Raw genomic sequence first — 70,805 nt, 5'->3', positions numbered from 1 at the left:
GTAAGTACCAAAAGGCCTTTGGAACTCATTCATATGGATCTCTGTGGTCCAATGAGAATCCAAAGCATAAGTGGTAAGAAATATGTAATAGTTATTGTTGATGATTTTTCAAGGTTCACTTGGGTTTTCTTTCTTGTAAGCAAGGATGAAACGTTTGATGAGTTTGTTGCTTTTGTAAAGAAAGAACAAAGAAGAACAAGAAATAACTTGATACATCTAAGATCAGACCATGGAACGGAATTTGAAAACTTCAAATTTGATGAATTCTGTAATGAGTATGGTATGGACCACAACTTCTCTGCCCCAAGAACTCCACAACAAAATGGAGTGGTGGAACGCAAGAATAGGAGTCTTAAAGACATGGCAAGAACAATGCTGATATCAAGCAGACTGCCTAGGAACTTTTGGGCTGAAGCAGTAAACACAGCATGTTATATACTCAATAGAGTATCTGTTAGAGCCATCACTAACAAAACTCCTTATGAACTTATGAAAGGGAGAAAACCTAATATTTCTTATTTTAGGTCTTTTGGTTGTAAATGTTTTGTCCATAATAATGGCAAGAGGAACTTGGGAAAGTTTGATGAACGAAGTGATGAGGCTGTATTCCTAGGATATGCTTCAAATAGTAAAGCCTACAGAGTCTATAATAAAAGGACTATGTGTGTTGAGGAGTCTGTACATATTATATTTGATGAAACTGAACAATTGATTGATGTACAGGATTGTGATGATGATTTTGAAATTGGACTTGTGCGCAAGCAAAATCCAGATGAGGAACCAGCATCACTGCAGAAGCAGCAAGTGGAAACTGCTGAAGTAACGAACCCTGAAGCAAATGCTGAACCAGAATTGGAGAATGCACCAGGAACTCCACATCAAGAACCAAACGAAAATCATAATGAAGAACATCAATTGGAAACTCCTGAGGAAGTTCAACCTGAGATCCAGAATGAAATTCCTACAGAAGAACCAGTGAACAATAATGAAGAAAGATTGTATCCAATCAAAGATTTCACTCCAAGGCCCTGGAAACATCAGAAATCTCATCCAGTAGATGCAATCATGAGTGATATAACCAAAGGAACTCAAACCAGATCTCAGCTTAGAAACTTCTGTGCATTCAATGCATTCCTCTCTTCTATGGAACCTAAAAATTATGTTGAGGCTTTAACTGACGCTGACTGGATTAATGTTATGCAGGCTGAACTAAATGAATTTGAAAGAAATAAAGTTTGGCATCTGAAACCAAGACCAAAAGACAAGAAGTCAATTGGACTAAAATGGGTGTTCAGAAACAAACTAGATGAACATGGTATTATTGTCAGGAACAAAGCAAGACTAGTTGTACAGGGTTTCAATCAGCAAGAAGGAATAGACTATGAAGAAACATTTGCTCCAGTAGCCAGGTTAGAAGCTATTCGTTTACTTATTGCTTTTGCTGCTTACATGGGATTTAGACTGTACCAGATGGATGTAAAATGTGTATTCTTAAATGGATATCTAAATGAAGAAGTCTATGTGGAACAGCCTCCTGGATTTGAAAATCCAGAGTTCCCAAACCATGTCTATAAGCTTGACAAGGCTCTATATGGGCTTAAGCAAGCTCCTAGAGCATGGTATGAAAGGTTATCAAAGTTCCTTTTGGCTAATGAATTTAAACGTGGTAAAATTGATAAAACTTTGTTTTTAAAGTCAAATGGAACTGATATCCTAGTTGTACAAATCTATGTTGATGATATATTATTTGGTGCAACTAATGAGTCTTTATGCAAGTACTTTGCTGACCTTATGAGTGGAGAATTTGAAATGAACATGACTGGAGAATTAAATTTCTTTCTTGGTTTGCAAATTAAGCAAACTGAAGAGGGAATTATGATTCATCAGCAAAAATATATTAAGGAACTGATCAGGAAATACAAGTTGGAAAATGCCAAAACCAACAATACTCCAATGGGAATTGCTACTAGATTGGATGAAGATCCATCTGGAACTTGTATAGATCAATCTATGTATCGAGGTATGATAGGCTCACTACTTTACTTAACTGCAAGTAGACCTGACATATTTTTTAGTGTAGGTTTGTGTGCCAGGTTCCAAGCAAATCCAAAGGAGTCTCACCTTACAGCAGTAAAAAGAATCCTTAGATACTTGAAAGGAACTGATGATTTGAGTCTCTTCTATCCTAGAAGTGATTCTTTTGATTTAAATAGTTTTACTGACGCTGACTATGCAGGTGATTTGGTGAATAGGAAAAGCACTTCAGGTATGGTACAATTTTTAGGACCCTGTTTAGTTTCTTGGGGTTCCAAGAAGCAAAACACAGTTGCTTTATCAACAGCTGAAGCTGAGTATGTGGCAGCAGCTGCTTGCTGTTCACAAGTTCTATGGATAAAACAACAGGTTAGAGATTTTGGTATTACTTTTAAATGTGTACCTATTTACTGTGATAACACAAGTGCTATATGTATTTCTAAAGATCCAGTTCAACACTCTAAGGTAAAACATATCCACATTAGGCATCACTTTCTAAAAAATAATGTGGAGCAAGGGAATATCAAGTTAGAATTTTGCCAAACTGAATATCAAATTGCAGATATTCTAACCAAGCCCTTGAACAGAGAAAGATTTGAGAAATTGAGACTGGAACTTGGGATGATCAAGCTGAAGTACTAGCCTCTGAAGTTCCAAGATATGGCAGAGTCAAAAATAATGTAAATAAAGGAAAAAGAGCATTTATCACAACTTTGGTGTGATAAACATAGCTGAAGTGTCACCGTTGTTAATTACTGAAGGTAAGTTCATTAAAACACTCAATTAATTTTGCTAGTAGTAATGTACAGTGTATATGTGTAGAAAGCGTGTTCCAATTGCGTATTTGTGAACAGTGGCAGTGCTTTGAAAGTTAAATGAATTTGGAAACAAAATTATTTTTGGTAAATACATCTTGCGTGTTTTGATTTTGGAAAATTAATTGAATTTGTTCAATTAATGACTGCTCAGTAAACCCATTAACTTCCTTACACCGCTTCATTAATTATAAAAGCCACCCACAACCACTTTCCATCACTTCGCTGTCAAAAAACATTTACTCCACTGTAAAAAAATTCTTCTACACTATTCTACATCACTGAAGAAGAAAACCATGGCCATAATCACCTCACTAAGCTCATCTGAAAATTCCCAAAACAACCAAACCTCTGAACAAGAGGAAGTTTCATCACTTCCGATTGCCTCAAACTCCGAAACTCAAATCATAAACCCACCTTCTTCAACCATGCAAAACCTTAACCCCGAACAAATGGAAAACATCACCAAGTCAGTTCTTGAAAAATTGAGAGAATGGAAGGCAAAGAAGGGTCAAGAAAAGTCTTTGGAGGATCACATTGAGGAAGTTGAGGAGTTCGCTCGTAATTTGGAAGAGGAAGACTCGGAAAAAGAAAAATCAGAGGAGGAGGAAGAAATCGATCAAGCTGAGCTTGAAGTGCAATCTGATAGGTATGTTGTTGGTCATCGTATTGATTTAGACTGGTGTAGGAGTGCTAGGTTTCTTGAATTTATAGATTTAATTAAGTTCCAAGGCTGGGAGTATCTGTTGGTAAAAGTTTCTAATAATGTGATGTATCCAAGTGCCATGACTGAATTCTGTGAGAATTTTGATGCAAAATTGGGAATTATAACAAGCAAAATAGGAAAAATTAATATCGAGCTAAATGTGGAAACCCTAAGCAAAATTCTGAGAACACCTATGGAAGGGTATGAGACTTACATTAAGGGTAAGTCTAGTGTCAAAGTCGGAAATTACTTAAGTGGTGACATAGTTGAAGCCCTAGGAGGAAAAAGGGGGAAGAATGTTATGAGTCATAATGATCTTAGTCCTTTGAACAAACTACTATTCAATCTTGTTAAGAAAACCATCTTGCCAAGAGTTGCAAAGAAGGGTGAGGCCTGTTTGATGGACATGGCAGTTATTTTCTGTCTGTCAAAGAGAATTAAAATTAATTTTCCATCACTTATGTATCAGCATTTAGCTCATTGTGTTCCAAGTGGAACAAAAGTTGGTTATGGTGCTATCCTGTCAACAGTTTTTGAGAGTTTGGGTGTTAAACTCAAAGGAAAGTATGTTGGTTTAGAGGAGAAGCCAGAGAATGTGATTGATGGAAGTACTCTGGCAGGATTAAGTTTGGAAGTAGTTCAGGGAAAAATTCAGAAGTTAGAGAAGGAAGAAGAGAAGGCTGAAAAATCAACAGGGAAGAGAAAGCAAAAAGCAGTAAGTGACAAACCTGTCAGGAAGAGCAGGAGGCTATCTGCATCTGCAAGCTCTCTGCCTAAGACCAGCATGGAGGAGCCCTTAGCGTTAGATACAGAGGATAAAGTAATTGAAGGGCAAGTGGCTGAGCTGGTAGATAGGATGGAAAGAGTGGAAATCCAGGTCAAGGAGTCTGCTGGAAAGATTCTGCTTCAAAAGTTGGAAAAACAAGTGCAGGAGCAGGGGAAGGCACTAAAAGAACTGAAGAAATCAGTGCAGGCACAGGACAAGGCTCTGAAGGAACAAGAGAAGGAGTTCCAACAGAAGCTGGGAAGTCTTGAGCAACGGTTGGAAGCTCTAGTTGCACAACAGAAGGAAGACAGCAAGCAGATCCTAGACCTACTGCAGACCTAGCCTACCTTAATTCCCTTTTAGCTTTCTTAAAATAGCCTATCCTAACTTCTTGGCAGTCATGAACATTTTCTTTTGTTTTTAAACTTTAAATATTTTGGATTGTAATAACTTTGGCAGGATGTTAATCTTTTCGGTTTTAATGCTTTTGGAACTGCCTATACATATATGCATTTGTCTGTTATGAATGCTTAAACAGGAGAGTGGAATTTGCCTAAGGGAAGTTAGCAGCGCTGCCTTCAGTTTCCCACACTCGATGAATTGCTTGTGGGGCTGTAGGTAAATGTTTAATAAACTTGAAAAAACAGGACTTTTTGATAATGCCAAAAGGGGGAAAAGAAGAAGCAAACATGGAGGCCGAAGTTGTTCTGGGTTCCAGTTGAGAAAGTATCAGAAACTTTCTTCTGATATGATGCTATAGTTTAGTTTGTAGTTTAACTTACTTTCTGCCTTAGTTTTTATTTTTTCTGCCTTAGTTTTTTTTAAGTTGTGTGTTTATTTTCTGTTTGTGTTTATTTTCTGTCTTTTATTCAAAAATCCAAAAATACGTCCTTCTATTTGTTTTAACTTTCTCAAAGAGTTTGCTTAAGTTTGTCATCATCAAAAAGGGGGAAATTGTTGATGTATAAAGGTTTTGATGATGAGGAACTTAAACTGAAGCAAACTCATCTAATAAAGGTTTTCAAGTGTTTGTTTAGCTTAGGTGAAATTGATCTTGGAGATGGAAGAAGTAGCTGATGCTAGGAAGCCTTGAAGAAGTTCTTTATTCAGAAAGTTATTCAATAAGAAGAAGAGTTCCCTTACAGGAGCTAAGTTCCCTAACAGGAATCTGAAGATGAAGGACTAAGTTCTTTGGAGGAACTTAGTAAAACGTGGAGCCCAAGTAATCCTACCAGATCAAGAGCACGGCGCAGCAATAGTTTAGTTAAGATTTTATCTTCTAGATTTATTGTTAAATATGTTAAGTAGGATATGCATGGAATTTATTAGAAGCGTGACAAGATAGCTTGGCAAATTAATTATTTCCGGAAAATATAAAAGATAGAATTCGAAAAAGATTTTTAACTTAAAAGCTAATTTCCTAAAATCTGTTTGTTAAAAAGATATTATGCTTTTTAACTAATTATTTCTATCTTATTTTCTGAAAAGATTTTCTTCACAAAGATTTACTTAAAACCGTATTTTAAGATAAGTTAAGTTTAACTTATTTATCTTTTTGAAAACCTACTTTCTATACGAGTCTTGCTTGTATAAATAGTAGAGGTCGAATTGAGTTTAGGTTTTTGTGAGTTTTATGCAGGAAGAATTACAGAGCTTAAATTGTGTAAGTTTGCCAAGCTTATAAACTTGTCATATTAGTTTCGGGTTTCATGCATAGCTTGCTTATCATATACTAGGTGTTTATTATTTGTATTTGGTTTGGGTTAACTGGGTAGTAAGTAGTTTGTTAATTTTGTTTATTGTGTGAGCTTCTGGTGAGAAGGGGAAGATTTGTACTTGGGGAGTACGAGTGTGTCTAAGTGTGGGACTTAGACAGGGTAGAACAGGGTGTTGTTCTGTAGTGAGTTCTTTTAGGAACTTGAGAGTAGAGTCTTTATTATAGTAGGTTGTAACTTGGTGTTTGCCCTATTATAGTGAAGTGTTTTGTGTTTGAAATCCCTAAGGTAGGGTCGAGGTTTTACTTCTAGTTGGGCACTAGAAGGTTTCCTCGTAAAATACTGTGTGTTTTATAAGTTTCTGCTTTGTTCTGTTTTGTTATGTTTTATATTACGAAAAATAGTCACTAGGAACTCATCTACAATTCACCCCCCCCTCTTGTAGAGTTCGTCTCAACTAACAAAACCTATTATTAATTTAAAGGTGATGAAAAGAACAGTCCATGAAAGTTCAAAAGAGAGTGTATGCATGCATAAGAAAGTTTATCTTTTAAGCTAGACTCAACCACCATAGACTTTGTCACATTATCTTTTCACGCACTAGCTTTTATTTACTTACAAATTCTTATATATATGGACCTGATTCGCACTAATTTATTGTATACTACTAAAATTAGAGACAATATGATTATTTATTAATAAAAAAGGACATTATATTAAAATAAAGGTTATTATGTTAAAATAAAAGTCATTGTGACATTAGAAAAGATATAAGAGGTTAATTTTTTTTAATGAAATTTTTAAATAATGGTCAAATGAATAATAAAAAGCACAATGTTAAAATTAGGTCGTTATTAAACATAACATAGTACTTTAATTTCACAATAAATTAAAGGCCATACGTGTTTTAAGCAAGGTTATTATGTTAAAAATAAGGTTACTATGTTAAAATTAGGGATCACTATATATATTCAATATAACATCAGTTACAATTATATAAACCTTATATCCACAATAATATTATTGTGGACTAGGTCCACGCAACATTTTCTGTTATTTACTTTACTACTTCGTATTATTTAAACTTATATATACACGATTTTTTATTTTTTTTTTAAAATTTTATTTTGAGCTTTATAATCCCAAAACGTAATTATAATATTAACAACGAGAAAGCCAAAATGAGTAATTTGAAATGGGCGAGGTACAACAATTAATTTATTTAGTTTAGACTTTAGACTATCATAAATTTTACAATAAAATTTGTAAATCGTGCATCACATGAACATTATATTAATTTACTTAGTTGTTATTTAAATTTATATACTAGATTTCCTTTATTTTTGAACTTTATCATCCTAAAACTTAATTTTACGTAGTATTCTATTTTATATTTCCTGTAAGGTAGCTTAAAAAAAAAAGTATGTATTTTCACATTTTGCGACAATTTTTGAATTAAATACTGCAATGATGATAATGATATAGCAACATACAATATTATTGGCACAAAATTAAAATATGTCATCTCCCTTTTAATTTTTCCTACTTGAGTCTTAAGCACAATTTTGTTTCCAAAACAACAAAACCCGCTTAAACATAGACTTTGTCTAATTAGCCCTAATTATGGTGGAATATTTTCGAGATGTTAATGAACAAGACGTACTTCTAATAATCTACAATATCTTTCGTTTTGTCCAAACAAAATATGAAATATCCACCTTATTAAGTACAAAGCCTTTCGCTATAGGCTATCCTCCATCTCATCACCTGAGTCTTAACAAAGACTCTCCCCAAGTCCCCTTCAAGATGAAGAAATATTTGCATCGGTGATTGTGAATAATACACGAAGAGCTCACACTCTAGGTTTGTGTATCTCACGTATCATAGTAAACTATGTACGAGTAGTTAATTTATTTCACTCAAAATGTTAGAAACGTATTTCCTCTTTTTTTTTTTTTTTTTAACACTTCTTTTTTCATGTTTGCTGATGCATGTTTTCAATCATTAATATCTTTAATTACCAATATGTAAAAATTATAAATTTTAGATATTAAAATTGCATAAATCGAGACGAATCTAACAAGATCCCACATGATTACATTTTTACTTAAATATAAATCGTCAAAGCTAGTCAAACTGAAACACATGAATAGTTTAAAAGTCAAACTGTTGCAACTATAAAAAAACGGAGAAAGTAGTTATCATACTCAAAGTGGACTGCTAAACAACGCCCACATTTTTATCGAAATCGCCCACATTTTTATGTGAACTTCCAACATTACCCTTTTCTTCCTCTCTCTCCTAACACAACCACCACCGCCCGTCACCACCATTGCACCGTCGCCACCACCGCCAACATGACGGACAGTGATAGCGACAGGCCGTGTACTCCGCCGGATCCACTTCGCGAGGTAATTTATTTTCGCCGGAACTCAAACCGCCCAAGAAAAACGGTCCACCGTGGTCAAATCGGGCAAACCGGGCGGTTTGACCACGGTCTAACCGCCCGGTTTGCCCGGTTTGTTTTTTTTATTAATATTGTTATTATTATTATTATTTAATTATTATTATTATTATTATTATTATTATTATTATTATTATTATTATTATTATTATTATTATTATTTCATTGTTATTATTATTATTATTATTGTTGTTGTTGTTGTTGTTATTGTTATTATTACTATTACTATGATTATGATTGTGATTATGATTATTATTGTTGTTATGATTATGATTATTATTATTTTGATTATTATTTTAAAAATATTTTGTTGGGATGTTTAATAGGCATCACTGCCGGATTATGGTGGTGATGGCATCGACTACAGTTCATATTTTATAACGTCAATGATCTTCTCGACTTTTGAAGAAGCATTTGAATGGGCACAAAACATTTCCATACGTTACGGCTTTTTCCTTACAAAGTCTTCGTATAAGAAACAACGAGATGGTCGACCGGTCAAGTTTCTTAAGTGCGATCGTGGCCGTAGAAACACAGCCGAAGATAGAGATATGGAAGAAGGGAAGAAGGCGGTGACCACTCTTGTCAACGAACAAGGTGCTACCAAGTAGTGTGACAAAGAAACCCATGAACTCAACGTTTGGGACCCGATCCAACAACTTGCACCGTTCATAGATGCTAGTCACTGCTACAACACCGTTCTCCCAAATAGCTTTCGGCTTCACCAAAAGCTCATCCCTACTCAGCCCCAACAACTCCTGAAAGTCAACCCGGAGAGATGCACTATCGCTAACCATGTCAACCAAGTCACCCTCAACGGGGATCCCCAGAATATAAGCGACGTCGTGTAGCATGATCGTCTTCTCACCAAAGGGGAGATGAAAAGTGTTCGTATCCAGCTGCCACCGTTCAACGAACGCAGAGATCAGAGGTCAATCAATGTGGAAATGCATGATATACGGCAAGTGCTGTAGTCCAGTGACACTAAGGCGTGCACGTAAATCTGTACTCAGCGCTGTCTCCCATTCCTGCAACGACCTACACCACTAAATCCTACTGTGGCACCTCAACGGATCACGATCATCCCCGACCCAAACACGAGAAGCAACGTGAGCTGCATAGCTAGGGATAAGACTGCCATCAGCTGGACCACCTGGCATCGCCTCCTGAACAAGCCAAGACGTATCTGAGTCTCGAGAACCACGAGACCTACGAGTATGGCCGGTGCTCGAAGTCGTAGTCGTAGAACCCACAAACCTCCCTCCTCTACCTTTCCTCACGAAAATCCCAGACAACGACTCCCCGTGCTCGAATCCTCCTCGCCCACTCTCAGAAGTCGTGGCATCCTCCGTGTCATCATGATCAGAATCATAATCATCCATGACCTGATCTAGCTCGTGCTGAGCATCCGAAGGCCAATCCAGGACATCATCCGCCGTGCGAGAAGCTGCCCTCTCCCTCCTAACAGAAGCATCAACACCGCGAGATCGAGTATGTCGAGGACCCGATCCTTTGACACGTGTGAACTCGATATTTAGCCTTCTAATGGTTTGTGGCTATTATTTAATAAAAAAAATGTAATACAAATAATTAATACTCAATTCTATAAATCTAATTAATATTCACTAATAATAAAAAATTACATTATTTTATTTTCCTAAACATAAATCTAATTTATAATCAATTAAAATAAACAATTACATTATTTTATTTTCCTAAACATAAATCTAATTAATATTCACTAATAATAAACAATTACATTATTTGATTTCCTAAACATAAACATAATTAATATTCACTTAAAATAAACAATTACATTATTTGATTTCCTAAACATAAATCTAATTAATATTCACTAATAATAAACAATTACATTATTTGATTTCCTAAACATATTTCTAATTAATATGCACTTAAAATAAACAAATATAAATTTTATTAATATGCAAAATAAATATATAATTAAATAAATTTTTTTTAATTACGTAAACCGCCCAAGTTAGACGGTTTCGCCCAGGCAATACGGTTTGACCGTGGACAAACCGCCCAGGAAATACGGTTTGACCGTGGACAAACCGCCCAGGAAATACGGTTTGACCGTGGTCAAACCGCCCAAACTATACGGTTGAACCATGGTCAAACCGTATACCCTGGGCGGTTTGACCACGGTTAAACCGTATTGTCTGGGCGGTTTGACCACGGTCAAACCGTCTAACTTGGGCGGTTGTACCACGGTTGAATCGCCCAGACAGGGCAGTTTGTGTACTTTTTTGGCGAAAAAAAATATACCTGCTCCGCCTGGGCTGCGTCCTCCTCCCTCGCGCGTGCTGCGTTCCTCGACCGTGGCATTCTCGGCAGTTATGGGCGGTGGTGGTGGTGATATTGAAGTGGTGGACCTTGTGGTGGTGGTTGCAATGTGCGGTGGTGGTGGTGATTTGAGGTGGTGAATGTTGTTTTGCAGCGGTAGCGGCGACAATGGTGGTGTTGGTTGGTGGTGGTGGTGATTTTAAGTTTTCTTGAGAGGTTTTAAGTGAGGAGAGAGAAAGAGGTGATGTTAGAGAGTGAAAGAGAGAAGGAGTTTAGGATTTTGAGTAGGGGTAAGAACGTAAATTCATTCCTAATTTGTGGGCGATTTTGATAAAAATGTGAGCGTTATTTAACAACCCCCACTTAAAATGTTAGCCAATTAACCCACGCTAAGTGAACTTCTGTAATTTCCAACTTTAATAGTCTTATCTCTAAAAAAAAAAATTAAAACATTTTAGGCAGAACCAGCCCATAATATGTTTGAGTTTTGGCAGAATTTTCGGACCTGAATCACCCGATCCAAAATTTAATTTCTTTGGTTTTATGGGCAAATTTTATCCCAACTCAAAGTTGACCCAAAAGCCCGCTATTTGGACCCAAAATAGTGGGTTAGAGCCCGTCTAGGCCCGAAGATGATGCATTGGCCCGGTCCGGCCCATGATCAGGTCTAAAATGAATGCAATCCTAACCGTTGATATTCTTATTTGACGGATGAGATTACATGCATCTCACTAATCAACTACTTATGTTTTGAAATAATTTTTTTTTTTTGGGAGCCATTTCACTTTTTGCGCTGCACTTCTTCCGGCGCTAACTCTCCTCCATTGAAGCAACTTCTGAGCTCTCTCCAGTCCATTAAAGAAGCTTCTGAGGTAAGAAGTTCTTTTTCCGTTTTTATTTGAATTATCGAATATCGATTTCAGAATTTAGGGTTTATCGTTAATTTGAAATTTCAGTATAGTGAATTTAGGGTTTATGTTAGGTAGATTATTGAACTATTGGTTATAATTACCGATCTTATGGAAGTTTATAACTAGGGATATTGTTGCTAGAATTTTGTTTTGTGCTCTTTACATTGACATCATTAAGTGAGAAGAATTTTTTGTGATTTTTCGAGCTTAATTTGTTAATTGAGTCAAATTTGTTCCTAATATGTTTCAGCATTAACTATAAAATTGGACCTTTTTTTGCCCTGAGTAGGATGGCTTCTCCTTAACCTAGCTTGGGGATGGCCCTGGAAGTTTTTGTTGGGGAGTAGAATGGAAACTTAACCAATAAAATAAATGTTGATTGCTGCTGGGTTTTTCGGGCGGTTCCGGGTTTCCTTTGCATTTGAATGAGGATGAAGGGGATAAATATTTGTCTCTTTGTATTTTGTTGGGAATTTGTTAATAGTCATAGGATAAGTTGTTCTATGAGAAATTCAATTTCCCAATTCGCATATGAGGCAAGTTGGTTTGTTGTGTTGTGGATAATCTGATGAGCATTGGGTAGCTAAAAATTTATACTTATGGCAACAGGGCCATGGTATATGATGGTAGGGTAGTGGTATCGGAAGTTGGATGCTGGTGTGGTATGTCAAGATTGTCAACCTTCACACTATAGTGCCCATCTTGCCAGCCATTGTTAATCTGTAGGTTTCGAAGCAATCCTGAACCTTTTGTTTATGCTTTCCACTCTCCCTAAGTCTTTGGGTGTTAGCAACACCATAAACCTTAATTCATTAGTTTGTCACTTTGTCCTCATTCTTGGGAAAGCTGGTGGCACTTAGATTGCTCATTATAAAGCAGAATACTTGTCGAAGGCCAAATGCCAAAAAGGTGCTGGAGTCTATCTGCTGTTTGCTTCTGAATGTGGGATTATTTAGCAGTTTGTTAAGCCAACCCAAGTTACCTAACCAAATTTTCTAATTTACTGGTCCTTCTAAAACACTTATGCTTTGACACCTAGTTAATCCTTAATCACAGAAAAGTGTTATACTTTGAGGAATTCATGATATTGACGGTCTTGCTCTCTTGTACTTAATCAATTTGTTGCAATTTGTAAGTCCAGCAAAGCAACAGGCTACAGGATTATTATGCCTAAAGTTAAAACTTTATGTGTTAGGTACATTCTTATCAAGTTATCATAAAATGTGGTTCTTTGAGATCCTTCGACTTTGTCACTTTGAATCTTTATTTTTGAGGTATTGTTAACTTGATATGCTCTGTAGGAGATGACCTTTTATATATACGAGTTCCATTTTCAGCTTTTCATCTTTATGATAAAAAGGTAGGATCTGATGGTTTGAAGAATTCACTTTTGAATTTTTGATACAATATGCCATAATATGCCACTTTATCTTCTGATTGCAGAAAAGGTTCTGTTGTAGCTTGATGGCTGCCCTATCAACCTATCATCTTAGTGCTTTTGAAGTAACATGAGCCATGAAGGCTACCTTTTCATAAATATACTAAACTTCAAGTTACATCAAAGTTTGAGTCCTTGGTGATGAATCAATTTGGAAATTGGAATTATATAATAGAATAGTTAATATGTTTAGGCCATATATTATGAAATGATCTAAGAACACTGAAGTGATGCTGATTGTTTTGGTGTTATTCCTTGGATAACTCCCCTTCAAGAAACATGTATGAAGACTTTGAGCACTGACCGACATACATATTTATTTAATTATTTGTAACCTTTCTTCAAGTGTACTTTTGCACTTAAATTACTAGTGTTATTATACTTATCTCCAGCCCAAATTCATCCTTTTTGCATCTGATTTTAATCCCTGTTTTAGATTTGTATGTGTGTTGGGGTTTCTTTTTGATGTTTTTATTCTTGAAGCTATTTCAGATTTCTGTGATAACTAATTGACTGCTCTTTTCTTTTTGGTAATTATCTTTTCTATTAATTTTGGAGTTTTAGTTCCTCACTTAAATTTGTTGTTCTTTTAGCTGTGCATTGCATCTTTCAATAAGTTAATAACCATTTGGTTTTATTTTTTCCACAGGATTGCAGGACGCTGTTGACTGTGAAGCTAAAATGGCGGTAAGCACTAACTCTTGCTATATTGGTGATGGTATTATATGCAAAGATCAATCTTATATACATAGGTCTTTTATTATGCAGTTTTTAGTAGCAAGTTCAGAATCTAATTTGTCAGTGGGTCCAAGTGCATAGCTGATTGTCATCTGATTTAATTGATGTATGACGGTATTGTCTTGGTATTTTAGTATGCCAGCATGTGAAAATGGTTTCATGATTGTGAATGACATTTGCATGCCACTATCATTTTGTAGGTCTATTGCACAGTTTAATGCTGGTTCATTGTGATTAGCACTCAACATATATGGATTTTACTATTTTTTTCTACTTAATACCTTCATTCTTTTGTCATGTTATGATGGTTATGTGATGTCTTGGTCTTAAATCATCTGCTAATGAATTTTAAACCCTTATTTTTGCTTTCTTTTGCAGACTGTCCCAGTTAACCCAAAACCTTTCTTGAACAATCTGACTGGAAAGCCTGTCATTGTGAAGCTGAAGTGGGGAATGGAGTACAAAGGTAACATGTTTATTCTTAACCTTTATAGCTGCTCGTGAGTCCAACATTTTTAATAGGGTTTAAGCCAAAAGAATAGAAAAGGAGGGGATGATATATTGATAATATTGATATCTTAAATTTTTTGGTGGTTGCAGTTTTATATTTGTTTTGATTTTTTTTTTATTTGCTTGAGAATTTTGCAACCATTGTAAGACAATGTTTGTCCTATGCAATCTTGCAGGCTATCTTGTGTCAGTTGATGGGTACATGAACCTACAGGTACATACTTGCTTGTTCTGCAATGATATATCTCCTTTAGAATTAATTAATGTTCTAATCTGTGTCCTATTATTGACTTTCATAGTTGCTGATTTTTTTATTGATAACTTGCTTGCAGCTGGCGAACACAGAAGAGTATATTGAAGGCCAGAAGACTGGAGATCTTGGAGAGATTCTTATCAGGTTATTAAAGCTAGACTTCTGTTCAAATATACATATCTCAGTTTGGTTTTTGTTTCTGGATCTCTTTTAAAAAATTTCTATGTGCAACATTGCAACTGTTAAGTTGTGATTTAATCTGTCAACTTTATTGCTTAGAATATTGGTGAAGCAGTGTCCCTTTAAGTTTGAAATTCATGTTTAGAGTTTAGACCCTAACTGTAAACACTTGAAGTTTATGTCTGATTTCCTGTCAAAAAAAAAAGTTTATGTCTGATTTAACAAGAAATTATTTTTTAGCTGAATTTCTTAATTCTGATGCAATGAATATCTCTTAGGAAATAAACTTAAGTTTCCTTGACTTCTTGCTAGGAAAGATGAGAGAAAATATAAACCAGGAAAATGAAGGGAAGGAGAGGAGGAAGGTGAATGATTGGGAAAAAAAATGTGGTGTCATGTCATTCTATTGTTTGAAAATTTTGATACTTACATTCTTGGAAAACTATTAATCTGTTATCGGTATAAGAAAATTATTTTCAACCCTTTACAAACAAAAGGTAAAAATTGGTAAATCTAGATATCTTTGAAAATTATTTTCCCCTAACCAAATGCTGCCTAAGACAATATTGCATTATTGCGTTTTATCTTTTTGAAAATGTCATTTTTTGTTTTTTGTTTCTGCCCAGCTGGCTAGTCTACCGACTAACACTAGAATTGTGCTGTGTTTTTTTTTTTAATTTGTTTAGATGCAATAACGTACTGTATCTCCGTGGAGTTCCTGAGGATGAGGAGATAGAGGATGCTGACAGAGATTGAAGAAGAATACCCTTTTTGCTCACGATGCAGCTGATAGAATGTTATGCAAAAACTCCATGAAGATTGAGTAATATTAAGCTCATATGAGATGGTTATTGTTAGGTGTAACTGTTAGAATTTTCTGGATGTGATGCATTTGATGTAAAAGATTAACTTTTCATGAAAATAGAAACTTCTTATTTTGATCATTGCAAAATTCCGTATAATTGCAACAGTTAAAAATGGAACGAGGGTTCTGTCAATTTAGACTGTCCGGGTCAGATGAAAGGGGGCAGGGGATTTTGAGAAAGCGATTTTCAAACATGCTCATCTGTGATTATTAAGCATATTTGAATTCGAATGGGGTTAGAGGAACCAGATCAAGACTGAAGAAATAGACTGAGGATATCCATGGAGTAAAACATGGGTTTACCAAGTGTACAATCAACAAACAAACAGAAATGTCAGCCATAGCTAGTTATACTACAACAGCAACGACAAAGCCTTAGTCCCTACAATTAGGTTGACTGCTATGGCTAGCCAAGTAGCCATTCAGTACCAAAAAAACAAGCTCATATGTTGCAAAAATCAGAAAGGGGAGGGAACATCCTGAGACTAGCTAGAACTTATACATCAAAGAACAGACGAAAGCTTATCGTCGACAATGAGCTTTGCACATATTTATGCAGTCATAGAAGCAAAATCCACCACAGTGAAGTGGACAATCAAGCTTCATTCCCTTGCACCTTCCTCCTCCCATGCATTGTGCAAATTCTCCCAACTTAAAGTTTCCACAACCAAATCTTTGCTTTTCATGTCGCGTTCTTCCTCCTCGTCCCCCTCCACTACATCGGCCCCACTTCCATGACCCTGCACCGCCACCTCCCCAACCCCATCCTCCTCCCCCTCCTCTACCACCCCCGCCACCACCTCCTCCTCCACCCCCTCCTCCCCATCCCCATGCAAAGCCACCACCTCCACCACCCCCACCTCCACCATTACCTCCCCCCCCCCACCACCACCACCACCGCCACCTCCATTCTGCCGTTTCTTGTCCCCTAAGGTAACTTCAGTATAATTGGAAGTAGTTGTATGATCATTTGGTAGGTTAACAATCAAGGCGGTCACATTATTGGCTTGAATTGTGGATGTATTAACACTTTGGTTGCTACTACATAAGCCAAAAAAGGCCATAGAGAGAAAAATGAGGGTTAAGCTTCTTAACATCTCCATGATCATACAGTTCACTGCCAAATAATGCACAAGCTCTGTAGTATATATATATGGTATCATTGGTATGTATAATATATAGTATGTATAATAATACGTAACGCTTAAATGTTACGGTTACTTGATATCCTTTTCCTACACTCATTCCCACACCTTCTCAATAGATAGAGAAAGAGAAAGGTGGATTACATTGCACTCTTGAATAAAAAATACAAACTGGGAGATGCAAGTTGGCAGACAAACTCATAGGTCGTTACCAAAACAACAACATATAGTATGTGTAACAAGCATGTAGTATGGACCGATTAGTTACATACAACTACAATTGTTAGCCAGGTTGTGGGAACGGATCTGCTATATAAGCGTTTGATATCTATTAAAAAGCGCGGTTTCTTGGAGTGGGATGCATTATTCTTAGTATTCAATACTCATTTTGTTTGGAATTAATAACCACGTCACATGTACTATACAAGGAATAATGAAAAAAAAAAAAAAAAACTATATCGATTTTTTTAATATAGTTATCTAAGCTAGTATTTTGTACTACTTCAATTCGTATATGTACGTAGTACCATGCAATGCAACGTTACATTGAATATTGCAATCTGTTTAACATATGAGTACAAGGACATTGTAAAGTAGTAACATTAATAATATTGTTATTTGGTACGTGTTACTTTTCTAGCATTTCGTACATATTATGCACTTTGTATGGGGTTCTATTAAAAAAGTAAGGAAAGGAAAGGAAAAGAAAAAAATCTTGTTCCTTTATCAAATTTAGATTTATTGACAAAATCAAAGTACCATCTTGATGATTTATGCCTTTTTTTCTGTGATGAATTATATATGGATTTATTTATGCCATCATTTTTTGCTTTTTAAAATGGTAGTCGGATAACATACTTCTATAGTTCATCAATAAATCAATAGTGTGTAGCACTTTAAGTGCAGTTTTTATTAGGGTTACCACTTACAGGTTTACTATTGTTCTTATAGTCTTTTGTGAGCGTATGCAATATATGTGTAGACAATGTAGGAGAGTGGCCAAGTCTAACTTGCATTGAATAATTTTATTGGACCCTAAATTAGTTTTACCATATATATAACTACTAGTCTACTAATGCAAGTTAATAATGGAGTATTTTAAGTCTGGTTCTAATTTTGGATGATCGGATCATATTATATTTTCAAATTTGGCAAATGATTTAAGGTGACCACATTAAATAATGAGTTTAGAGTTCTTGATGATTATTAATAAGCTTGTGAGTTGGAATATTATTTTAAAGAGTGTCCAAACATAACTCAAAGCTAGGGTGAACAAAGCCCTCTGAAATGAGTCTCTACTATTCTTTTTGTTTTACATTTAAACATCAAATGTACAAGTGAATAAATTAAGCCATTGATCCCAAAAAAAAAAAAAAAAAAAAAAAAAAAAAAAAATCAAAGTAGTTATTGACAATATATATATAAGATTTTAATTATTATTGAATTTAAAACATTAAGAACAAATAATTGCAGGCCTGACCTTCTCAACAATAATTACTTTCACAAAAGGCAAGCTACCCATAAAAATGATTATAATAAGTTATTGGAGAGCCACCAAATCCCAAAAGGTGGAACAAATTAAACAAACGTTATTCGTCTTCAAATCGAAGCTTAGCTTGTATTTGCTTTCATGTAATGTAATGGGTTTGAGCATGACGTGTTAGGTTATTAACTGAAATAACTTTGCTTCTATTATGAGATATTCCAGCCCATGCACGCATGTTTACAAACAACATGGTCCATGCATGCAAATTTTTTATTTATTTATTTTTTAATATTATTATTATTATTATTATTTATTTTTGTTGTTGGTAACAATGCAAATTCATGATACATATTATATAATAGTGATTCATCGTTAGTGTAATAGGGGTAGTTAGATCAGTATTGAAGGGGTTATTCGATCTAGGGGTTACTAGTTAGTGTTATAGGGGTTACTTTGTTCTTCTATAAGTGGTCACACGATGTGGCCAGCTTACACACAAAATGGGCTGAAATTGGAAGAAAATTAGGTAGTTGTAAGCCTGTAATCTGAATATTTAAATTGAAGTTATGACAAATTTGACATTAAATGTAATACCCGAATATTTTTTTGATTTTATATAATATATTTTATGAAAAGTACTTTATTTTTTTATTTATTAATTAACTTTCTAAATCTCATATATTTTTATTTTAGAGTTCGAAAAGTTTAAAACCCTATTTTGTTTAGATAGGACTCTATAATTTAAAGCGTATATGAACTATGTTAAACCGTAATATTCTCTTTAGTTATTCTAATATTATTATTATTAAAAAAAAAAGAAGTAAAGCAGCCGAAGCCGGCGTTTTCCTGTTCTTGTGTGCGTGGGATTCATTCATCAACCAAACCCAAAATTGTTTCCTGAGTTTTGTTTCATTCACCAATCCCCATTAGCTTATTTATTTAATTGTAAAGAAAGCCCACGAGATGTTTGTATAATGAAGGCGAGGAATTGCAACGTCAGTTAATCTATTTCTTGTTTTCAATATAGTAGTTTGATAATATTTCGTCGAAAGGTAATCACACGATCTTAATTAATTTTTGGATTTGTTTGATTATAAATCGTTAGTATATATTAATTGTACTTCGTATTGTTATGTGTAAATTTTATAATTTGTGAATTATATATGATCATGATTTATATATACACATGATTAGTGTGTGGTATAATATGATTCTAATTGTCGTATTATTTTTGTGGTATTGATTGATTGTGTTATTTTTCTAGGGTTTTTAATGTATTTGTTATAGGGAGCATTGTTTTATCGAGATTTAGGGTTACTAATATAATATTGGGTTGAGAATTGATTATATTTGGGTATAAGTTTTATTGCTTGTAAGAGTTGAGACATTTTATGAATTGGGTATATTGTGTTATATTATTTGGGAACATGTGCCATTGTTGGGATTGTTTATGAATGATTATTATTTGATCGAGTATGAGATCAAAAGGTTGAGAATGATTATTTTGTTCTTGATTTGAGGCTCGGCGTTATATACCTTAGTCCTTGGCATGTTGATAAGAGGATGATAATCATGAGTTAAGAATGAGGTACAATCTTTATTTATTTATTTTTCTATGGTTCCCTACAGTGGGATTTGACCCATATGTGGTCTAGTTCAAGGTGTTTTCTGTTTATTGGGAGTATTCAAGTTTTTATACTTGTTGGTTTGTTATTCGAATTACCCATGTGCCATGTCCAAGGCCAGGTATAAAACAAAGAGCGTGGCACACTTATTGGTTATGAGTTAATTGAGTGAAGGTTCGTATTACTATTCGAGGTTGATTTGACAAAGGTTATTTTCAGAATACAATGTATAATGTAGTATTGTACTACATTGTTTAATTGAGCTTGTAATGTTAATTATTATATTATTCTTTGTATTCTGATATGTGGTGATTACTCAGCTTTTTGCTGACGTGTGTATTGTTTTGTTGTGCTATTAGTGTTTGCGGCCATGTCTTTTTCTTATGGTGGCCCTGTGACGATCTATTTTGGAATTTGTCCTTAATGGTGAGCAGTCAAGATTGTAACAAGTTGATCAAGTGATGATTGTAGCTAAATGAGCTCAAGTGTTTCGAATGGTTTGTTATAACAAGTTTAATTTATAAAGTTGTATATATAGCTCACTTAGATTATTGGTTTGTAATTATTGAGATTTTGTAAGCCTTAACACTTGACAGGTTGTTGAGTGTGGCGGTAATAACTCCAATTTAGGTGTATGCTTCCGCAATTTTATTCAAAGGTTGTTTATTTTTCCTTTATTTATTGTTCATTATTAGTTAGTAAATCGGGGGTGTTACATTAAAACTCAATAAAAGTTGTCAAATTTTCTAAAATAGAGACCTGTTTGGCAATTGGCTGTTGGCTGCTTTAGTTGGGTGGTTTCACTGGCTGTTTAGATTGGCTTTTAAGTTGGTTGTTTGACTAAAGTTGTTGTGTTTGGTAAATTGGCTTGTTGGGTGCTAGCTGTTGTCAAACTACACAACACTAATTAGTAATTATTTTTAACATTAATTATTGATTATAGATAATAATTTTTTAATAACTAATTAAAATTTAAATTAATTAATTATTTTATTTTGACTCATAAATTAATTAATTATTGGTTATTAATTAACAATAATTGCATTAGTTATAAATTGATAATTATCAATAATAATATATTATAAATTACTAATATTTTAAATACTAATTATTAAAAACTAATAATTAAATAATAATTATTAAACACTAATAATTTATGTGTCAAAGAAATTATTAATTATTAATTATTAATTATTAATTATTAATTACTATGACTTATTACTATTAATCAAAACTTAATTATGTCAACAAGCCATAAGCTAAAAGCTGCTCCAACTAGCTTTTGGCTTAAAAGCCAGCTTTTCAACTAGTTAAAAAAGTCAATAACCAAACATGTTTTTTGGCTGTTTGACCAATTTAAAGAAGCCAAAAGCCAGCTAAAAAACTAGTTTCCAAATACCCCCTATAATTCATGAAAGTTTTTCTTATTACACCATTACTTGTTAAATTTAGTGACGGTGCGAATTATTGAAATAACATGACTATTACTGTCGTAGAGTGTATGCACACACTTGAGGCTAGGGGTGGGCAAAAAAACCATAACCGTTAATTGGTTTAACCGGCTCGTTTTAACGGTTAATTTACTGAACCGTTTAAATTAAACGATTACGGTTAACTGTACCGCTAAATATAGCGGTTAACGGTTACGCTTACAGTTACAGTTTTAAGCAAACGGTTAACCATTGGTTAACTGTCAAAATAAATATATATTTTTTTATTTATATTTTTTAGGAAAAATATATAATGATGCAATTTGATCTTCTAGGTTGTTGGTGTGCCAATATGCCATGGTCTTAATTTGAATATTACAATTTAATATAATATGAGTAATAGCTTTAGATTGTATGTCTTTTTTAAAAAAACTTAGTAATTAAAACTTTGTAATGCATTTTGTTTATCAATTGGTATATACTCTTAATTGGAATATGAATTTTATTGTTTTTTTTTATTTTTTTTTATTATTTTTTTTTTAAAGTTTGTATTAAAATACAATGTTGATTTAAAATTTATTAACAGGTAGCGGTTAACCTGTAACCGTACCATTAAGGAGCAGTTAACCGTTCCTTAACGGTACGGTTACGGTTCACATTTTTGAGTAACCGATATAACGGTTAACCGTACCGTTAAGGCTAAACGATACGGTTAACCTATTGTGCCCAGCCCTACTTGAGGCCTCAACAAGGAGATATAGAAAGATGTCTCCTAGCTACCCTCTTAGTACACCTACAGATTAGATAGTGATATATTGGCCTCAAGACTCTACAAGTAGTCATAGCACCAACACACCAGCTTTCTGATGAACTACTTTGTATTACCTTACAATGCCAAATTACCTATTGATCGAACTATAAGTTACAAAGTCCGATTCAGATTTAAGTATATTTAACTTTTTATTGCAACAGAAGATATAAAATTGTAAAAATATAGTGTTTCCAAGCAGCTATCACTCCATGTTCAGAACCACATAAGTATAATACACGATCAACGCCAATTCTAACTGTAATCAAGGGGTTCCAAGACATTGGTTGAGTTCCGAAATTTTTCTATAAAATCACCATCATAAGGGAAGCGTTTTCCTTTCAAAAATGCAGTATACCAATACGCGGAGAATTTGGGGTATCTTCTTAGATCGAGATCTCTATAATCCATGTAATACAATCCAAAGGCCCAGTCTTCCAATCCCGCCATATCTAGTGTGTCAATGAATGACCATACAAAGTATCCTCTTACGTTTGATCCATTCCTTCAATTCAAGAAACATTAAATTTGTTTTAGTAAAATAATTCTTCATTATTATTAATAATTTCTATAATTCGATCACGAGCTAAGTGAATTAGTTATAACTAACATTAATGCTGAACATAAGAATATCCTCTTAACACTTGAACACTAATACGACCAACAAAATCATTTCTCTCAACTTCTCTACACCAAATAGTACGTACTACTATGTACACAAAACAATTTTGGCCATAACTCCTTTATGTACATATATCTTGACAACTATTGTAATAGTCACGTTGATAGTTAAATTGAACAAGTAATGTGACAATCAATACAGAGGAGAAATATGTGAATGGGCAGTAGAATTTCAATTTATGATTGTTGGTCGTACCTTGCAGCATTCAGCATGCTTCCGATTGAGGCATTTAAGAATTCAACTCTTGGTTTGTCGAACAATGATGAATTATGATGCATCCGATATCCTATAAATACAGTATCTCATTAGCAATAGACAGCCAGAGGGCATTAATTGGAAACACAACCAAAAGAAAAAGGATGAACTTACCACTTTCATGAATATATATAGGAGGATTTCCATATTCCTGTTTGACAAATTCTAGTACGTGCTCAAGTGCCTAATATTTGATCAAATTGTGTTAGATCATAAAAATTTAAAATGAGTCAATAGCCATCATAATCGATAATTCGATATCACCTCCATCTCACCTCTTCATTATGATCCCCATCTGCAAGATAGTATACAGTATTTTAATTTAGCAATTATGTACATATATTTTAGCATGCAATACATAAACTAAAACACGATGCATTATATTGTACGCTAATTTTTTTTGGAGTAATATATATGCTAGGATTTATTTTCTCATAACATGAATTGTCATATGATATGCTCTCAAGCAGGGGCGACAGAAGCCTATCGCCCCTCCCAATCAAAGGAAATTTTTGGTTACTCCATTGTTCTCATGCAACATGTCAATCATATCCGCCAATTTGTAGACACATATGAAAGGGTGAAGAAAGGTTGTACTTACAGTGAGATCCAACTCCACTATCTGCTGCAACATCTCTTGGCTGAATTAAGAGGATACTAGGATCGTTTTTGACAACTAAAGAACCATAGGAATTCAATGCAATGAAGTCAAATGATTGCTTTACGAGTCTTGATTGATATTTTGTGAAGGAGGGAAGTCGGCTGCCAGCACGTTCCTTCATTATATCTGGATAGTCCCCAAACACCAAGGGATCTAAAATCCTGGCAGGACATTTAGAGATGAAGTAGATAAGAATCTAAGGCAATCAACAAATTAAAGTTATGTAAACTACTAGCTAAAATATCAAGGAAACATAACAATTATAGCAATTTTAATAATAATTGCATACTCTGTAGTCTGTACCTCTTTCAGAATAAATAGAATTTAAGGTAGTTTTAGACTTTTAGGAGGCATTAGTGTTCTTAAAAACCAAATATACATAGCTTTTAGAGATTATGCTAGCTTCTAGAGGTAGAAAAGGCAAGAAGTAAATAATTTGTTCGTCTTTTTAACTATGTAACATTGTGTTGATTACAGGTTCAGTGGCTCTTTAATTAGCTATATTAGCAGCTAACCTCAAACAACACATGACAACTAACAGTTGTTCTAAAAGACAATAGTATGCATTTAGGGCCTTAATTGTGTTAAGGCTTTGCTTGTTTCAAGAAAAATCTGTTCAGATAAGTAAAGTTTGCGTAAAATCAGTTCAGTTCAGAAGAACAAACACTAGATTGTTCAATCAAGTGTAAGTAATGACTACCCAAGTTCAATTTATAGCTTTAGTAAGTTCAAAAGAGCTCAATTCAAGAGGTAAAATAGGTTCAAATAAGTAGAAGAGAAAAAAAAAAATCAGCAGTGGAAATTAGGCGAATAGAACACAGGTGATAATAACTCACCAACCAACAAGGAACTTGCTGCTTATATGAGTTGCAAGTATATCTTCTTTTGTGTCTGTTTCAGGAACAAGCCAATTGGCGAAGACATTTATACCTATATATCCATGTTGTTTTCCCTGCATTCAAATCATCACACTTGTGCTAACTTAGATGTATCATGTAGCAGTTAAGCTTGTGACCTCAAGATTACAAGTTTGGATTCTTTTACTACCAACAACTTCAAACTTGAATTAATTTGAGAAGTATGTACCTGATATTTTTTCCTATATAAATCAACCACAGTTGCATGTGCCAGCAATGTGTTGTGAACTGCAATATATGGCTCGATTGTAGAGTTGCCTCTGGTACAGGAACCAAATGGAGGAGAGCATCTTTTAGGAGGAATAATCCCTTGATCATAGCCTGTTAATAATGCAATATTGGGCTCATTGAATGTAGTCCAATGTAAAACTCGATCCCCGAATTCTCTAAAACACACATCTGCATAAGTTGTGAAGTCTTTCCTGCACCCAGGAGATCACACAGTTATTCATGCCAATAGTTTTTTTTTACTTACGGTGTGTTTGGATTGAAGGAAATGGAGGGAAAGGAAGAGAAGAGAAATGGAGAGATGAGATATCTTTTATTTGGATAAAAACTGAGGAAAGAAGGGAATCGGAAGGGAGAGAAATGAAGGGATTAAATTGTAGGAAATTGATCCCTCCATCAATAGAGAGATTTGGAATGAAACTCACCATTCCTCCCTCCCCTCCCTTTCCCTCCCCTCCTCTTCTCCTCCCTCCCCTTCTTTTCCTTCCCCTTTCTTTATCCAAACACACTGTTAGAGTTTTTAGTAGTGGATAATAACAAATATCAATGGTCGAAATATTGTGTTGACAAGTAAAAGTCATAGAATTGCAACTTAAAATAACAATGAAAAATATAGTGGAAACATAGTATGGAAAGAAATCGATCAGACTAGCTGCAGAAAAATTACACAATTTGGTGATTAAGCCATGATCCATAGTCATCTTCTAGAGCTTGTGGCGTGTCCATATGCAGTAACACCACATGCGGCTGAATTCCTACAAAGGTAACAGAAATTCATTATATGGTCAACAAATGTAGAGGGATCATTGTGTTGTTGTGGTCTCTACATCACTCATATATATAGTCAACTAAGGGCCTGTTCTCATCAGATTATTTTCAGTTCAGTTTAGCTCTAATAAGTTAAGTTAAGTTAAGTTCAGTTCTAATAAGTTCAGTTTAATTCAGTTCAGTTCAATCAATGAGAACAGTCCCTAACTCTATTCCCTTCCTCATAAAATATTTTCACCTTAGCTTTGAATACAAAATAAATCCATACATTTCTATATTTTACTAACAAAAACTTAGATTTTATTGGTGAAATTCCTCTGTATTTGATAAGAATTTTATCACTAACTAGCTACTACTCATTAAAAACGTTCTATTGGAATTTTGTACTTACCATTATTGACGAGTTCATTAATCAGATTATTGTAATATTCCACCGCTTTAGGATTGACTGGTCCTCTTCCATCTGAGATTGAAACAAAAGAGAACAATGGTCATTTAAATTTTATCCTTAATTATAAATTTCATAAAAAAATGTAGTATATTTCATTAAAAAAAAAAAAAAAAAAAAAAAAAAAAAAAAAAATCAATGTGGTATTCAATATATGAATCCTTAATTATAAATTTATCCACCCTAGTTTACAAATTTGAAACATTTATTAACTTTTTATACTTGTATTAAACATCAAACTACCCAAAGATTGTATGATTATAGTACATAAATCCATTTTTAAAAAACAAAATTGGAAAAGTTATCATTAAGAGTTGATTACTAAAACAAATGGAGTGATTATGTACTTGGAATAAGTCTTGACCATGAGATAGAGAGTTTGTATGCAGGTAATCCCATATCCACCATCAACTTGACATCTTCCTGTTTTTTTAAAAAGAAAACGTTAGATGTAGCCTTTCACAGTTAGCCTGGAGGACTACGGAAATCTAAAGATATTAAATAAAAATAAAAACTTGAAAGACCTTTACAAAATATATTTGATGTCAATATAAATAAAGTGTGAGCGATTTACTACACTCAAGAGCATGATGCACGTATAATTCAAATAAAAGAGATTAGTCATACATTAATACACTTCATCACCCAGGTGTTTATCTTACAGTTGGGCCATGAGGACAAAAAAATAATACTACGTATTAAGTTATGAAATAATAATTCGACAATAAAATATACGTTCATGTTCGTGTGTTACTATGTAAGTGATAGTATAAGAGTCTCTAAGAAAAAAAGTGCAAATTATGGAATTATTGAAGCAATTATGCTTTGTGAATAGTTTATCCCTTTTCTATCTTTTTCATCAATAGGTCATGTACAAATTGGATGTACTACATGTCTACATACAATCGTTTTAGTCTCCAAACATCACACAATAGTCACCACGTTGTAAAGTTGACTTTTACTTAATTCGGGATGAGTAAATTTGTTGTGTATAGTATACCTTTTGCACAATGCACACTGAAAACTAGAATCAACAAAACCAAAGTGTTGCTTACCTTGTATTTATGATACTGATCACAAGCTCTCTCCATAAAATAAACATTCTCGTCCCCTGATATTAATTAGTACTCTAAGTTCATTACAAGACTTAAACATACAGTAAACAATGAAGACTTAACATACACACACAAGGAAATATAAGTAGATCAACGGAACAAACAAATCTGGAATGGAAAAGTGTCTTACTAAGGGGTATTTTGGTAAAATCTGCTTCATGATGTGTTAAAAAAAAAAAAAAAAAAAAAAAAAAAAAACTCATTCATTTTCCATCAAATTTTGTTCCTTATTACTTTTGAATTATTCCAAATTATTTTTGTAAATAACCACCCTAATATGTAAATAACCACCCCAATAGTTATTCTGAATTAACCACCCGTTATTTTCAAAATTAAAAAATACCACTCATTAATGGCCAAACTAGTAGATTTCACCATCCTTCTTCAATTCTGGCCAGTTTTCCGACGTAGAGTATATGTGTCACCACATAATTGCTCAAAAAAAAAAAAAAAAAAAAATCCCTTAATCCCAGCCTGGCAGCTCCCCCATCTCCTGCCAGCCCACCCAAATCAACCACCTGCCGCACCACCCTCACCCCAACCAACCACCACTCCTGCCGGCGAACCTCGCCAAGCCCTAACCCTTGCTCGCGAAACCCCACCTAGCCCCCACCCCTAACCCCTACCCACATCACCGCTTCACCACCGAACCCCACTCACTTCGTCACTTCCTCAAAATACCGAAAATGGAAACAGGAAAGGGAGTGGATGCCGAAAATGGAAACGGGGAAGGGGAGGGGTGCCGGTGGTGGCAGAGCTGCCGCCTTCCAGTGGTGGTAGTAATGGGTTTGGGTTTTTTTATAATTTAATTTTGATTTTATATTTTGTGGGCCCCTAAGTCGGAAAACTAGCCGAACTAGTCAGAAAACCGGCCAGAATTGGAAAAGGGTGGTGAAATCTATTGGTTTTGACATTAATAGGTGGTATTTTTTAATTTCGAAAAAAATGGATGGTTACTTCAATACAAGGTACATTTTGGGGTGCTTATTTTAAAAAAAAATCCTTATTCCAATTTTAGCAAGAGAAACTCTTCTTACAACTACACTTACCTGTCATACATATTTCATAATTGATTGTAAAGTTTAGTCCTAAGACTCCTAACCATTTTCAGAGTAAATGTTTGACTTTTTTTGTTTTTTCATTTCCTCCTCTAACATGGGTATGATCTAATGAAGTAATAATCTATCCTACTTTAAATTCAACATCAGACAACAAATATGACCAAATAACAGCATTGCATTCTATAGTGGGATTACATGAGATTATGAGAATACGAACCAGGATTGTTATAGGTGTCTAAGATGCTCGGTGTCCGGCCATCCTCAAAAGACGCACCTTCCATCTATATAGAGCATCCCACAACAATGAAATTATGCACATACAAAGTCAAATTCTTGCATGATCAACACAAGACATGTAAAACTGTAAATATCTTACTTAATAAACTCAATCCTAAACCATCCTTTGAGATGATTTTAACTACTAATTGGATGAAAACAAGTTAAATAACCAATAGAATTAGACAAATCATAAAAACTTAATCCGGCCACAGCAACATAAGGCCTAAACTTAATCCCAAAAGCTAAGACTGCCTAAATTCGATATTTGATATATCCGAGCAGAGACCACAGCACCACTGCCGGCGAAGAATTCAGCAGCATTGTGATCTGAACTCATGTTCCCGACAACAATCAATGACATTGCTGCTGTTGGTAGGATGGATAAGTCCAGCAGCAAAAGGGCTTAGACCAAGGACTAAAAATTGCCTAACAATGGAACAAACCTAATTACAAGTACAATTTTAGACAGGAATTCAAATTCATCTTTAGCAAACCAATTTCTAAACTTAAAATTTCCACAAAACCCAAAATTAATTTCACAATGTTGTTCCTCCTACCCAAACTAATTCACCTTTTCACATTCAACAATATTCGCCTTTTACCAACAAAATTTTTTATTACTCCATTTGTTCCTAAATGAAATTCATAATTCTCACTTTACTATGAAATCTTGTCCAAATTTGAAAGTTGATTTCCTAATTTTCTTCTTTTTCATCTCAACTTTTAATCAATCAAACCACACAGCCTCGTATCAATCAAACAATGAAGTATAAAAGTCTAAATGACAACTTTTGATTAAATGGGACAAGTAAAATGAGACGAAAAAAATAACATGGTACAATTCGCAAATAAAAACTAAACAAAACGAAATTACCTGAAAGGCAGAAGAGCCGGCCCCGAAAACGAAATTAGGAGGGAAATCATGAATGGTAAAGCAGTACACAGTAGAACATGGTAATTCTTGAAAGATGACAAGGGTAAATACTAGAAGTAATATAGTTGGATTGAAAGGTGAGGTTTTCAAAAACCTCACCATTATTTTTTGATTAATGGCTAATCACTTTAGTAAACTACAACTATTATACTAATTAGCTAAGCTATCAACCGATAGCAACAGAGTTCAGACAATCTCGAGATTCACGCGCGAGATGGACCAATAATTTATTTTTTAAATTCTACGAGTATTTATTTTTTTTATTCAATTTGACTTTTGTGTACTTCCCGTCTTTAACCAAAATCATCTTAATAAGTTCTTTTTGACAATATTATTATTATTAGGAAAATTTGATTCTAATAATCCAACCTTTTACCGGTCTTATTCTATTAATCCAACCTTTCAATTATAGCTGATTAATCCCACCTTTACACCCCATTCTATTTTATCAGGCCCAACAAGTCATCCACCTTCTATAATAGGTTGCCAGTCCACATGTCGTGCTATGATTGGTCTAAAATAATTTTTTAAATTTTTTTTTTATCACATTCATTTCCTCTTTCCTGTTTTCTCTCTCATTCCTTTCCCTCAACCTTACCCTCTTCCCTGCCCCTCAACTCCATGAAAGCCAACATACTCTCAACCACCCAAACCACCACTACAGCCCGTCCAAACCACAGCAGCCACTTTGCTACCTTTCGGATTTCAAGGGTTTCGGTGGGTGGGGTTTCGGGTTTCAAGGGAAGGAGCTATGGAATTTTATTTCTAGTGCTGCTAGACAGAGCAACACTCCTAGCGCTCTTGTCCAGAGCGAAGAGAAGGCGAAAAAGCGTTTCCATCGAGAATTGAATGGAGTTTTCCCGTATTTCCACCAGAGAATCTAAGATTTCAATCGGTGGGATTTCGGGTTTCAGTGGGTCTTGAGTGTTGACCGGAAAGAAAAGGGAAGGGGGACTAGTAGGCCGGAAAAGGGAGGTTAGGGGGAAGGGGAGAGAGTGGTCGGAATATTTGTTGGGTTTTCGAAGGAAGGGTTGGCCGGAACAGCAGATCAAGAGGGGAATTTGGCCAGAAAAGGAAGTTAAGGGGGCGGGAAAGGAACTGGCCGGAATTGGTTGGGTTGCTGGGTAATTTAGGCTGCCGGAATCCATGGCCGACTTGAGGGAAGGTGGGTCATTGGTGGTTGCTGAATTTTATTTTTAATTTTTTAAAATTCTTTTTGTTTTGTTAAAAATTGAAAAAAAAAAAAGGTGGGATTAATAGAATAAGACCGGTGAAAGGTTGGATTATTAGAATCAAATTTTCCTATTTGATTATCAAAAGGTATATATTATTTGATTCTTTTAATCCCACCTTTTGATTATTCTTGATTAATCCCACCTTTAGGGGTCATCTTATTCTATTAGGCCAACCTGACCAGTTACCTGTTCTTTAGGTAATTTTTTTTTTTTTTTCAATTTTTAACAAAACAAAAAGAATTTTAAAAAATTAAAAATAAAATTCAGCAACCACCAATGACCCACCTTCCCTCAAGTCGGCCATGGATTCCGGCAGCCTAAATTACCCAGCAACCCAACCAATTCCGGCCAGTTCCTTTCCCGCCCCCTTAACTTCCTTTTCTGGCCAAATTCCCCTCTTGATCTGCTGTTCCGGCCAACCCTTCCTTCGAAAACCCAACAAATATTCCGGCCACTCTCTCCCCTTCCCCCTAACCTCCCTTTTCCGGCCTACTAGTCCCCCTTCCCTTTTCTTTCCGGTCAACACTCAAGACCCACTGAAACCCGAAATCCCACCGATTGAAATCTTAGATTCTCTGGTGGAAATACGGGAAAACTCCATTCAATTCTCGATGGAAACGCTTTTTCGCCTTCTCTTCGCTCTGGACAAGAGCGCTAGGAGTGTTGCTCTGTCTAGCAGCACTAGAAATAAAATTCCATAGCTCCTTCCCTTGAAACCCGAAACCCCACCCACCGAAACCCTTGAAATCCGAAAGGTAGCAAAGTGGCTGCTGTGGTTTGGACGGGCTGTAGTGGTGGTTTGGGTGGTTGAGAGTATGTTGGCTTTCATGGAGTTGAGGGGCAGGGAAGAGGGTAAGGTTGAGGGAAAGGAATGAGAGAGAAAACAGGAAAGAGGAAATGAATGTGATAAAAAAAAAAAATTTAAAAAATTATTTTAGACCAATCATAGCACGACATGTGGACTGGCAACCTATTATAGAAGGTGGATGACTTGTTGGGCCTGATAAAATAGAATGGGGTGTAAAGGTGGGATTAATCAGCTATAATTGAAAGGTTGGATTAATAGAATAAGACCGGTAAAAGGTTGGATTATTAGAATCAAATTTTCCAATCAAATATATTATTCGCCAAAATATTTTGCATTAACAAATATGCTACTTTAAATAGAGCATACTTCGTATATTTTATCATGTTAAAGCTAATTAAATTGTCAAAAATTATATACCGATTAAAGTGTAGCATTTAAAAAAAAGGATAAAAATGACATTATATATATTTTTAATGTTTCGCTTTGATCAACACCTTTGTCAATTATACAATAATACTTCGTAATGTAGTTTGTTATAATTTTGTGTTGCTTTCTTTGCTTCTAGTTTGTTTGTTGTTTCTTTTGTTATTCCTCGTTTGACCAGTAATTTACGGAGTACATTATAAAAAGTTAAATTTTCGAAAAGTATATAAATTGAGACAATTTCAATAATTGTCTACACGACTGTAAACTTCATTTGTTAACTACTACGGTCTTGTTCACTTCACCTTGAAAAAATAATATTCAATAAAAATAATTTCAGTTCAGTAAAATCAATTTTAATTCAGTATAAATCAATAAAGTTACAGAATAAATGTAATAGAAAATCAGTAAAAATAATTTCACTTCATTAAAAATTATTTTAGTTTAGCAAAAATAAAGTTAATGCAATGATCCCCAAAAAAATCAATATTGGTCAAAATACATTATGCAAAGTCAAAATCGAATATTATTTGGACACGTGCAATTCAGTAATGCATGTATTGTGCTAATAAGACCGCCTAAATTCGACACACTTTAATATGAAATTTTGTCCGAATCCGAAAGTTGATTTCCCAATATTCTTCTTGTTCATTTCTAACTTTTAATTAATCAAACCATAGTACGGACTACGGAGTACTCCTTATCAATTACTAATACTATGGGTTTTCAAAAAAAAAAAAAAATACAGTAAAAAATTGAATAAGTAAATTATGGAGATGGCGTGATACTACACTCAAGATCGAGAAAAACCTTATATACTACCAATATGCAACACTATAGAGTAAGTGACAATACCTTTCGACTTTTAATTAAATAGGACAAGTAAAATGAGACTGACATAGTAACATCACACAATTAATAAGTAAAAATTAAACAAAACTACCTGTTGTGCAGAAGACCCGGCCCCAAAAACGAAATGAGGAGGGAAATCATGAATATTGTAACCACATACGGTAGAACACGGTAATTCTTGAAAGATAAAAAAGGTAAATATTACTAATATAGTTGGATCAAACAGTGAGGTTTTAAATGACCTCACCATTATTTTTTGATTAATGGCTAATCACTATTTTAACTATGGAGTACTTGGTATAATCGTACTCCGTATTACTTATATGTGGAGAATGTGGAGATGTGGCAAGCTCATTATCTGGTTAGAGTTGAGACTTGAGACAATCACAATATTCACGAGGCTCAACAGCAATAATTGCTGGCTTTCAATAAAAGAGCAATTATTTCTGATGTCTTATTCCCACAAGACGTTGATAATATAATCTAGATATTTTTTGTTTATAAAGAAAATCTAGATTTTTCGAATAATAATGATGACTCGATAGATATAGTCATGAAGTATAAAACATTGAAATTATGCATTGATAAATGTAAAAGTCAAAACATTACAACTAAAAGAGAATAAATGACGTATAAAACACCGACAAAAAAAATCCAACAATAGTCAAAGAACTGTATGTGAAATTGTGAATCATGCAAAGTCAAAGCAGTGTATAGCAAATACTCCGTATTAGGAGTAACAATAGCATTTTGAAACTCTACAAAAGCAAATACCGAGTAATTAAATTGGGAATTTGATTTCGGACACGTGCAATTCAGTAATGCATGTATTGGAAAAGAGATCACATGGAGCAAATTTTGATTGACCGTCTGGTGCAGATCCCACGTTTGTCCAGCAATAGAGCACGTCAGTAATGTGGGACGTGCACCAAAACGAGGGATTGTTATACGTACTATTATGCCTTCCGAAGATTCAACATGGGTTCAACACTAAACAAGACCATGTTCATTATACAAAGCCCGTGCTCGTATCAAAGATCAGTCTAGGTGTAATGGACATGCAAGTATGAACTATGAACTCTTCAGGGTTTATTACCGCAAATGGTTCAATAACTGAGCACAGCAACGGATATCCAAAACTTAATTACGAGCTACTTGTGAGTGTGATGAAAGGCGACCACTGTCCAACAATCAAGAACCGATTCCCTAGCAGGACGCCAAAAGTTAGACAAGCAAGAACTAAGGTTTAGTGGGTGATGATGGTTCCAGTTTTCCATCTTTCCAAACAGGATAGTAAGTGTCTAGCTCAAGCTGTTTCAAAATATGCTCAGTCATGTTTACATATGATGCATGGCCTTCAATGATATGCGTCACATCGACCTGGCAGATGTGAGGTGTAGAATACGTCAATTAGTTAGGGAAAACTAGCAGCTGAAAAAAGAGAAATGAATACCAAGCACAAACATTTTCGATCCCAGGTCCATCCACGGGTTGAATTCCAGCTAACCCTTGAGAAATTAGACTGCACATAAAAATTGTTTAGACCATTGTGAGAAACACAAGAATTTACACTACCATATGCAGTCAGCATATATAGATTGCATGCATCAGATACTCCAACATAGAGAATCAAACACCTTATTTCTTTTTATTTTTTAAGAAAGTTACATATTTCTCTATGATCTTCCAACAAAAAGCCACTTGTATTCATGAGACATTATGAAAGACTTGAGCTTCACAACCACTGGTTGCCTGGTTGGTTGCACCTGCATTCATGACTTAGGAAGCCTAGACTCTAGAGAAACCAAAGCTCTACAGTAATGGAGTAAAATGACTGAAAGAGGTGCTACTCCAAGAAATCATGAATATTGGAAAACTACAATAAAAATAAAAAATTAGTAGAATCCCTCATTCCCTCAACTTATAGTAGCCAGTAGTCAAATAGTCATCCCGCCTTTTAGTGATAGCCAAAAAAAGGGATCACGTCATACTGAAACTTTTTTACTAAAACATGACAGTCAATTCTAGCAAAGTAGCAATATCAAATGAAAAATCAATCATAACAATTAACAATAGGTCAATAGCAAAACAAATAAAATATCCAAGTGGAAACCTGAACTGCAAAGCTTACTAACTGAACTGATATGGAAGTCCAAATTGGGTAATTATTAAATTGTAAAGAATCAATGTTGCATTTGTGGACTTTCAGATTTAAAAGAGCTTATGCTGAACCTATATTTGATCTATATTTCATGATATCTAAAAAATTTCTACTTTCAGGTTTCAGCTGCTCTCATGTTGAGATCAGATGAGAATTTTGCCATGTCCAAACAAGTTGCCATGACCAGGGAATTTGAACAATTCAAACCACATAAAATCAGCAAATATGTTTGTTGAGCTCATTACTGTTAATTTCAGAAATTTAAATAATGAACCAATCATGACAGTAAATAATACTTCACGTGTGTACATACTTGGAACGAAAAGCTACTCCAAGAGTCCAATCGTTTGTCGAATACACATTAATAAATCTCCCAGATACCATCTGCAAGTTGAAAGTGAAGTACATGCATAACTTCAATAGCAAATGACACATTAAGAAGCATTACTTATTTAGCAGGAAAAGATTATAAAACCTCACAAAACAATATCCACAAAATTTCCAGAGAGAAAGATTCTCTTAAAAAATGAATGCAGCAACTACTATCCTCATTCCTCACTGCCCGCCCGCTCCCTTCTTTCCCCAGGAATACAGGGGGGATAACTCAAAACAAATAAGGTGTTGAACATCTTGTTTATACACCCAAAAAGTCAAGAATCTGAAGCTTGCTCACAAAGTAGAAATATGGAGGATAATCCTAACATATTTTTTTTGTAGCCAGCCAATAAGTCAAAGTATCTGACATTTCTTCCTCTTACATTACCTCTTATTACTCCTATTATTTCATGTAAAGCATGAACTTTCCCCCATTTTATATTTAATGTAAATAACACGGTAATATCATCCAAAGTTGAAGACCAAAATGCCAACTAGAAACATGGAAGGATAATCTTAACATTTCTCTCGACATGTTTTGACTGAACAATTATTATTTCCCTTCGGCTAAGAACAAATGAATGAACATTGCTTAAGAGAAGTTTCAGAAAGTACCTTTCTTGCAAGTATCCAATTCTCATCTTTCAATGAAATTGGTGCACCAAGAAGAACAATCCTCTCCACGAGCCCATCTAGCATGATCAAACATATTGTTACTGCTAAATCGTAAATTTAAACAAATCTTGAGTTATACCAAACCCCCCCCCCCCCCCCCCCCCACAACAGTCCTGCCTCGGAAAAGTAATGGAAAGAAAAGCTAAATAAAGCATGCAGTACAATGCCAAGAACTAGAATCTAAGTTAACATTAAACTAACGCCTGACTTACCATGACCTCCTTCTGTTTCACCTAGATACTGGAGGCACTTGAAAACCACACGAGCCCCAACTGAGAAACCTATTAGTGTAATTGGTCTGCAGACATACATAATTATGTTTAAGGAAGTTCAACCCCAATGGTCAAAGAATGTGATGAAGAAGGGGAAATAAGAGCAGATATCAAAAGTTGATTTAACAGATAGAAATAAGTCCTACCTGTTTCCATGGTGTCCTTCCAGCAGCACCTCTGCAAGCAGCTTACCAGCTTTGTCTGATCTGTGGAAATATTCAAAAATGAATCTCAATAGAACTTTCTAGCTATTCTGCTCACTTTGATATTCCTTTTTCAAGTTAAACAAACTAGTATCACTATCATCCCAATCCTTCTCAAAAAGTTGCTACCTAGAGCTAGATAGGAGGGTTTAAGTCAATGCGATAAACCAGTAATCGCAAAAGGGCAGTTCCAAAAATCTATAATTGGGAAAGCATTGAATGATCTACAACTGACGGAGAATTTATAAAATTATATTAAGACAGAAAAGTTGATAGATAACAAGGCTGCCCAACAGAAAAAGTATGTTCTGTGCAATTATCTCCATCAGCATGAAAAGGTCTTTGCAAATTTAAAACCTGAAAATATGAAGAATCTCACATGCAGGACCGAATCAGAAAAAAGATTTATTTTTTATGAAGGGTGTCCAAAACTTGGCTATTTAAGTCAAGAGAGGCTTAATTGATTAACAATAGGCTACAGACTCATGCCACTTAACCATGCCTCAATTTGCAACAGGAATAGGGAACAAATTACAGGTTTCACAGTTTCAGACATGTAAAAAGCTCAATGCATGAGATTCAATAACTCTCAACAAAATTAGCTAGTCCTGCAGGAACCTCATAACAAACTGCATTAGGTAATGCAAGCTAAATACCAATACAAAAGTTGCTTATAAGGGTTGCTAGAAACAATAATCAAGGTCTTGTGGAAAATTTAACAGCATAATAACGAACAGAAGCACACTGCACACTTCAACCAAACATAATACTGATGAGACAACCTGTCTAATGCAACTGCCCACTTGCTGTCAATAACATCACTTGCAGCAATAAGTGATGCTGGAATAGTAAGGGCTGACATAACTGTGCCTATAACAGTCATCATGGCACCCAAACTCATCAAATGTGAAGTAAGTTCTGCGAGACAGCAAGGGAAGAAATCAGTCAGAGCAAGCAGGCCACTGGTTGAAGTTTTAAAAACACTGCTTAAGGAAGAAAGTCTAAGAAAATTTACCTGAAGCAATTAAGTCCTGCACCGCAGTAGCAAGTGCAGCCAAATTGCTGAATTCCCAGTGTAATGCATAACTGTAAAAGCCACGCAAGGAATTTAACATAACTAATACAAAAAGTAGAAGCTTTGCGGCGACACATAGTATAGTCACCACCAAGACAAAAAAGAAGCAATATCTTATAAGATTGCAAGTTTAAGGGAAAAAACAAACGAGCAATGAAACATCTAATGTAAATATGTAGATGTTTGAAAACTCCTGAGACTGACTACCTAGAGATTAGGTACATCAGTGACAACGATTTGAAATGAACAAAGCTCTAATAATACATAAGGAAGACTTTCATGGAATATAAGCTGTGCTGACAGCCTGGATTGGCTGGATAAGAGCAACACTACGAATCTCTCCACCAGCCTAGCACTTCGTAAGATACCTCAAACAGTCTGCAACTTATTAACACTACCCTTAAAGCATCACAAAAAAAAATTCCTAAGCAAAGAGAGCCATGTTGCTAATTAACAATCAATACATAAGAGTACTGCCTAAAAAGGGGGGCATTCAAAGTGGTGAAATTCTCCCAAACTATGCCAAAAGAATTAACTTAGTGAGGTTGTTATCCATGGTGCTTTGTCAATGTACGGATATTATGTCAGCCATGCAGTTATTATCTTTTAGTGAATTTAGCACTAGGTCAGATCCTTCAGCAAAAAGTGCTTGCCAATTGCCATGCAGTAACCACTCAAAGAAGCCATAAAAGCCACACTCTTTATAAATAAAACTACAAATAAATAAATAGTCAATACATTGAAAAAATCTGGATCCTGCTTGTAGTAAAGTAAGGTTAAGAACTTAAAAGGCCTACATACATCATATACACTTTTTTTTTTAAAGACCTGATGAGATAGGCTATTGATGTGAATGCAGTATACAATCAAATGCAGAGGTTAAGGCGATTCTAATGCCAAAAAAGGGTACATACTGTGTTGCATGGCTTGGATCACAATTGCATCAAGCCATAAAGCTTAACACTATTCAAACCTTTCGAAGTAAACACTTAAAGAACATTTTTACCTCTCCAAGTTAATGTTTTGACTTTCCCAAGGTCTCAGAAAGTCTACTTCTTCAAAAACAAGTCCAGATACCATTATTCCAACTGCAAGATGCTGCAGATTAATACTAATATAAATATTTTAAATTCAGCAGAAAAAATTGCAAAACTTATGATAATACTAATATTTTTCCTCAGTAGTTGCTATGTGAAATCAGTTATCCTTTACATGCCAGAGGGAGATTCTGAGTGATACATAAGCAATAATTCAGAGGAGCCTACCCCCTTCTTGTGATTTTCACCAATTGCTATGAAGTCAAAGTCTTCAATATTTCCAATTCTTGTAGCCATCTTGCTACCACAAAGTCCAGCTCCCGCCGCTGGAGTTTTGAAACCGACAAAGTACATAAAGAAGGAAACCTAGAAATATAATATAGCAAAAATGCAACCAACCAGATTTTCACACTGAGATTTACTCTGCTATGACTATGGAATTCTTAAAAAAAAAAAAAAAAAAAAAAAAGAGAGAGAGAGACTAAGGAATTATGTTAAGGAAGATATGAGAGAAGAAACAAAATACACACCTCCAAAAGATGCAGCTATAGCAATCGAACCACCAACAGATCCAACAGCTGTAGCAGCTGCAGCAAATCCACTTGCACCAATGGCAGGCAAAAGGCTTCCCAACGTTGGAGCCACAGTGCTGAGCCCCTGAGCAATTGCAGGTGCAACTACTCCTGCAATATCAGAAGAGAAGTTGAGTAGTGAGAACTGGTTCCAACTTCCAAGTCCTTTCAACTATTTGAGATTTATGATAGTTTTAACCACTATAGTCTACAACTCTACACTCTACAGACACAAGACATATACCTCCAGATACAGCTAACACTGCTCCTCCAGCCAAAGCAGCTCCACCAATCATGCCACCTTGCTTCCATTTGACCCAAGGATCACTATCATCTCTCTTTTCGACTTCTCCTTTGATTATATCCATCAATGAAGAAGCTAATATTATCTCCAATGCTTCCTATGAAAAAAAAAACAAACAAACAAACAAACAATATTATGTATTTAACAAAAGTAACAGATACCCCTAAATTGCAATATATGTTAACAATTAAGGATCCATCTGGAGTTCCTTAAAAGACGTATTAAATACATTACAATAAAAGGTAAACTAACCACTTTAATCCATTTGACATCCAGCCAAGTTGCTAAAAGTCATAAAGCAACACGATGCCGAGAATCATATCCCTTTACAGATTAAGAAGCATTTTTGTTTTCTTCATTGGTGCCAAGTAGACATGCAGAAAGAAGCTCATACAAGACAGTCACTTTGCGAGGGCAACTAAGTGATTCTGCACTTTCGACAGGTTTTTCATAAGTATGGCTTTTACATGTATCTTTTGGCTGTTCTTTCACAGATTTGTGAAGATTCACTCTCTCTGTGGCTTCTTCACACAGAAATTCTGCAGAGTCAGAGTACCTTCACAGCATAAAAAATCATCTTCCAACTTTTCACCATAATTAACAATAGTTGCATGACTTGCATCATGTGCCTCCATGCTAGATACCATGGTATCAACGAGCTTTGACAGAGCAAGTTCTTTAGCAGCAACCTCTGAAGTTAAGGCTCTTCCGTCATAAAGTAACTTTAAAAACTGTTTATACCATGAAGACCGAGTGACTACCATTATACCATAGCTATATCATGCTATCTTAAATTAAAAAATGGTCAATGAGAAGCTCACAAAAGCAAAGGGGCATTTTCAGCTTCGATAATAATTTTTCACATATCATATAACATCTTACTCTAAATAACAATGATTTAATATAAACATAAATAAAAGAACTTAATGTGGTTGCCATTGTCCGTATATGATTCATTCTACTGTTTACGGGGAATAAACAGGCTAAAAAGTCATTATAGAAGTTCTTACAAAGCAGCTATATATATACTTATCATGTATAAAATGTTATATGAAATTTTTCCTCATGACTACAGCTAAAGAACTTAAAGCAGGAATTTAACCAGAAACAGAAAAGAACTCTACTTTTTTCCAGCAACAAAAAAAGAATAATTTTAGGAGTTTTTTGAAAAAAATTTGCTACCAACAAGAATACACAATTGTATATGACTACCAATGAGAAAACCCCTAAAACATATTAGCTCCACAAAGCAAATGTGTGACCAACAAAAGCTTAGTTTTTTTTTTTTTTTTTTTTTTTAAGGGACCGTGTAAGGTATGGAGCTGAAAGACGAGAAGCGCTATGTACTTAATGCCATTCCCCCGCCCCCAAATTAATGGAGAATTCTGTAGTGGCAACAATGAGAATAACACTCCGGTCAGCATTCTTTTATGTAGGGTCCTGCTTCACAGATATTGTTGATTACCAGTTCCTAAATATATTTTCAACAATATCCTTTCACTTTTCTTGTTAATTAGCAACCACTTGGTCAATATCTCTTCACTCAAACATTCACTGACTTAATGATAGGAAATTCTCTCTCAATCTAGGTTCACAATATCCTGATTAGAACCCTTTTTCACACCAAATTTGCACTTCAAAAGTTCAAATAATTCAATTTACTTCGACTCAGCCTCACACCTCCAATGTGTAACTTTGTCTCCATAATTCTGTCTCATCATTAACTACTGCTCTAAATTCATCAACTGAAACAAAATATTGCCAGCAAATAAAATATACCATGGAAAATCATCTTGTACAAAATTTGCTAAAATAATCGCGAATCTGCAACTAGTGTAGTTGTTTGTTACAATACAATCTTAAATGAAATATTCCCAAAACACACTATTGCATCACCTCTAACATTAGTCCTCGTCACCACCACACATCCTTGGTGGTGTCGGTATATATAGTGATACAACTCTCTTTATCAATGCCCAGCAAAGTACCACCCTCGTTGCATTGCCATAACTATTCAAAATGATTATCACTTGATTGCTTCCATACCAAATGGCTCATGCATAAACCCAAAATGTTTCTGCAAAATGGACACTGTAAGACCCTTAATAATCGTGCATGGGCATGATGCGCGGGTGCACTTGTAAATACTTGTAAATAGTATTGTTAACTCTATGGTGTAGTTAATTGTGTCGTTTGTAAGTTTGTAGCATTATATATATGATATATTATTTGACTAAGTACCTACGGGCTATCTTTGGTTCCAATGGGTGGGCCAAAGGTCCCATTATTGTGTTACTGTCATTCCAGTGTTCACTAGTATTTGATGCCTATAACAAAATAAAGCTCTATAGGGGGATGAGTGCTTCCTATGGCTGGGTGCGGCCATAGGCACCTCATTGGCTTGGGCCATGGAACATGGTGCTAGCATGATATGGGACATGCTAGACCTTGGCACGGTTCGTTGTTGGCTTGATACTTAGTGGGCTTGGATGCGTGACTTGGGTGCGGAGCTATGCGGTGTATAGGCTATGGTGCCGTAGCACACATAGGTGCCTCGGTGCTTAGCTCAGAGCTATGGCTTGTGGGTGAAATGACACTATCTTCATAGTACTTGCTATGGTGCTTGTACTAAGTCATATGGTTGGCTATTGTCCGTTGGACATCGTGCTATGGTGCGCGCTTATGCGAAGTGTCGCTTGGAGCTCGGTTGTGGTGCAAAGCGACGCGACGCTTGGGAAGTGTTGCGATGCTTGGGCGAAGCACTGGCAGCAAGCGAAGAAACACGATGCTTGCCAAGCGACGTGATGCTTACGAAGCAGCACATGGCGAAGCGGTGCGTTGCTTGGGGAAGCAACGCAATGCTTGCGAAATAACACCATGGTTGCGAAGTAATGCGTTGCTTGGGGGGCGACGTAATGCTTGGCGAAGTGGTGCGTTAGTTGAGCATGCACAAGTAACGGTTGTGTGGTCATACTACTTGGTGCCTATTCATTGATGCGTGTGTTGGGCACACGCCAAGATAGTTATCCTTGATGGGTCAGCGTTGGTCATCAAGGGATGCGTCAGTTGGTAAGATGCCTATGGTGGCATGGCCGATGGTTAACAAGTGCGAGTGATAAGTTGCTATTGGTGCGAACAGGTGCGATGCTTCGGGGAAGCGCTGCTAGGCTATACTTTGGATAAGGACTGTTATGCTTACATGGGTTATGTTTATCTGTTTATTAGTTTATACTTTGGATAAGGACGGTTATGCTTACATGGGTTATGTTTATCTGTTTATTAGTTTAGCCAATTGTAGGCATTGCATGGATGCCACTTGGCATACATGCACGCTCGTGTCTGTTCGCCCAAGGGGAGAGGTTGTCCTCCCATTTGCCTATAAATAGAGGACCTTGAGGGTTGTTCAAGGTATCCAGTTAGAATCCGTTCATTACGCAAACACTTGTAATTTGTCTAATCATCAATAAAATATATTGTTGCCTTCGGTTTAATATTGTGTGCGTAGTTTATATTGTTTAAGTGTTGCTTCCGTGTAAAACTTACGAGGCTATTCTAACCTCGTAGGCTTTAAAGTAAGGCTGACTAGGGACGTTTCCTAGTGCCGCATAGCGCGAAAAATTGCGCTGTGACAGACACCATCATGACTTCTCAAATCATACAATGCATTACACTCATCAATGTCCATCACTTCTCCAAACAAATAGACAAGCTTAGCATTATGATGTCAGTATTAATAGTGCCAATATATATGATACTGATTCACAAATGCATAAAGATTCACAATAAAAGAGCTAGCTAAAAAGCTACCAAAAAAATTGTCATTAATAGGAATCATCATCATTTTTTGAGTTCGAATTTCAACTGCTATTTCACTCAATATATACTGATCATAGCATAGAAATTAAATAAATTTTTTAAAAAGAAAATATAAAAAAGTGATACATACAGAACCAACGTGATGACTAATTTGTGAGGAAGTTCCAGCAGTCTCCCTCAAACCATCCCATGCTTTATCATCAACCTTCATAAACCTTCCAAAAATAGAAAGAAATCAGCAACAATCACAAAACACAATCAAAACCCTAAAATGTCAAAATTATCAAAATTAGAGGAGAGAGAATTACTTGAAAACAGGGAGAAGCAAGCCGGAATCCTCATGAATCCAAAGATAAGGACGATCAGAGACGGAGGAAGTAGCGGCGGCTCATTCCAGCGCCGATAGGTTCGTCGTCGGGAGAAGGAAGAGTAGAGGTAAGACGACATTGATGAAGCTGAGATTGATTTAGGGCAAGTCCGAACAATGCAGAAGCTGCGTATTTTTGAGTTGAATCCAGAATTGAGACCTCCATTGTTGGAAATTAGTGCGAAGTTCGAGGTTCTGAGTAAACGAAGTTGATGAAACCGCCATTGAAGAAGCTTGAGAAGTGAGTTGAGGTCGGTTATGGAGGGTTTGATGAAGTTGGAAATGCGCCATTTGTCGTCGTAAAGGGTTGGTTTTTGACACGGGTTGAGTTTAAGCGCGGGAGATTGTGCCAAAGCATTACAATGCTGCGTAAGTACGTATAGTACTAATGTATAGTATTTGTATTGACGGCAAAATCGGGAATGTGTAAAAAAAATAGTCTTGGAACAAGGCGATAATGATTTTGGTCGGTGTTATTGGATACAGCATGACTAAACGGTTTGCCTTTTGTGCATGTCACATTCGGAAGGTTTCTTGTTTCTGGGTTGTCCCTACTCATTGTTTGGCTGTCAGTGGTCATTGTTATCTATTTATTTACTTTCAATTTTGAGTTAGGCTATTATTGGCGTTTTGTTCTTCGTTCAAAAGATAACTAAACGATATATGTATTTGAATTAAGACATACTTGTAGTACTTTGTTATCCATAACATATACATAAGACTTATCAATATACATATTATGTGGATAAATAAACTAAGTGATTCTATATTAGTTTCCAATTGACTTACTTAAAGCTAGCATCATCTAGTTCAAATGCATAAAATCACATAATTAACTAATTAAGCACAATCTTTCAAAAAAAAAAAAAAAAAACTAATTAAGCACAATTGCAATAAAAGTTTACTCAATCCTCCAAGTTGTTGTAAGATAAGTTGAGTACGAGAAAAAATGTTAGCTAGGGCAAACTTGCAGGAATTGCTCCTAAAAGATGATTGCATAGCTTGGTAAATCATAGAGTGTCATACTGTAGCTACTATTACCCCAAAATAAGGGGTATTGGAAAGTTGTTTGACTTTTATTACTCCCTTAATGTATTACCCCCAATCCAAGCATGATCTAAGGAAGACAATTGCTAAAAGCCTGAAACACTTTGGTATAGTACCTAAGAAGTTATTCTAAGAAAAATTAAGGAAATGAAGGTATCCAAGCGTGCATAATTCAACAGGGGTTTTTCCTGAGAATAAGTTGTTTTCATGCACTGAAATAAGGAGAATTAACAATGTTTCTCTTATTTCCACATGCCTGAATCAAAATTTACTATTTGCGAAATCTATAATCTGCAGTTTATTTATTCTTCCCCAACAATCTAATATCTCTCCAGAAAAGTTGTTTCTTGATACGGACTTACAGAGTAAGAACTACCAAACTCATCATTCCACAACTTGATGGAGGGATAATGCATTAATGCTACCAAAAAGGTTCGAAGGAAGATCCATTTCCCCCAATCTAGGCATCAGTTCGTCTCCAGGGTAAAAGACCGGAAAATAGATTTTCTTGAAGAAATAATTGTCCTGCAGTGGTAGACCAATTTGGGAACAGAATCGAACAAAATCATTGGAGCTCAATTTGATGTATGAGAGGTTTGGAAAAACTAGTGCACATGACAACCTTCCCTGAGCTCATAATTGGATGGATCAAATAAGTCAGCTGAGAAGCAACAACAGAGAATTGATACTGGTATATTGAAAAACAAAGGCAAGACCACACACATGCGCGCACCCCCTCCCCCCCCCCCCCCCCCCCCCCCCCCCCCCCCCCCAAAAAAAACACACACACACACACTCACTGACACACTCTCTTCAAGTTGCAACTCCAGTAACTCTGGTTGGCCAGGCTTTCTGGAATGGAGTAATTCAGCTTCTTTCAGAAAGGTCTAACATTTCTAAGGATGACAAATCTCCTACTGAAGAAGGTAGAAACCCCAGAGAGTTCTCGGACAATTGAAGTTTTTCATGACAAAATTCCTATGGAAAAGGGGATTGAACCTGACACAGAATGCTTTCACGGATGATATGTATAAAGATGTTTACTGGTAATTTCAAAGGTAGGATGGAATTCTTTCGCCGGGTGCAGTCCAATCTCTAAGAATCTAATTGATGAGGTGAGCATATTGGCATTGAAATGATCTTTATAAAACCTGTAACTCTGGATTTCTGTAAGCATCAATTTAGCTGAAAAGATTGCATTTCTGAGGTCTGGTAGAATCTCATCGAAAGAGCCTGAAGCTTATTAACCAAAAAAAAAAAAACGAATACCAATCACAATCAAGAGGGCAATAAAAATATTAAAATAGAATCAGCCTTCTCTACAGTTTGCAGCAAACACTTATGTAGCACACAAAAACTAGACAAGAGTAAATTCAAACTAACCAAAAACGTAATAGCTCTATAAATTCTCAACAGGAAATTCAAAACCAAAACGGCAGCAATAAAGTCACCAAAACTTCTGTAATGGCTAACTAAACAAAAAAAAGCACGACAACATACAAGTTTTTATTTGGTCTACTAACTCCATGGAAATCAATTCCATCATCCAAAGTGTAATCAATAAGATATGCCATCTCAGTACCTCCTCGGTGGCATGCGATCCATCATTCTTCCTGAAGGGCATTCATAAGACATATGTCCTCGACCACCACAGGTGTGACAGATAACCATAGCTGGACCGCCCATGCAATCTCTGCTCATATGTCCCATCTGGCCACAACTCCTGCAGATGATATCACGATAACCCCCTCCTCCTCCTCCCATGGGATATCCTCCACCGCCTCCTCCAAAACCACCATAACGACCTCCACCACCATGACCACCACCACCTCCTCCAAAACCACCATAACGACCTCCACCACCACCACTGCCCCGATCATTAAGAACATCAGCTTTCGGGCATTGCCTGGCCACGTGGCCAGAGACATTGCACAAGTTACAAACGGGCTCATCAGAGCAGTCACGAGCAAGGTGTCCTGTCTTCCTGCAATTCTTGCATGCCTTATCATTTGTGCATTCCGCAGCAACATGGCCTTGCTTGAAGCAATTGTTACAGAGTCTCAAGTCACCGGGTGGGAGTTCAGGATTCGGGCATTCTCTGGCACGGTGCCCAGCTTTGCCACATACGTGGCAGATGCCCTCATTTGAGCAGTTGCTGGCCATATGCCCAGGTTCACGACAGTTCCAGCAAAGAGATTTTGTGGTACACTCAGCAGCAATATGCCTGCATTTATATAGGTATTCACATCATTAGTCTTCTCATATTTTCACAAGTTAGGCATGCAGAAGGAAGCATAAAAAAAGCATAGATTCTAACTGAATAAAATAATTCTTACCCAGGGAGGCCGCAGTTGTTGCAAACAGCAACGTTTGTACATTCTCTAGCAAAGTGACCAGGCTGTTTGCAGTTGTTACAGACATTACTTTGGCTGCAAAATATCCAATAGAAGTTAGCATCAAATGAAAAGATCCAACTAATTTATACACAGAAACTGCCAAAAATACGCCACGCATAGACTGCTAGTGAAAGGGGAGAGGCTATTCTATTGACATGTAAGATATCTGAAAATTTTAAACAATAATTAACCTAAACCAAATGAATTGAAAATGAAGCTGTCTGAAAGAAAATGAAGGCTGCAGGTTGAATAATACAGATAATAAGATAAATCTAGCAGCTAAAAACCCCCCAATATAGGTCCCATCTTAACCATAAGACATAAAACATTATCAGCTTATCACAACATAATTCCTCATGATACTTTAAACCACACACGACAGTTCCTTTTTATTAGTAACCTAGCTTCATTATTCCCAGGTTCCAACTTAGCAAAACAACTGTGATCATTTCCAAAATTGACATATATTCTCAACCTTTTATCTGTGAAAGTCAGAATCATAATTCCTTGAAAGTGGTTAGTTCCTGTACAAACCCATGCTCTACCACTTAATGTTCTTCCTTGACAATTTCTGGACCTGACATCAGAGAGTTGTGCAAGCAAGAAAGGAAAAGAAGCCAATATATTGTACACCAACCGTAAATAGTTTTTTCTCTCTCTTACTTATGATGGTTCTGAAGGTATATACAACATTGCCCGATAGGGCTTTAGGGCCTTACTAATATAATTCTAGAAAAATGACGATTCTGCGACTCATCAAACTAGCCAAGATATCCCACTGATAATGATGCCCAAATATAGCTGAAGAATTAACTGATGGAGTTTATAAAGAACAAAAAGAACTTAAGAAAGTGACTCTCAACCACTAAAGCTAGCACGAAACCAGCACTAGTAAAATATTGAATAAAAAAGAAATTAGGAATGGAATATAATATTGTAGAGAAGCCAAAGTGTGAAGCCACTGTGGACCATTAAAGGCAAGACACAACTTGCTCAGGTTCCTCAGAACTCCAGTATACACACTGTAAATTATCAGCAGTATGTCTCAAGACTTCACTATGCTGCTGAACAAAAACCAAGTTTTGCCTACAAGTTCAGAGGAGCTTAATCGGACATTTCAAACCCTCAAACACTGACACTGGGTAATATCACCAGGAAAAGGATAGTATAAATTTTAAAACCACACACACATCATCCACCATATATGATATTTTCTGGAAAATATGGTTCCTTTTGGCAATACAGCTTAGTGTAATTGCTCTTGAAACTTTGATCAGTTCATTAATCATCTCATTTAGCAACTACTTTCCTTTCTTTTCTCCCCCTCCCCCCAATTTATGCAACTTTTATTCTTTTCCAACTACACTACCCAACAAACAGTTGTAGAGCATTGTTAAAATCAAACCACCTGAAACCCCGACGTGCATCTCTCCTATATGGAGCATCACGAAAAGAAGGGCGTTGAGATCGCATTCTACGATCTCGAGGACTCCTGCTTCTGCTACGGCTACGGCTTTGGCTCCTGCTGCGCGAACTCATCTTCAATTCCTCTCTTCCCCTTTCTAAACAAACTGATCTTCAAACGCCAACACTCAACTCCAAACAGCACCTGAAGCTACCCTGCCAAAAACCATCCCCATCAATCCACTGATTGTCCATAACCAAATTCCAATGCTACATTTAAGTCCCTATCCAACAAAAACCAACTACAGTACACATAGAGTTCAACAATCCACACCACACCTGGTTAGTTAAAAAAAAACCTCAACAACAACACACCCCAAAAAATTCAAGCGCCACAAGAAAAACTACAGAGTTTAGGAGAACTCCCCCACAAAACTCAGTGCTTTTTACCATCTTCCTTCCAAACTCAGATACAGAATAGACCCATTCAACTCACTGCATCTACAGATGGCTGAGAGTAATCACTACGAAAAGGTGAAATAGAAGGATCATAGACTACACCGAAGATTAACAATATTGTTACAAGCAACTTAATTTGGACACTCCTCCCTCAGACGTCTGGGTTCTCCACAGATAAAAAAAATACATCCATCCGCAAATACACCAGAGTCCGTCTGAAGCTTAGTGTGACATAAGTCAACAAGAAATACTCGAGAACATCACATGGCAGATATGTCTTCTATTTCAATTATCATTAAACTTCAAAAACATACAATTGATTTGCAAAACAGTACAATCACAGTTATATAACATATGGCGTGACCACATTAAAACACCAGCACACAACCTTTTCAACAGAAATTAAGGAAATGAAAGAATCAAGCAGCATTTTAAATACCGAATCCCGCCACTGCTCTACAGCATACAGTATCATTTAAACTCATCAGTACAAGCTTAGAATATGTCAATATTTTCCGGAGGCAGTGGAATGTAGCCAAATAGCCATGACAACGGGAAGATAATTAAAAATAAAATTATGCAGAGAAGCACAAGATAATGCATTACTTCATTGACATATACATGAGCTGAAAGAATGAGATTTTGTAGACGACACACAAATTTTTAACACACAGACCAAATTAGAAGTTGAAAAATTTACCAATAACATTCATTAAAATAGCGAGAAAAAAAACTAACGAAAAACAGAATTTCTGTCACAAATTTTGAGATAAATCCTTAAAATTAGTGAAGTTCATATAAAATTTTGAAGAAAGTAGGAACAAAATTGGCAATACTAATCATAATCTTTTGATCCAAAACCCTAATCTAACCGCCAACCTATTACTAATAATCAAACAAAGAAAAAAAGGATAATAGCAATATAAATAAGTAAGGAAAATACTTGAATCTTCAACAAATATAAACCCTAAATCCAGAAAATTGATGGATCTATGAATTATGAAAAACAAAAACATGAATATAATCAGAGCTTCGAAAAATAATTCATCGAATCAGAAATAAAGAGATAAAGAACAAGCGAGAGAGTACCAATCGAAAAAGGCTCAGTACAATCGCGAGCTTCGAAGCTATGGCGGAAACAAATTTTCGATTGAGGATTTACGAAATCCGAAAAATGGAGAGAAAGTGTGTGTTGGAGTCTTTTATCCGAACTCTTAACTAAAAATTTAACGAATTTCCAATTTTATCCTTGAGTTGTGTAAAAAAAAAAAAAAAAAAAAAAAAAACGGCTATTTTATCAAATGTCACTAAGTAATTAAAAAATTCATCAAATGCCATCAAGGCTTGCAAATTCACCAAATGTCATCGAGCTTTTAAAAAATTCACTAAATGTCATTAATAACTAACGCCCGTTAATTCCGTTAGTCATTAAGATTAAATCTTGACACATGTCATAATATGATTGGTTCATTTTAATTATATATTTTAATTACTAAAAATAATATTTTTTTTCTTCATTTTCGTGGCAAAAATTGCTCGGGTATAGTTTTGGGGGTCATTTTGAAACTTTATCGGAACAAACTAAGCTCGGAATTGACAAAATAATAACGTTAATGCTCCGTTTTGTGTGTTGAAAAATATTTCGATTAGCGTGTCATTATTTTTTAACCATCAAAATTGATCGGGTAAGGTTTTGGGGGTCATTTTGATTCTTTATGGGAACAAATTAAGCTCGGAATTAACTAAAAATTAACATATATGCCCCGTTTTGTATGTCGATATCGTAATTTTTTTTTCGGAAAAAATGCGAAACAGGGTACTTACGTTTTTTTTTTTGCCAATTTCAAGTTTAATTTGTATCCATAAAGGGTAAAAATGACCCCCAAAACCTTACCCGAACAATATTTGTCACAAAAATCGAAAAAAAGTATTATTTTTATTCATTAAAATAAATAATTATTGTGTATTAATTTTAAAAAGTAATGGCATTAGGTGAAATAATTTTCCAAAGTAATGGCATTTGGTGAAATCATAATTGCATTAACGGAAAACTAACGTCCATATGCTATTAGTGGCACGAGGTGTCATTGTATTGTTTGTCAGTGGCATTTGGTGAATTTTGAAAACTTTGATGGCATTTGGTGAATTTTGTAAGTACTCAATGGCATTTGGTTAAATAGCCGGAAAAAAAAATTGAATGGTCAATCGCATTATCTGAACTTAACTTATTAATTATTACACTTAATTTGGACCAACTAATCTTGTTTAACCCAGTAAAAATTACAAACCTCAATTTGGTTGGGGAAAAAAGTTATCAAACCATACTCAAAAATAAACTTTTGTAATTATTTACTTTATGTATCTAATAATAATTGATTCTAATGATACTTAGGGTTTGTTCTCTTCGGTTTATTTTCAGTTCAGTTCATTTCCTAATTTCCTTCTCTCATAAAATATTCAGTTCAATTCAGCTCCAATCAACTTAGTTCAGCTCAATTCAATAAATCAGAACAGGCACTTAACGATGAGTATTCTATAAATTGAATGGAGTATCTTTTAAGAACAAATTCTTCATATTTTCCCTCTCTATATATTATTTTGTGTGTGTACTGTTCATACCATCTGTTTGCCAAAAGATTTGATTCACTTTGTAAATCTTCATGCTACCTAATGATTAATGAACCACCAACACTATTTAAAAAAAAAAGAGAAACGTTGATAACGTTATTTTTTTTTGTTCACTTGATAAGACTGATAACTCGAGACATCATCCGAACCAAAAAAGTAAAGTAGTTTGGACTAATTGGCTATTAGGCTTAAATTGTTGGGCTAAATATTAGGCTTAAATTGTTGGGCTAAATATTAGGCTTAAATTGTTGGGCTTCAAACTTCCCATATGATACATGCCCTACCCATTCACTCTTTCAGTCTTTCTTCCTCTTTCTCCACTTCCCAAGCTCCTTTTACCCTAACAAAACCTTCTTCCTCTTTATCTCCATTTTCGTAAGCAGCAACAGCAGAAGCAGCTTGAAAAGGTACAAACTCAAATTTCTTCTCTATGTAATTCACTTTAATTTCACCTCTTTGTGTATTTACTTAATTTTTTTTTTATTTAATTTTGCTGATTTCTCCTTAGCAAGAAACATAAGCTTAGAAACAAATGTGGAGGATGAAATTTTTTATTTTATTAATTTTTCAGCAAATTAAGCTCGATAAATCGATGGAAATCTCAAGTGGGTTATTCAAAGAAATTTAATTTCCGCAAAAATTTAGTCTTGCGAATTTATATAATCGAAACTGAAGGACTATATAATTGATAAATATTACAAGTTCATAATTTTTGAATAGATATACTTATTTATCAATTGTTTGTGGGTAGGGTATAAAGATGGGGAAGAAGAAGTTTTTTGATAAGAAAAAATCAGCAACCTTTCAGCTTCTTTCCCGGGATTCTTCTGATCCTATATATGTTGAGGAGCCGGAAAATGACCGGGTTTTTGTTCGTGTCGATAATAATCGGGTTAAGATTAATGGGTTAGATGAGGACCATGATAATGAGGATTACTCGAACGATCCGGAGTCGATTTATGCTGATGCCCCAGAGGATGGGGGTTATGAAGGGTTTAGGGGTTCAGGTACATTACCTGATCATGTAAGGAGGGAGATTTTGGAGCTTGGATTCCCTGATGATGGTTATAATTATCTTAATCATTTGAGGGAGATTCGGAATACCGGTGGTGGCTCATCGTATTATGAAAATCCAAAGGCTGAACTTCATCAACTGCCTAATGATGTTAAGGTGATTCTTGCTATATCTTTATTAGTGATACTGCAGTCTTATACTTTTGCAATATGGTTTGAAGTGTTCCTTGGTTCGGAATCAACAATCGCGCTTATTATTTGACATGTTTTGAAGAATTGACACATTTCTTAGAATAATAATGACCTATGTTTGTATTATGAAATTTTAGAACAATGTGATATTTACTTATGGAACTATGTTAGGTCTGTATGTTTTTAGAATTATTTTGTTAATAATTTCTCTCCTTTACTCCCTTTGTCTTATAAGTAGTTTTTTGTGCTGTATATGTTAACCTGGAAATTCTTAATTGTAAACAACTACTGCCTTGGTTCCATTTTTATTGTCTTATTTGGAATATTTATAGATTGCAACACAGATGGAATTTAACACTCGTGATTTCATCCTCATGTATAGTTTCACAATACCAATTTGTATAATTCTTTGTAATACGTATTTGACGATACTTATGTTTTAATGTTTACATTGGTAATTGTGCAGATAGTGAAATAGGAGTATTATTTTGGATATGAAGTAATCATTTTTCTTGTTTTGTCATGCTCTTTTAACTTATGTTTATTTTTCGGACTTGCTGGTCTATTCTTTGGGGTAAGTACTAATCTTGAGTACTATGATCTCAGGCATACGACGCTTCAAGAGTGCGGATAAAGGAGGCAAGTGAAATTACAAGTCCTAAAACATTGTATAATGTTGCAGAGAAAACTGTTACTGTGAAAGTACAAAAAGCAGTAGATCCAGAAATTGCTAATTTACTTGAAGACAATGAATCAGAATTTGGTTCTGATATTGATGAATTGGAGGAGGATTTTGTTGTTCTTGCAAATCATTCAGAGGAAACAGGAGATGTGTATGAGGAGGAGAGTTTGTCCTTTAGTAATCCTCATGCTGAAGTTCAAACTGGAGTAGCCTATAACTCCATAGTGGAGGTGGTTCGAAGTGTTAATGAAGATAATAGGCCTCAGCGTTTGCTTGACCAACAGTTTGATATTGTAAGATTTTATCTCTGGAGCTAGTGCTCTTTTAGTCACAATTCTGACTAAGAGGGTGGGTGTTTAGTTCTCAATATTTAACTGAGCTTCTGACAACAGTACTTAATGGTTCATCCATTAAAATTGCTAGTGTGCGAGGCTTGTTTATCTTATACATTCTCTATATCTAGCTAATAGTATTATCCTTTGTGGTTTTTTGGCAGCTTGAACAACAAGAATATGGGTCAGATAGTGATGATGATTATAAAAATTATGATGCCGAAGAAGATATATCGCTTGCAGATAAGCTCAATAGTGTTCTCAAAGATCGTGTGGATGATGATTTAGAATTTGATGGAAATTACACTGCTCCAGCTGAAATACTTCGCCGTTGTGCTGAATATGCCGAGAATTATGAGAATGAGGATGGAAATGATAAAGAAGTGGTAATTGTGGAAGAAAGTAGTGATGAGTCAGAAATTTGGGATTGTGAGACCATTGTCTCTACATACTCAAACCTTGACAATCACCCAGGGAGAATTGGAGCTCCTGGAAGAAATCGAAAGAAAATACTGGCTGAGACATTTTCCGGGGCGCTAAAAAGTGGTTCTGACAAGATTATTACTCTTGGAGGAAAGGCAAAGCTTCCTGTGGATTACTTGCCTCATGGAAAGAAGGAACCTAAAGAGATAGCCAAAGTAGTTGCCAAACCAGAGGTGCCAAAAAGAAAGCCACATGGTCAGGAGACCAAGGAGGAGAAAAAAGAAAGAAAGGTACTCATTTTGTAGAAAAATATATTAACTGTTAGACAGTTGTCAATTGTTTTGTACACACACCCTAGTCACGAGGTTTCTACATTGATGATAAATCCAAGTTAGAACTAAGTGCATTTGCTTATTAAGAATCCCGTCTGACTGATTTAAGGCATTATGGCTTGTAGTCTGGTAATGTTCAATCATGCTTTACTTCTATTCCCCTACCCTGAAAAAAAAAGTACTAGATTTGTCTTAAAAGGGCTAAGCTGCTAATGTTTATGTGTAGGCTGCTGTAAAGGAAGAAAAGCGAGAGGCTAGACGTTTGAAGAAAGATTTGAAGGAACTGTACCGTGATGAAGCCAAACTTGCTCAGAAAGTTGCTGCTGTTACTGGCCCATCATCCATACATCTCACGTAGGTATGTTATTGTTTACTCCCAAGCACCTTTCTTTAGCCACTTTTTAATGCTTTATTATCAATAAAACATGATTTTGCCTTGATGAAGTAGAGAATTAGCATTTTGTAATTCCCTTAATAAGTTCCTCACATAAAATAATATTAAGACGAGAAATAATTTCTGGACAAAGGCTGTACTAGTTTGAAGAAACTTCTATTAGCAGCTTTAACGCACTTGTCTCCCAAGAATGTTTGGAAATCAAGAGGGATTTTGTACTTCTTGGGATGAACTAGACCACATTTGGGTTTCCTTGGGATTTGGTAATGCAATGGAATAAATCATAACCCACCCCTATAGCCTATGGTTATAGATTTATTGAGTAATAACTGCATAAGGGGTTTAGCTGGGATAATGCCAGCAATATATGGATCCATGGTTTTGCTGTCAAGAATTTTTGTACATAATTATTTAGAACTTGGCACGGAAGTCTCCTGCTTGTTTTAAACATATATGTTTCACATCACTAACTATGGTTATTTGAAGGGTGTTTGCTTGAAAGGTCATCATACTTGAGATAATTCCCTTAGATGACTAATTTTTGGCTTGATATTACCCATCAATCCATCATGCCATTACATCCTCTGACCGACTTATATACTGAACTGATACTTGCAGATGATTTTTCATAACATGTGCCACTTTCTCATTCAGTCATGCTACTTTGTGAATTTATTCGTTTTTTACAATTTTAATAGCCTTAACAATATATCCCACTAATTGCCAAATGCTGGAAGCTTAAAACAAAGTGGTTATCTAACAGTGGCTGTAATATGTTCATCAGGTAACATGACATCCTTGTCAAAAATATGTTTGAGGTATGCAGTTCCTTTGTTTCCTTACCTCAAATGAACGTTTGGAAGAGTATTGCGTACATTTTGGTGATACATGTTGGAGTGGAGAAGCTAAATTGTATCTGATTTGCTTCAGAGATTTTGTTAATCTAGGTCAAATACTTCAGACTTCTGAGATATTGTTGTATGTAAATAGTTTGTTTACACACTTAGATGACTTGATATATGTTTCATTATGGCTAACAAATCGAATGAATTGTCTTGGAGTTGGTTTGTTATAGTTTAAGGCTTTAAACCTCCATCGAGCTTTTAAGCTTAATCAGCCTGATTATACGAGACTGGATGCTGCTAAGAATTAAACAGTCTGCTCTTGGATTATGCTGAACTAACTGACCAATGCAACCCTGATCACTTGACCTAAAATCGCGTGATTCAGACCTGAACAAAGGGAATATTAGACCATATCCAAAATTGGCCAATCTTATCATCAATACTATCAAACTTGCTTGTATTTTTATTAGTATAAGCTAATTGACAATAATATGAATCAACTTGACACTGAACCAACTACTTATACCACTTACGGCGTACAGAGTATGTACTAACTAGTAGCTACATAATACAAAATCTGTAGAATTATAGAACAATACATTAGAATTTGTAGGACGTGGTTACAACTTAGTCTAGGTTGCGAAAATTCTTACGTGAATATGATTACAGTTTAAGGATAGGTAAAGTTTAGATTACGGTGACCGGCCAAGGAAATTGTTCATGGAGGCTTAATGGGGTAACTTAGAATGTGGAACTGGACCTGCATCCCCCCTGTCATAGTAAGGAACAGGATTCCAATACCCATAATCATCTTCTCCTACGATACTCTCCGGCTGTGGCTGTTGTTGGACGCTCTCTTTAGTCTGTAACTCTCCTGAAGATGAAGCTGACGATATAATAGCCCCCTCATCAGAGCGCAAGTAGTCCAAAGATGGTGGAGAGGCTAGCCTGAATAACATGTTAGGTGATTTTGGGGGAGGTGCGCGTGACTTGGCTGGCAGTGTAATGGTTATATGCAGGAAGATAAACAACACAATAACGCATGAAATCTGCATTGCTGACCTAAAAATGATGAAGTTTTTCTTTCGTTGTTAAGGTTGGGTGGTAGGTGATTTTCTTTCGCCTAGTTAATTAGGCGCCATTTGCATGGTAAGTGTTTGAGCTTTAAATATGAGGGGAGATTGAAGGAGTTGGAGACAGAGGGGAGATTAGAAGAGGTGTTTAAATTAAATTGAACTTCTTATTATCATACTTGGCGGATGAAATGTTCATGGTTCTTGCATGTAAGAGGAGATAAGGAAGAAAGAGAGTGAGTGATGGGAGTATTTTGTTTAGTTTGGTCGGAGGAAAAGCTGGCAACATAGTGTCTACGCATAAAGATTTTGCTCCCTCCGTTTCATTATGTAGTACACATAAATTTTCAAGCTGATATTATTCGCTAATCTTTCTTATGGTTTAATTCATATTTCTAGACATATATCAAAAAATAAAAATAATACAAAGTACATTTTAAATGAATCAAATGGTCAATGATTTATTATTAATAGAAAGGACAAAAAAAATAAAAATTTCCGTTGGCGGGACTTGAACCCGGGTCTCTCGGGTGAGAGCCGAGTATCCTGACCAACTAGACTACAACGGAATTATTAATATTAGTGTCCTACCAAACCATTAAGACTTTATTCTACTTTTATTTCATTGAGCAAAACAAAATCATGTTGCATATTCGATTATTCGATCATTTTTTTTTTTTTCCTCTTTTACACGACGTTGAATTTATTATCATCGTATATCAAAAGGCACATACGTAGTAGAAAATTCAATAAATACCCGTATATACATCGTACTTCGTATTAGTATTATTCTATTAAACTTAGCTAACTGCTTACCTTACCCTTGCTTGAAGATATAACTTGGTCACTTTATGTTCAATCACAATCAAAAACAACAATGGTCCAAAACAATGCAACAAATTAAAGAGTTATGCAACAATTACAGCCCATCCACATATATACATCGTAGATAAAATATGCTTCATCATAATTAGTGACAGATGAAGAAACGGTCCACAAAGTGTCAATTATTTCGCTGGCATTGATTAATCAACGATGAGGACCATTCTTAACTACCATAAATTGACTACTTTAATCATGTAATTAACAAGGATTTCGTTTATACTAGTACTAGATGATTGGAAACATGCTAAAAATGATGCATCATGTCCCTCGTTCCCACGAGTACTGCCTTTGTTCGGATTTAGTAACGTCATAACTAAATTCGAACATAATTGTACAGTAGAAAAATAAACAAAGTGCAACACGTAAATAGCACTCGAGTGCTTCATCAACTACTAATTATGATATTAAGTTGATAACGTCAATACGACTCAAAAGTAAACTAAATGTGATGACTTATTAGTAAGCCACCAACAGATATGATAAATTGTTATCCTGTTAATGACGGTTTAAGTAATCATTGTCATCACATAATCTTTTAAATGGACATGATTTCCTACCTGCTAATGATATAATGAAAAGGGTGAATAAAACCAAGTTCAATTATTTAAGTATTAATAACAGATCTTCTAATCACCTCAATTAACTACAGAAAAAAGCAAGGAAAGCTTTAGTCCTTTGAAAAGGAATAGTGTAAAGTTGAGCACTTTCTTGAGGAAAAGATGTAAAATAAAAAAGAGACCCAAATTCTGTTTACTTTCGAATTAATTTAACAATTTATACGAGTTAATGACTAATGACTCAAGCTCTCTTCCTTATATTCCTATCAATTGATAGACAAAGGAATCTTACATTCTTACTAAGATATTTAGGATGACTCCATTCATTAAAGTATGACTCACTTTTTCATTCCGTAATGTTTCAGAAATTTTGACTCACTTTTTATAAATGATTCGAACTTTTGGGAATGACAAGAGTATATACACAAGGAATTAACGATTAATGGAGATGATAAATCCATCACGTAGTTTGGAATAAGAAAGAAAAATCAATTTCAAGGCAAATTTGGATATTCAGAACATAAAATGAGAGTTTAAGTGTTGGGGCTGATTTTGCCTCAAAGATAAGGTCAGCATATAGTCGATATATACACAGTTGCTGCAACAGAAAGCCTTGCTGCGTTTAGTGATCTGCAAAACCAGCAGCAGAGATTCATGGAAAAACAATGCTTTACATGTGCACATTAAAGTACTGGAGAGCAAGGTGAGAAGACCGAGTACAGCTTGATAAACACGAAAACAACGATTTAAACAACATAAGCTTTTACCAAGGGACTGTTTTGCATCATGAAATCAAGTGATGAGCAAATGACAGTCATGCTACCATCTCAACCACGTTTGCAGTTTGCACGAAGGCACACAAAGCGAAAATAAAAATTTTCCATCAACAATCAACGGAGGAGCATGAACGAAGGCAGTAAACAGATTAAACAAGGATGCACATCCAAACTTGAACAGAAAGAATTAACATTTTAAACAAGGGGGAAAAAATCACTGTACAAGGGCAACATTAATTTTTGCACACATCATCTAACCTAGATAATTCACACCAAACAGCTAACCTTACAAGATAAAAAAAAAAATTATATTAATACACAATTAACAAAATGCAACTAACTACAGAATTATTTCAGGGCTAGTTCTTCTTGGAACCGAAACATTTGAACTTATCTTTCGCTGCTTCTGCCTCCCTTTGGTACTCCTTGAATGAAAACTCCTCCTGCTTAACTGAAGAAGGCACTTTACATTCACTATAGCATTGATTACACAAGCTAAAGTGGGCTTTCACCTCCTTAAACCGAGAACCAATAATAGGGTAGCGGCAAACTGCACAGACATAATGGCCATGTCGTACCCGATCACCACTCTCCAGTTTCATCAGAGTGGATAAGATACCAAAACCAAATTCAGGGTCATCAAACATTGCAATAAACTCTGTCATAGACACCATAGAAGCATCTGAATCGCCATGAATTTCTAAAATCTCACTAGACCCTTGTACAGGAAAGTAGATGGCTCTCAACGTCTTCATATATCTGGTAGCATCAGATTTTCTGAGCTGCCCATTACCCTCATTGACAGGCCGATACAGAAGAGCTTCAAATGCAACACGTTTCCGTTTTTCCAATGAACCACCACAAATGGGAGCGATTATTGCATAAAACATACCAATATCCACTCTAGACAGTCCAGAATCATCTAACACAGAAAGAATTCGTTCATTAATGGCTTTGATTGCTTCTTGAAATGTCTCAGGTTTCAAGAAACCAAGCAGCCTGCGGAGAATTCCCTCCAGGGCATTCTTGCGAATGGATTTCTCTGGAATACCGGTACCAGAGAATGACAAGGGCACATCACTATCACTAATTTCCCTCATCAAAAGATCTACATCACACCTATTCAATCTCGACAATCTCTGAAAAGCCCTGATCTCGAGGGCAATTGCCAACTCCTGTCTAGAGGTAGTCTTGCTACCGAGAGTCTTAAATTTCAAGGGTTCAACAATGGTGAAAGAATTCTCTCCATTGGAACCTCCATTAGCCTTCACCTTCTTCTTATGCAATTGCTTCATATGAGCAATTGCATCATGCACCTCAACCCTGTTTGTCATCTTCAAGGCTTCCTTCATTGCTTTCTTAGCCTCATCGGATTCACCAGCACCCAACAAGGAAACCGCCTTATTGAGCTGTGCCCGCCAATGGTTTGGCCACAATGTCAAAACCCTAGTATACATCTCAGAAGCTCTCTGATACCTCCCCATATCCATATAAAGCCCTCCCAAGTTATACAAAGCATCAACATGACCCGGGGTCAAGTCAATCGCCTTCTGAAACTCTACAATAGCTCTCTCATCATCCCCTAAAGCGTGCAAGGCGGAAGCCAAATCACAATGTGCATCAGCATAATCAGGTTTCATAAATATAGCCTCTTCCAATGCTTTCACAGCTGCCCTATACTCCCCTACCCCAAATAAAGCACTACCCAAAAGCTTTAAAGCCCTATAATGAGTAGGATACAATATTGCAGCTTCTCTATAATGTTCACAAGCACTTAAAACCATACCTTCCGCCTCGAGGGTGATTCCCAAATTGACATGAATTTGAGGGAGCAAATAAGCCCATTGATTCCCACCAGTTTCAGCTGCTTCCAATGCCAATTGAAACTCTTCCTTCGCCTCCCCGAACTTCCCCAATGCATACGAACAATTCCCGGCTCGAAAATGTGGCCTGACATCAACTGGTTGCAGCTCACAAGCTCTCTTAAAACTCACTAAACCATCCTTAAACAACTGATGTTCATACAATACCCTGCCAATTGCCATATGCCCATCAAATGCCTCCTCCCTCGACCTCGCCCCGTCTGCCTTAGCCCTTAACCCACCCAATTCCTTCACAAATGCAGCATAATCATGCCCTGATTCCACCCAATTCACCCTCTCCGAAACCTCGGAAGACGACGGCCCGAACTCCCTAGACCACCCAGCATCCGAGTACATATCCGAATTATCATTCTTCATTTTCCCATCTTTCGCTTGCTTTGTCTTCAACCGCTTTACAAGTATCTCCAAATCATCCACCAATTTCCATGTCTCGTCAAAAACAATCCCATGATTTGGCGATGCCGCCCAAGCTGCAGTCCTCTGCTTCTTCTGAGGCTCCATTGCTCGATCATCCGCCACCGACGACGTCGAAGCTTCCGCAATCGAATCCTCACCTTCTCCAGCAACCAAATCAAGATTCAATGCTTCAAAATCACGATCAACATCTCCAGCACCATCATCATAAGTTCTTAACAACCCATCAAAAGTTAAACCCTTATCTTCATCAATGAATTCTTTATAAGTCCGAAAAACTTCGTCGAGAATTGCATTAATTTGTTCGTCGGAAAACTTAACCCTAGGGTTTACAGCAACAACTAAAGCCGCCATTTCAGCTCTATTAAGCCCACCATCTGTATTCAAATCAAACTGCTGGAAAATCCGCTTAACTTTCTCCAATCTCGACCCTCTTGTCGCCATTGTCGAAAACTAGGGTTTGGGTGAGAGTTTAATTTTGATTTTTCTAGGGTTTCAAAAAAAAACCCCAAAAAAATTTTGATTCACAACTAAGGAATCATAAATAGGAGAGAGAAAAGGGGGTAAAATGGGTGAATAAATTTCTGGGTTTTGCTCATAAAAATGATGGGAAGATGATTTCAGCACTAGATCTGAAATGAAAGGTTTGAAATTTGAGGAGGAGAGAGAAAATTAAAGGTACCCTTTTTCTTTTTATTTTTCTTTTTGTTTTTTTTAGGTATTTTTCTTTCTTTTTCTCTCTCTTTTTGGGTGTGTCTTTTTCTTAGTCTGTGAATTTCTGGTGGAGAAATGATGATGGTGATGGAGATGGTGGTGGGGGAGTAAGAGTAACAATGGAGGAGAGAGAAAATGATAAATTTGACAGTTTTCCCAGAAAAATAGAAAAAAAAAAATAATTATAAAAAAAAGCTTTATTTTATTAGGGGTTTTGGAATTTATCTGAATTTGTTAAGATATTTAAATTTCTGAAATAAATAAATTAATATATTCAGCAGTATTTTATTGGATTTTGGTAGGTTTAAACAAAATGTTTAATAAAGCGAGTTAATGTGAAATATGGACTTTTAATGTATAATTAGTTGGTTGGTTGGGTTGTTAGTTTGTGGGTGGGTTGAAGAGTTCAAAAGTGGATTAATTAGTTCTAGCTGGCTAACAGTTTGGTGTCATGCACCAATTCATATTTACATAATTATATTGATTGATTCTTTTCCTTAGTATTATTATTTAAGATTGTAAAAGGGATGAGTAAGACACTTATGGTCTATTCGAAATAACAAACTTTGTATTGATAGTGGATGACATAGATCATCGAATTTGAATTTATTGTTATAGGAAAGCTAATTGAGCCGCGAATTGGTTAACAAACCATGTAGTGAATTCATACCAAAAATAAGTTTGGTGTTCATAAGGGCAATCCTAAACAACCTTCTTCATGCCATTTTATTGGAGGAATTAAGCAATTGACTTGGCCTCATGCTGTGATTAAGGATAAGACTTACTTGGTTGTGATGGACTGGGTGTCTTGGTTTTAGTTTTGCTTTTTTGTTTGTCTTTTTTCTTCTTTTGTGATTTGCTCTTTGAGCTTGTTTAGGTTATTGTAATTTTTTCACAAAAAAAAGGTAACCAGTGTTCAATGGCTTTGATCTTAAGATGACTCTTGCAGTGAAACAATTAGAGTTAGCTTAGCATTGCCAAAATCGTTGATGAGTTCGTCGTTATTTGATTGGGGATTGACAATCGAGTGATTGTGGTTATAAATGGTGAAGGGACTAAAGAAGTGATCCTAGTTGAGCTAATGTCAACGCCTCTTTCTCTTTCACCTTTCAAAAATTTGTTTGTCAAGCCCTAGTAGCAACTTAAAAATTAGGGAACATATCATTAAATAAACATTTTATTAATTATTGCCGTCTAAACTCTAAATAAAAAACAATTAGAAATAGTTTCTTTTAAATTTACAAGGTTTTTTTTTTTTTTTTTTGTAATGAGGAAATGAACTATTACAAATGATATAGAAGAGCTAATCGTTACAAGAGTTAAACCAAAAAAAATTAAATTTTTTTTTTTTTTTTTTTTAAAAAAAAAACATGTAAATGGTGATACATCTTAATTTTTGTGAAATATGTTGTTGCATTTGCCTCCCAAAAGCAGTGGAGGAAAGAGACTAACTTGAACTTAACAAGACGTTTCTCCACATCGATCATATAAAGCGATCTTCTATTGTCGTTTGACAAAGTTTATTCACATGGTTAGTGTTGTTTGGTGTTTGAAGAAAGAACGCTTTTTTAATGCGCTCAAATAGTGTAAAAGTTTTCGCAATCATTATGCCATATATGGATTCAACAAATTTAGCACTTATAAGTTTGACGGTACTAAATGGTGTTTGTTGATTTTAATACCCAAATTTGAGCTTCCATTGAGTGAAAAGATCAATCGAAGTTTAATTTAAAGTGAAAACATATTCTTGTTGGAGACATTTTTTTAAAATAGAAAGGAACCAACTTGTATTACATATTCTCATTCTCATTGGAGACATGTTTTTCATCATATATATTCAACAAATTTATTGAACCGAAAAGTTAGTATTTTTTTACCATTAAAGTTACAAAGTAACTTATTAATCAAACACAAATGTACTATATGTATATATATTGATCAACTTTTTTGCTTCTAAGTTTCTATGCTGAAAAACTTGACTTTTATACAATTTCAACCAATTAAAAAAAATCAACGTACTATTATTTATTTTATTTTTGAGAAAAGTACTAAATTATTTGATCACATTATTAAGTTAATAATATTAAATTTAATTAATTGTTTCACATTTGATTTATACAAGGGGTAAATACAAATTAATCTCTGAGATACACAAAATTTGTTTATCACATAACAATTTTGTACATAAATCAACAACTTTTTCAATAAAAGTGGATCCTACAGTGATGATAACCGGATAAAATTATTGACTTATTTATCTTTATTTATCCCATATATTAATTAGGGCTTCCTCTTATACAAGTATCTCATAAAATCGCTAAATTGGTTATCTGCCACTGCAAAAATTCGAAATTGATAATCAAACCCCATTGAGTAAAATCAAATAATACTTTTTTTATTTTCCAATTTAATCCTCAAATAGAGATTGGTAACCATAATTTAACTTTCATATTTCCCTCCAAAAAATCTCAACTTTTCTCAATGGGTGCTATTCCCTTTTCCCTCTTCTTTCCATCTTCCAAAACCTCCATTGAAGAGAAGCAAGAAGAGAGAGAAAGAACATGATTTTTGACAAACCCAGAAATGAGAAATGCAGTTCAACACACTATCAATTTCACCCGCACCAATTTCCCGGATAAAATAGACGTCAAGGCATTAGCCAACCGTTACGCTGCCGCGCTCCAACGATGCTTCCCGCCAAGCCCCACTTCGCAGTCCCTTGCTCGGACCATCCATGCCCACATGATAACTTCTGGGTTCAACCCAAGAGGCCATATTATCGACCACCTGATTGATATCTACTGTAAATGCAAGAATCTCGGGTATGCACACCAAGTGTTTGATAAAATTCCCCAACCAGATATTGTAGCGAGAACCACTATAGTGTCTGCTTACTGCAATTTGGGGGAGATGAAGGAGGCAAGAAGGATTTTTGATGAAATCCCATTTCATATTCGTGATGTTGTGTGTTATAATGCTGTGATAACAGGGTATAATCATAACAGTGATGGTGTTTCTGCGATTCAATTGTTTGGGGATATGTTGAGGGATGGTGTTAGGCCTGATCATTTTACTTATAGTAGTGTTCTAAGTTCTTTAAGTTTGATTGCAGATGATGCAAGGCAGTGTTACCAGCTGCATTGTGCCGTGGTGAAGTCTGGAACGGGGTGCTCTACATCGGTGTTGAATGCACTTATATCGCTGTATGTGAAGTGTGCTTCTTCGCCTTTTGTTGCATCTAGTTCATTGTTGGGTGTGGCTCGGGAACTCTTTGATGAGATGCAAGGGAAGGATGAGCTGACATGGACAACAATGATTACTGGGTATGCAAGGAATGATGACCTTGATTCAGCACGAGAAGTTTTTGATTCAACCGGTGTTAAGGTTGTGACTGTGTGGAATGCAATGATTTCGGGTTATGTGCACCATAGTTTGTATCCAGAGGCTTTGGACCTTTTTAGAAGGATGAATGCTGAAGAAATTCAGCACGATGAATATACATATACAAATGTTCTTGGTGCCTGTGCTGATTCTGGTATGTTTTGGCATGGAAAGGAGATACATGCTCGCATTTTGCGGAAGGAAGCTAGAGTAAGACACAGAGCTGAAGTCCAATCTTCTATAAATAATGCATTGGTCACATTATACTCTAAATGTGGCAGAATTCGTGAAGCTCGGCATATTTTTGAAGAGATGCATGTAAGAGATATAGTTTCCTGGAATGCAGTATTGTCAGGCTATGTGACTGCTGGCCAGATTTTAGAAGCTAAAGAATTCTTCAACAAAATGCTAGAGAAGAACCTTTTGACCTGGGCTGTGATGATAGCAGCATATGCACAAAGTGGATTAGGAGAAGAAAGTATTAAGCTGCTTAATAAGATGAGGATGGAAGGATTTCAGCCGTGTGATTATACATATGCTGGGGCATTGACGGCCTGTTCAAATCTTGGAGCACTAGATCAAGGGAGGCAGCTTCATGGTCAAGTAATTCGCTTCGGATATGAGTCAAGCCTTTCAGTGGCAAATGCTCTGATAACAATGTATGGAAGATGTGGTGTGGTTGAGGATGCTGACTTAATGTTTTCCACCATGCCTTCTTTAGATTCTGTTTCTTGGAATGCCATGATCGCAGCTTTTGGGCAACACGGAGATGGCGGTCAAGCATTGGAACTCTTTGAGCAGATGCTTAAAGCTGGGATACTACCTGATCGGATTACATATCTTACTATTATCACTGCATGTAGTCACTCTGGGTTGGTCGATGAAGGGAGGCATTATTTTCATTCCATGCATAAATATCATATTTCTGCTGGAGAAGATCATTATGCGAGGATGATTGACTTGTTTTGTCGTTCAGGAAAGTTCCAGGAAGCTGAGGAACTGATCAATAAAATGCCTTTTGAGCCAAAAGCACCTATCTGGGAAGCTCTGCTTGCTGGATGCCGTATTCATGGGAACTTAGACCTTGGTATAAAAGCTGCTGAAAAACTATTGGACTTAATTCCACAACATGATGGTACCTACATACTGTTATCAAATATGTACGCTGCAGCTGGCCAGTGGGTTGATGTGGCAAGGGTGAGGATGTTAATGAGAGAGCAAGGTGTGAAAAAAGAGCCTGCTTGTAGTTGGATAGATGTCGAAAATAAGGTTAATGTATTCTTGGTGGATGATACTTTACACCCAGACGTACAAGAAGTGTACGACTATCTTGAGCAATTGGGACCGAAATTAAGGGAACTGGGATATGTTCCTGACACTAAGTATGTGTTGCATGATATGGAGACAGAGCAGAAAGAGCACAGTTTGTCTACTCACAGTGAAAAACTTGCAGTTGCTTATGGGCTCTTAAAGCTTCCTGTAGGAGCCACAGTTAGGGTATTTAAGAACCTCAGGATATGTGGGGACTGCCACAATGCAATCAAGTACATTTCGAAAATAGTACAGAGAGTAATAGTTGTGAGAGATGTCAAGAGATTTCATCATTTTAAAAATGGTAAATGCTCTTGTGGTGATTACTGGTAAAGTAGTTTTTGTGAGATTCAGCTATAGCCGCGAGAAGGAATGAATTTGAATTTGGAGCTCTACTTAACCGGGATTTTCTTGAAAACGTTGAATTGTGATGTCGTCTACCTGGAAGCTCAGCAATATTAAGAAGAAACCCCCCATTGTGGTAACATGCAACAATTCTGTGTTGTGGCTCTGCCGCTCTGTTTTAACTTTTGCAGTGTTACTTGGATAATTAGATGTATATCAAAGCTTACAAAAAGGGATCTTTTTCAACTTGATGGAGGAATACTCAAACTTACAAATTGGATACAATTAATGCAGCCTGGTCCTGGCCATACATAGGTTTGTGAAGGTATGCTGCTTCTATTCACTGTAACAGCATAGTCTTGCATCACTTGTTAGTGTCGGCAAGCTCATGATTAGGTAGAGATGTTTCAACAAACCCCCTGAGCAGTATGATACTGATGTTGTTGGATTGTTTCTGAACATAACTTCATGGCCACTGCGCTACACCAAAAAGCAGGTTACTTTTTTCCATTGTCATACAAGATGAGCTGAATTTTATCAAGGCACTTTCAGGTTAAACTTCCCCTGAGATTAATTTTTTCCATTGTTGTTCTTTATTAAAGTGCATTTTATAATATTTTAGTGCATTACATTGTCCACTTCAAGAAAAATTCTGGAGAAGGTTGGCTGTGTATGTCTGATAGACAGCCTTGTACATTTCTTTTTGGCAGTTAGGGATCATATTGAGCAGTTTTTATGTCATTTGACAAATCAAGAGACTTTAGCAGCTTTATCAGTTTATTGATGTTCAGAATAACACAATTTGATAAGACATCGGAACTTCTGACATGATCAAAATATTAATTTCTTTTCTCTTGGAGAAGTTTTTGGAAAACTCTAGTCCACTTTGTGTATTTTTAGAGATTCCTGTTGGTTTTTTTGTATCGTGACAATAACCTCGACAAGGACAAGCAGAAGGCATTTTGCACTCTAGGGTCTTCTCTTTGTAGTTATAGAGCTCATAGCGCCATTCTTGATTCAGATATCTCTTTACAAAAAAATTAATTCAGAAATTATTTGGATGGAGTGGACAATGAGGATGATGCTTAAAACCTTGCTCCTTATAATTTCTTTATGTTATTATTTTATATCTATGTACTGGGTAAGAGACCCAATTCTTCACATGTTAAAATTCAACCATACTATAAATACACTTGTCATCTTTTCGACTTCTCTGTGCTGCGTGTAGGTTTTTCTGTAGGAATTCACAAGTCTCAAGGTCACCGTCATGTCACGTGCTGACTAAACCAGCTCTTATCTGAATCTTCTTCCGAAATAGGGAGTTCCGTATATCTTTGAACATTCTAAATAAGTGTTTTTATCCAGATGTTTGGATTGTTGATCCTGAAAGTCTTTCAGAATAAAAGTAGTGGCAATATCCTGTGTTGGCACTGTGCAAGATTTACTGATTTGGCTTTGTGGGCTTTCTGTTATTATATTCTTCTTGATACTTGGCGACTCAGTCCTGCTGATTATCTAACAGGGACTTAATTGATTCTGTAGTCATGATGATAAATGAGAAATTGAAAGTTCTGGGAGAGGACTGGTATACATACTGCCATACTGTAGTGAGGTTCTTGGACGTAAAATTATTAGCGATTCCTTTGGACCGAGAATAGGTGTTTTCTTTATTTGTTTCTCAGAAGGTGAAATCTGATGAATTTTTCAGCATTATTCATCTGTTGACACTTTGTAACTTGTATGCAGAATTTTGGTTTCTGATGGAAAAGTCATGTCACAAGAATTCTGGAAATTGCATAGCTGAGAAGTAAGGACATTATCTCAACATAATTAATCTAAAGGTGCATTCTATCTTGCAAAAGTTTTTATTTTTATTTTTTCCTTTTCTGTTTTTATCAGAAACTAAAACTGTTTGACTGAACTTAAAATCTTTCATAGTCTCATTGGACGATAGATAAACATTAGTCTGAGAATCCGGTGCAATCTGAACTGGTAAATGTTTTTACTTAACAAATTAAACTGTTTGTACAGAGTAAGAATTTCTGAAGTAATCTCATTAGATCTTTTAAAGAATTCCATAGAGTGCCTGACTGTCAAAGTTTGAACATTCAGTAGAGGACTATCTTAGTAGATAATTAGTCTTCAACTCTTCATGTTATGTGATCCACAGTCTATTAGAATTATGTACAGCTGTTGGAACATTCTGGATCATCAAAACTTATGTGGTAGAACTGTCCTTTAGAAATAATCCCACTGTACCATATTTTATTGCACACTTGACTTGGTTGTCTCTGCACTTTTCTTTTTCAGTCTCCATTTCGTTAAAGTTGGAGAAGAAAAATGAAACGAGGGAATAATATAAATCAATAGACGACTAGACGAGTAGACAACACATTGTTTGAAGATGCTTGTGTAGAATATTAAGTAGCCTAAAATATACAGTATTTATTGCTCAGGGCAAACTTTAGAATCACATCTGCATTAAGGGTCTATCATTTTCTATTCCAAATCATATATTAGAAGAAACATGTGGGTAAACAACTTTAATTCTTGAACTAAATAAATGATTCTCTTAAAGCTATACTCCATTGATATTATTTGATTGTAGTCTGATTTGCCACTAAGAAATTTGATTAAAAAAGTCCAACTTTACGCAATACTAAGGATCATTGACCATATGTAATTTGCATTTTTTTTTTTTTTTAATTAAGCTATAATTTGCATTATCTTGCCCAATCATGTTTATATATTCTTTGCTCACTACTGGAATTCCCCTATATATAGGATTTTTTTGTATAGCCCTTTGGCATCACATTCTCCTCTTAATTAGCTCTTGTAAATTAAAGACATTTAGCAAAAACTATGGCATGGGGGAAAATTCAAAAAGCTCTAAAATGGGTGGTGAAATCAAAGAAGAATCCTCTAAGTGAAGAGCAGTTGAGGAATACTTTCATGGCTCACGACAAGAATGGTGATGGCCACCTTGATAAGGAAGAGTTAAAGGAGGCATTTCGTGCGCTAGGAGCTCGTATACCTTGTTACAGGGCTGGTCGCGCTATATATTACTCAGATATAGATTTGGATGGAACTATCAATGAGGATGAGATTGACCACCTTGTTTCTTATGCTACCCATTATGGTTATAGTTTTAATTAGCTTTACTATTACACCCCATATATAGATTAATATGTACTAATATCAGCAAATTTTTCCTCTTTCACTACCATGATAAAAGATTAGATTGTGGCAAGCTGTATTTTTCCAGTGTAAGAGGTTGTAGTAAGGCTTTTATCTAGGCTCTGCAAAATCTTGTATTAGACAATCTCACAGTAACAGATTATGAGACCCAGGGGACATTTGATGTAAATTTTTACCATTTGAGTGTTGCTTTTGATATGTGAACTTTTACCATTGAAACTTTTCAATGGTTTTTTTTTTTTTTTTTTTTTTTTTGGTTGGAAAGTGGTCATCGTTTCCTGTTGTTTCAAATTGTCTGTTTTTCAGATATCTGCAAATACATAACAGGACCAGCAATCAGTAAACATAGATACAGTTATACATGGGAAACACAGCAGTTCAAATGTGTAGATTTTCTTTTT

The 70,805-nt window shown here is 35.6% G+C and overlaps 6 protein-coding genes, 1 non-coding gene and 2 pseudogenes across 12 annotated transcripts in view; 3 read left to right on the top strand and 6 right to left on the bottom strand.

Annotated features, from left to right (window-relative positions):
* The first annotated feature begins 11,578 nt into the window (after positions 1-11,578).
* LOC145585464 (putative small nuclear ribonucleoprotein F) lies at positions 11,579-15,781 on the top strand. 2 transcript variants are annotated; one of them, XM_081642163.1, is made up of 6 exons: positions 11,579-11,679; positions 13,806-13,843; positions 14,273-14,360; positions 14,581-14,618; positions 14,737-14,801; positions 15,524-15,781. In XM_081642163.1, the coding sequence occupies exons 2-6, from the start codon at positions 13,838-13,840 to the stop codon at positions 15,591-15,593; spliced, it is 267 nt and encodes an 88-aa protein (XP_081498289.1). In that variant the 5' UTR covers positions 11,579-11,679; positions 13,806-13,837; the 3' UTR covers positions 15,594-15,781. The 2 variants fall into 2 exon arrangements, with proteins under 2 accessions (XP_081498289.1, XP_081498291.1); XM_081642165.1 differs by lacking the exon at positions 11,579-11,679 and adding an exon at positions 13,592-13,686.
* Positions 15,782-22,451: 6,670 nt separating this feature from the next.
* LOC145584366 (cyanidin 3-O-glucoside 5-O-glucosyltransferase (acyl-glucose)-like) lies at positions 22,452-24,752 on the bottom strand. The gene is made up of 6 exons (XM_081641224.1): positions 24,631-24,752; positions 23,735-23,955; positions 23,409-23,428; positions 23,248-23,317; positions 23,074-23,164; positions 22,452-22,701 (listed from the first exon to the last, which is right to left on the bottom strand). Exons 1-6 carry the CDS (start codon positions 24,750-24,752, stop codon positions 22,452-22,454), a joined length of 774 nt encoding a protein of 257 aa, XP_081497350.1.
* A 5-nt stretch (positions 24,753-24,757) lies between these two features.
* Positions 24,758-29,646, bottom strand: LOC145584365 (beta-glucosidase 11-like). Its single transcript, XM_081641223.1, has 7 exons — positions 29,485-29,646; positions 28,547-28,612; positions 27,211-27,258; positions 26,503-26,578; positions 26,099-26,170; positions 25,607-25,694; positions 24,758-25,133 (listed from the first exon to the last, which is right to left on the bottom strand). The coding sequence occupies exons 1-7, from the start codon at positions 29,644-29,646 to the stop codon at positions 24,797-24,799; spliced, it is 849 nt and encodes a 282-aa protein (XP_081497349.1). The 3' UTR covers positions 24,758-24,796.
* A 4,455-nt stretch (positions 29,647-34,101) lies between these two features.
* LOC145584364 (transmembrane and coiled-coil domain-containing protein STS1-like) lies at positions 34,102-44,060 on the bottom strand (annotated as a pseudogene). The gene is made up of 16 exons (XR_014100351.1): positions 43,661-44,060; positions 43,483-43,567; positions 40,129-40,267; positions 39,789-40,075; positions 39,477-39,633; positions 39,191-39,343; positions 38,889-38,986; positions 38,630-38,721; positions 37,564-37,634; positions 37,331-37,466; positions 36,492-36,551; positions 36,286-36,371; positions 36,014-36,090; positions 35,337-35,407; positions 34,327-34,384; positions 34,102-34,242 (listed from the first exon to the last, which is right to left on the bottom strand). The product of XR_014100351.1 is annotated as a transmembrane and coiled-coil domain-containing protein STS1-like (transcript).
* Positions 44,061-46,043: 1,983 nt separating this feature from the next.
* On the bottom strand, positions 46,044-50,229 carry LOC145586601 (uncharacterized). Of its 2 annotated transcripts, none has more exons than XM_081643479.1 (4): positions 50,115-50,229; positions 48,571-48,782; positions 47,103-47,195; positions 46,044-46,990 (listed from the first exon to the last, which is right to left on the bottom strand). In XM_081643479.1, exons 2-4 carry the CDS (start codon positions 48,699-48,701, stop codon positions 46,342-46,344), a joined length of 873 nt encoding a protein of 290 aa, XP_081499605.1. In that variant the 5' UTR covers positions 48,702-48,782; positions 50,115-50,229; the 3' UTR covers positions 46,044-46,341. The 2 variants fall into 2 exon arrangements, with proteins under 2 accessions (XP_081499605.1, XP_081499606.1); XM_081643480.1 differs by having other exon boundaries at positions 48,571-48,777; positions 50,115-50,217.
* Positions 50,230-51,932: 1,703 nt separating this feature from the next.
* LOC145585463 (uncharacterized) lies at positions 51,933-56,115 on the top strand. 2 transcript variants are annotated; one of them, XM_081642161.1, is made up of 6 exons: positions 51,933-52,060; positions 52,405-52,824; positions 53,466-53,834; positions 54,038-54,586; positions 54,855-54,986; positions 55,807-56,115. In XM_081642161.1, the coding sequence occupies exons 2-5, from the start codon at positions 52,414-52,416 to the stop codon at positions 54,984-54,986; spliced, it is 1,461 nt and encodes a 486-aa protein (XP_081498287.1). In that variant the 5' UTR covers positions 51,933-52,060; positions 52,405-52,413; the 3' UTR covers positions 55,807-56,115. The 2 variants fall into 2 exon arrangements, with proteins under 2 accessions (XP_081498287.1, XP_081498288.1); XM_081642162.1 differs by having other exon boundaries at positions 51,940-52,060; positions 52,414-52,824.
* Positions 56,116-57,436: 1,321 nt separating this feature from the next.
* Positions 57,437-57,509, bottom strand: TRNAE-CUC (transfer RNA glutamic acid (anticodon CUC)). Its single transcript has one exon. It is a non-coding gene; the product is annotated as a tRNA-Glu (tRNA).
* Positions 57,510-59,331: 1,822 nt separating this feature from the next.
* On the bottom strand, positions 59,332-62,293 carry LOC145586600 (putative TPR repeat-containing protein At1g05150). The gene has a single exon (XM_081643478.1). It carries the CDS (start codon positions 61,897-61,899, stop codon positions 59,518-59,520), a length of 2,382 nt encoding a protein of 793 aa, XP_081499604.1. The 5' UTR covers positions 61,900-62,293; the 3' UTR covers positions 59,332-59,517.
* A 2,229-nt stretch (positions 62,294-64,522) lies between these two features.
* Positions 64,523-70,805, top strand: part of LOC145585462 (pentatricopeptide repeat-containing protein At1g25360 pseudogene) — an 8,225-nt pseudogene continuing 1,942 nt past the window's right edge. The window contains exons 1-2 of the transcript XR_014100665.1: positions 64,523-67,758; positions 68,953-69,047. The product of XR_014100665.1 is annotated as a pentatricopeptide repeat-containing protein At1g25360 pseudogene (transcript). The remainder of the gene's footprint in view (positions 67,759-68,952; positions 69,048-70,805) is intronic.

The sequence above is a fragment of the Chenopodium album genome, chromosome 16 (assembly GCF_948465745.1).
Source record: "Chenopodium album chromosome 16, dcCheAlbu1.1, whole genome shotgun sequence".
Classification (NCBI taxonomy): Eukaryota; Viridiplantae; Streptophyta; class Magnoliopsida; order Caryophyllales; family Amaranthaceae; genus Chenopodium; species Chenopodium album.
This window is presented reverse-complemented; position numbering and strand designations above follow the sequence as displayed.

Coding starts and splice junctions, on each gene's coding strand:
- LOC145585463 (XM_081642161.1), top strand. CDS start 52,414: ATGGGGAAGAAGAAGTTTTTTGATAAGAAAAAATCAGCAACCTTTCAG. Junction 52,825..53,465: donor AACTGCCTAATGATGTTAAG/GTGATTCTTGCT, acceptor CTATGATCTCAG/GCATACGACGCTTCAAGAGT. Junction 54,587..54,854: donor AGGAGAAAAAAGAAAGAAAG/GTACTCATTTTG, acceptor GTTTATGTGTAG/GCTGCTGTAAAGGAAGAAAA.
- LOC145585464 (XM_081642163.1), top strand. Junction 14,361..14,580: donor GTGGGGAATGGAGTACAAAG/GTAACATGTTTA, acceptor GCAATCTTGCAG/GCTATCTTGTGTCAGTTGAT. Junction 14,802..15,523: donor CTTGGAGAGATTCTTATCAG/GTTATTAAAGCT, acceptor TAATTTGTTTAG/ATGCAATAACGTACTGTATC.
- LOC145586600 (XM_081643478.1), bottom strand. CDS start 61,899: ATGGCGACAAGAGGGTCGAGATTGGAGAAAGTTAAGCGGATTTTCCAG.
- LOC145586601 (XM_081643479.1), bottom strand. CDS start 48,701: ATGAGTTCGCGCAGCAGGAGCCAAAGCCGTAGCCGTAGCAGAAGCAGG. Junction 47,196..48,570: donor GATGCACGTCGGGGTTTCAG/GTGGTTTGATTT, acceptor GATATTTTGCAG/CCAAAGTAATGTCTGTAACA. Junction 46,991..47,102: donor AACAACTGCGGCCTCCCTGG/GTAAGAATTATT, acceptor ATATAAATGCAG/GCATATTGCTGCTGAGTGTA.
- LOC145584365 (XM_081641223.1), bottom strand. CDS start 29,646: ATGGTGAGGTTTTTGAAAACCTCACCTTTCAATCCAACTATATTACTT. Junction 26,579..27,210: donor ATCAGTATCATAAATACAAG/GTAAGCAACACT, acceptor TTAAAAAAACAG/GAAGATGTCAAGTTGATGGT. Junction 25,695..26,098: donor TAATGAACTCGTCAATAATG/GTAAGTACAAAA, acceptor TTACCTTTGTAG/GAATTCAGCCGCATGTGGTG.
- LOC145584366 (XM_081641224.1), bottom strand. CDS start 24,752: ATGCAGGGAAAACAACATGGATATATAGGTATAAATGTCTTCGCCAAT. Junction 23,956..24,630: donor AGCAAGTTCCTTGTTGGTTG/GTGAGTTATTAT, acceptor ATGTCCTGCCAG/GATTTTAGATCCCTTGGTGT. Junction 23,429..23,734: donor TAGTGGAGTTGGATCTCACT/GTAAGTACAACC, acceptor ACTATCTTGCAG/ATGGGGATCATAATGAAGAG.